Here is a 70029-nt window from a genome sequence, read left to right as displayed (position 1 = left end):
AAGTCCTTAACCTTCAACAACTGCAAAGGGTTAAAAAAAATAGGAAGAGGGGGAAAACAAAAAGGAAAGGAGAAAAAGGGGAGGGGGGAAGGAAAAAAGGGAAAACATATAATAATTAAAACCCAATTGAAACCCATCAGGCAAAAAAGAGAGCTTGGTGTTTGGTGGTGGGTGGCAAATGGGTGGCTGTAAGGGAAGGACATGTCTCAAAGCTGTGATTTGGAATTGCCAAGCCAGAAAGGCTTGCTGCAAAGGCAAAACACAGCTGAAGCAGGAGGCCAAGCAGCTCCCTCACTGCTGAGCCTCAGTACTTGTCTCCTCTCCCTGGTCAAGTGCCTGTTTTTTCATCACACGATTGACTCCGTGGCTGTTTTGTTCGGGCTGAAAGACAGGAGCGCTTGCTGGAGGAGGCAGTCAATGCAGAGGTCCTGGGGCCTCGAGAAAACAAGGATTAATAAGAGCTTTGCTGCCTTTGAGCTCTGCACCCAAGTCAGCCCTGAATGAAGGCTTTCCTCTAGGATGCAAAGCCAGAGCTGCCCATTTCCTTTGGGGTGCCTGGAAGGGAAAGCGGGGTTGAGATCCCTGAGTTGTGAAGCAGCCAGCAGTGTCTGGCAGCTGAATTAGAGAACTGGCTGCTCAGGGGGGAACCACCCTGGTCCTGAAAGATAAAGGGCTGTGTAACCTGCTCTCCTTGTGCAGAGCATGCTCAAGGGCTCCCCCAGTTCCTGCTTCTGCTGCTGTGTGCCCACCTTGTCCCCAGACTGTTTGATGCCTTCAGCTTTCAAGGCCTCTTCCACTAGTAACAAAGGCCAACACAACCTATGAATGCACAGGAATACATACTGTGAGTTAGTCTAGGAGCTTTGTCAGAAAAGAAAGCAAATCTTCAGGAAAAGAAAGCAAATCTCCTGCATTTCATGTGTTACTGGGGGGGGTTATTGACATGTAAGAGCAGTAATGGTGCACCTAAGCTTGGTACCTGGGAGCAAGAAGCAGGTAATCATTCCAGTACCTGAAGGGACCTTATTGCTTTCTACAACTCCCTGAAGGCAGGTTGTAGCCGGGTGGGGATTGGTCTCTTCTCCAGGCAACCAGCACCAGAACAAGAGGACACAGTCTCAAGCTGTGCCAGGGGAGGTTCAGGCTGGATGTTAGGAAGAAGTTCTTCATAGAAAGAAAGATTGGCCATTGGAATGTGCTGCCCAGGGAGGTGGTGGAGTCACCATCACTGGAGGTGTTTAGGAAGAGCCTGGATGGGGTGCTTGGTGCCAGGGTTTAGTTGAGTAGATGGTGTTGGGTGATAGGTTGGACTCGATGATCTCTGAGGTCTTTTCCAACCTGGTTAATTCTATCCTATCATCATCACCATCTCTAATTCTACAACTGGTGACGACTCCCCACTGGGCAGCACTTTCTGTCTGTCATCAAATCTCTGATGAAATCTTTAGGCATGAAATATTTAGCCCTGCTCCCAGCCCAAGTGCACGTCGTGTTAACGCGTCAGAAGCTGCCTGGAGACAGCATTAGGGTGGTAATTTGAAAGCGAGTGAAGTGATAATGCCATGCACACTGCTTTTGTGAGCCTGCATTAATGCAGCTTTGGCCAGGGCTGGGCCATTGACAGCAAATCGACTCCCACTAAGAGTAGGAGGGAGGGTGGCTAAAACTGGGGCGGGGGGAGGCAGAAAATAAAGCATATTGACCAGGCAACTGCAGCGCCTCAGTAGCCTTTAATCTATTATTGCCCTTGATGGGGATGTTTTAATGCAACTTTACTGTCAATTGCATTTATAGTGGCACACTCCTGCCTGCTGGGGAGCGCTGGGAAAATGGCAGAACTTGGCTCATGCTGTTGCTTAGAGCTCATAGTTATTGATCGTGGCTGGGCTCAGGAGTCTGGGTTATAATTATTTCATTAAACCATTTAATGGTTATCAAATATGAACCCTTCTACTAGTCCATTTAGGAAATGTAGTGAGCTTGAAGTTTTATTGCTAATCCATGTTGATCTTATTTTTCTGAAGCTGTCCAATGCTCCCAAGTGGTCTGCCAAAAGCTCTTGGAGTATCGATCCCAGGAGAGCTGCTCTCCTCAGCCCCGGCCTCTCACGTGGCGCAGGGAGCTGGGGTAGGTTGTGAGTTAGCCTGAGTTAAGAGATCATCTTAATAACTGCACACCTTGGTCACCTCTCTGACTTGTTTTTGTCACAGTGGAGTCACTCCCAGGCTGTCACAGTAGAGAAGACACTCAGGCTCTTCCCTTATGAAAGACATTTCAGATTTAGCCCTATGAGGAGAGGCTGAGGGAGCTGGGGTTGCTTAGCCTGGAGAAGAGGAGGCTCAGGGGAGACCTTCTTGCTGTCTACAACTCCCTGAAGGGAGGTTGTAACCAGGTGGGGGTTGGTCTCTTCTCCCAGGCAAGCAGCACCAGAACAAGAGGACACAGTCTCAAGCTGTGTCAGGGGAGGTTTAGGCTGGATGTTAGGAAGAAATTCTTCCCAGAAAGAGAGATTGGCCATGGGAATGTGCTGCCCAGGGAGGTGGTGGGGTCACTATCATTGGAGGTGTTTAGGAAGAGACTGGTTGAGGCACTTGGTGCCATGGTTTAGTTGCTTAGATGGTGTTGGGTGATAGGTTGGACTCGATGATCTCAAAGGTCTTTTCCAAGCTGGGTAATTCTATTCTATTCTGTTCTCAGATCCAGTGGGGTTGGACTGGATGACCTTTAGAGGTCCTTTCCATCCCAAACCATTGTGTGATTCTATGATTCTAAATCCTCTGAATTCCTGTTATCTTCACTTTTCCTCCTTGTGAGTGGCAGATGAAGTCAGGCTTCAATTCCTGTAACTGAAAAGCCCCATAGGAACCAGAGGGAGTGCAGAAATCCCAGGGACTCTCATCAGCTGCTCCAGAGCACGCTGCTGCCCTCTCTCTCACCCAAGTACCTTTCAAGCCAGGCAGACTTCACGTTTAAGACGTGGGAAAACTGGATGAAGCCAGGTGCAGGGAGCTAGGGAGGCTTTGAGGGAGCACCTTGCTATGCATTTGTATTCCAGATCCATTGAAAGGCTGTGTTTGCTGGCCCCTTTCCATTAAAACTCTGGATGCTCTGGAAAAGCTCTATCTTAATTCGAACAAACTGATTCCTTGGGTTTGGGGTGGGGTTTTTTTTCCCCCTTTCCTGTGGGCAGGCAATAGAGTTTTCTGCAGAGTCCTTTATCAGTATTCTGTGCTGCCTTCTGGCAGCTGCTCATTTCGTGTTGCCTCAACCTGTGCTGACCTCATTTTCTATCACAGAGCAGTGAAGGATTTGGTAAAAATTAGTTATATTAGTGGCTCCCGATCCAGGCAGTTTATTTGTGATATGACAAATATTTCAGCCATTAGGATCTTTCCATCTCTTAGCAGCTTAAATGCACTCACTTATATTCCAAATCACTGCTTAATTTAAAAGCCTATTTGGCTAGATTGTTGCAGGCACGAAAAAAAAACACAGAACACTTACCCTTTCAAATAGGCCCTGTAGCACAACTGGAGTTGTGCCTGTGATTGGATCTCTCCCTCCATAACTTTACACTCAGACTAATCACTCCCAGCACAGCAGAAGCACATCAATTCCACAGAGGAAGGGGCAGACGCCACGCGAAGGATGTGGGGGCCGGATCCCTGCCTCCTCCCCTCCCTGCGTTGAGTCAGTGCTTTGCTTTCCCCCACCTGCCCTGAGCATAGATTCATAGAAAGGTTTGGGTTGGAAGGGACTTGAAGATCATCCAGTTGCAACCCCTCTGCCATGGGCAGGGACACCTCACACTAGTTTAAGTTATGGGCCACTCAGTTTAGGAAAGATGTTGACTTCCTGGAGCATGTCCAGAGAAGGACAACAAAGCTGGGGAGGGGTCTGGAGCGCAGCCCTGTGAGGAGAGGCTGAGGGAGCTGGGGTTGCTTAGCCTGGAGAAGAGGAGGCTCAGGGGAAACCTTCTTGCTCTCTCCAACTCCCTGAAGGGAGGTTGTAGCCAGGTGGGGATTGGTCTCTTCTCCCAGGCAACCAGCACCAGAACAAGAGGATGCAGTCTCAAGCTGCGCCAGGGGAGGTTCAGGCTGGATATTAGGAAGAAGCTCTTCATAAAAAGAGAGATTGGCCACTGGGATGTGCTGCCCAGGGAGGTGGTGGAGTCACCATCATTGGAGGTGTTTAGGAAGAGACTTGATAGGGTGCTTGGTTGCATGGTTTAGTGGATTAGATGGTGTTGGATGATAGGTTGGACTCAATGATCTCAAAAGTCTCTTCCAACCTGGTTTATTCTATTCTATCCTATCACTACCAGCCCTTGTCAGAAAGTCTCTCCCCAGCTTCTCATAGCCCGCTTTAGGCTGCTCTAAGGTCTTCCTGGAGCCTTCTGTTCTTCTTGAACAGCTCCAACTCTCTCAGCCTGTCCTTATAGGGGAGGTGATGGGATGTGAAAGTTGTTTCCTACCTTGCTATGTGTGCAAGGGCATAAAAGCCACTGCAGAGCTGGGAAGGGCAAGAGGGCTAGCAAGCCACTTCTGCCAATCAAGCAGGCAGCAGGTATGTGCTGTTGTGATGCTTGGAGGAGCTTCCATATTTCTTCCTTTCACATTTTCCCACCCATGACTTCTCAGCTCCTCTTTGACATCACTGTTCCACCTAAAACTGGGGAGCAAACCCATCCTTCCTCCTGTCTTCCTGGCCATTGAAAGCCATTACTGGCTGGTGAAAGTTATTACAGCACCAGAGTTTTCTCTTCCTGAGCTCTGAGAGGAGCTTTCTGTCTGTGTACTGCATCAGCTTCCACCACTCCAGCTCTGAAACTGGTTCCTCTGCTGGTCTCTAATGGACAGGTTTAAATTCACAGGCAGCAGCTGTTTAAAGGCAGCAGAAGGGAGCACTGCCAGAGAGTGGTTTTTATCAAAAGGATGAGCTCTTGTTTAATGGGTTGGGAAGAACCCACAGGTAGGTTGTGTGATGTGTTTGCTGCCTTCTCTGCCACCCCTGTTTTACCCTCCTGTAGGTCTGCAAGCCTGCCTGCCCCTGGATCTCAGCTGGGACTAGATGCACTAGTCATTTCCCTCTGAATTTTAGGAGATGAGACTCCAGGGCTGAGGTTTATTTATGAGGAAGAAAGGACCCACAGATTAACTCAGCTAATGTCTCCCTCTGGAACTCTGTAGAGGGAACCAGTTCCATGTCTTAACCCAGGGGCTGGGTGTCATTTTTTGCCCTGGTTTTCCCAGGCTTCCTCCCAGTTAAGTAGCAGCTCATCCAGCCTGCTCTTAAACACCTCCAGGGATGGGGCCTCAACCACCTCCCTGGACAACCCATTCCAGGGCTTCACCACTCTCATGGTGAAGAACTTCCTCCTCACCTCCAGCCTGAATCTCCCCACCTCCAGCTTCATTCCATTAGGTTATGGCAGAGGATTCTGGTAGGTTACAGCAGAGGTTCTGACCAGCCTGATCTAGTGTGAGGTGTCCCTGCCCATGGCAGAGGGGTTGGAACTAGATGATCCTTGTGGTCCCTTCCAACCCTGACTGATACTATGATTCTGACTGCAAAAAAGAGATTATCCTAAGGCAACTCAGCCTTGATAAATTCTCCTCCACCTTTCACCATTGAAGAGTTATGATGGAGACTTATTTAATTGCTCAGGGAAACAACAGCAACAAAAAAAAAAGGCTGAGAGAACCCCAGCAAACTGCAATTCTTGCTTAGTTTCACTATTCAACTTGCAAGACTCTAGGAGTTCAGATGCTGATGGAAGTGTATTGATTTTTTCCTCCCCCCACCCCCACCCCCTTATATTGAAAGCTTCCCAAAAAACCTCCATCTCAACAGAGTGGGGGGAGGCAAGAAAACCCAACCCACCTCCCACGATGCAGGTCCCATGGTTCCAATTAAAATCACCTGTTAACTTTAAAAGGCCTCCCCTGAAAAAGGGGGCTTCAAAGATTTTCATTTAATTGACTCAATGCAAAATGCCCTTTACAATTACCACCACAAACTGCTCGGTTCCCGCTGAGTAAGACCCAATTTGAGATGTTTATCAAGACTTTGCACTCTTTCCCATTCCTCATACTGAGTTCTTGAGTCCCTTATTGACAGCCTGCATCTGTCAGCAGTGGATATTTTTAGTTGGTGGCAAGAAGGCTTTTAAAAAGGTTGTAATGGCTTGGTTCTGGGGGGGGGTGGTGGGGGGTGGTGGTTTGTGTGTGTGTCTCTGTGGTCTGAAGCGCTAAATCAGCTCTGAATCGCCTCGGGAGTGTGGGCAGCGCTGGGTGCCCTTTATTTCAGAGGAGCCAAATGACATGATTTAACAAATTTCTGCTCTTCTGCCTCTGAGTTATTTCCATAAAGGCAGAGCTGTTCAGTGCAAAGCTCCCACCCCTTGTTTTCCTTCGCTTCTTGCGTGCCTTACAATAAACTTCGCCGCCGCGGATAAGCGGCGTGGCACTGGGCTGGTTTCTGCTGCTCTCTCTGGGCTTGATTGTGGGGTTTAGCTAGAAATTTGTCCTCCAAAGACTGCCATCCCTCCCCCCCTCTCCCCCAGTTTGAGTCAAGTGTGCTTTTATTAGAAGACAACGGTTTTATTTGAACACATTTGCTGTCTCAAGCCAATAGAGCACTTCAGTTTTCGAGCTGGGTACGGCGAGATGGGCAGAAGGACATGGGGTTTGCAGTGCACAGGGCACATACCTGGCCCCTCGCTGTGTTTTAGTACCCAATTGTGTTTTAGTACCCTCTGAGGACAGACTGAAAGAGTTGGGGCTGTTCAGTCTGGAGAAGACAAGGCTCCAAGGTGACCTAATTGTGGTCTTCCAGTATCTGAAGGGGGCCTACAAGAAGGCTGGGGAGGGACTTCTTAGGATATCAGGTAGTGATAGGACTAGGAGGAATGGAATGAAGCTGGAGGTGAGGAGGAAGTTTTTCACTGTGAGAGTGGTGAAGCCCTGGAATGGGTTGTCCAGGGAGGTGGTTAGGACCCCATCTCTGGAGGTGTTTAAGCCCAGGCTGGATGAGGCTGTGGCCAGCCTGATCTAGTGTGAGGTGTCCCTGTCCATGGCAGTGAGGGTTGGAACTAGATGATCCTTGTGGTCCCTTCCAACCCTGACTGATTCTATGATTCTAAAATGTAAAAGGGAGGGCTTTCTCCAGCCAGAAAACCATAATGTTTTTGTGCCTGTGAGCTGGATAGTTCCATAGGCTGTCACCCCACCCTGCAGGGACCTAGCCCCGAAAGCACAGCCCTTAAGATGAGGCAGAAAGGCCACAGACAGTCTCTGGCTGCTGGGAGGGAGGTTAATTTTCCCCTTCTGTCAGGACAATTTGGAATTTTTTTCATCCCTAAGGTGACAAGCAGGGTGAGGGAGGTGATTCTTCCCCTTTACTCTGCTCTTGTGGGACCCCCACCTGCAGTGCTGCATCCAGTTCTGGTGCCTCCAGGACAAAAAGGACATGAAACTGTTGGAGTGGGTCCAAAGGAGGTCCAGAAAGTGATCAGAGGGCTGGAGAATCTCTCCTATAGGACTAGGTTGCAAGAGTTGGAGCTGTTCAGCTGGGAGAAGAGAAGGCTCTATGGAGACCTTAGAGTGGGCTTCTGGTACCTGAAGGGGGCTGCAAGAAAACTGGAGAGGAACTTTATACAAGGACTGGAATTGACAGAATGAGAGGGAACAGATTGAAACTTGAGGAGGGGAGATGGAGACTGGAGATTAGGAAGAAATTCTTTTCAGTGAGGGTGGTGAGACACTGGAACAGGTTGCCCAGGGAGGCTGTGGATGCTCCCTCCCTGGAGGAGTTCAAGTCCATGCTGGATGAGGCACTGAGCAACCTGGGCTGGTGGGAGGCGTCCCTGCCCATAGCAGGGGGATTTGAAGTAGATGATCTTTAAGGTCCCTTCCAACCCCAACTATTCTATGAAATGCAAGCAGTGAATTGCTGAGGCTCTGAGAGGAGGTCATCCAGAAGCCAAGATATTGTCTGAGGGCAGACTCTGCCTCCCCTCTCTCCTGCACAAAGGCCATGCTCGTGCTGCCCAGCAGGAACGCTGCCCTTTCTCTTTACTGAACGCCACCTAGCCTGCTAAACCCCAGCCCAGCTCTCTGAGCTTGCTAACAAGGGAGGCTCATAAATTACCCCAATTAGAGTTCCACAAACAGTGAGTTTGTTTCCACACTTTCCAATCAAAACTCCAGCCGGACTGGAGGGGAGAAGCTGTTAGCTTCCAGCCCCCACTGCAGCCATGCTAATTACAAGCCACAACAGGTTAAAAGTGTCCAGCACAAAGGTGATAAATATGGGTGTAATTAGGGGGTTATTGTAGGGGCTTAATTAGGATAGCTGTAATTAGCCTATTTTCCCTGATCTCCGTTTAGCTGCTGACAAAATCAAATGGAAAATATTTTAATTTAAGAGGGCCTTCTAAGCACAGGGCTGCTAGAAGAGACTTAATTACTCATTGATAGCTGTGAGGTGGAGAAATCACTGCTTTTGTGCCAGTAGTAATAAAAAGCAAGGATGTTAGCCAAAAAAAAAAAGAAGGGGGAAAAAAAAAAAGGAGAGATTGATTTAGGATTCAGTCCAAGTCCTAACCTTCAGCATCATGAAGCTTAACCTGCAAACAGGCATCAAAACCTCCAGGGAAAGGTCTTGTTTCTCCTTGGAGGCTCAGGGGACACCTAATTGCTGTCTACAGCTACCTGAAGGGTGGTTGTAGCCAGCTGGGGGGTGGTCTCTTCTCCCAGGCAAGCAGCACCAGAACAAGAGGACACAGTCTCCAGCTGCACCAGAGGAAGTTTAGCCTCAAGGTGAGGAGAAAGTTCTTCCCAGAAAGAGGAATTGGCCATTGGAATGTGCTGCCAGGGAGGTGGTGGAGTCACCATCCCTGGAGGTGTTCAAGAATGGCTTGGATGTGGCACTTGTAGCCATGGTTTAGTTGTCAGGAGGTGTAGGGTATGAGGTCATAGGTTGGACTTGATGATCTCTGAGGTCTTTTCCAGCCTGGCTGATTCTGTGAACTTGTCCCCATCACCCCTTGTCTTTTCCACAGGACTCCTAGTAAAAAGAGAGACTCCATGCTCCTGGTAGCCACCCTTTATATGCTGGTCCATGGCAATAAGGTCTCCCTTCAGCCCTCTCTTCTCAAGGCTGAACAAATGCAGCTCCCTCAACCTTCTCTCGTACGGCAGGGCTCTGACCTGCTCACTTTCCTTAAGGTTAAACAAAACAACCAACTCCCTGCTGGTGCTGTGGGAGCAAGGTACAACTCATGCACAGCATACCAGGGCGTTGTGGCATTGCTGCTTCTTTTTATCTTTCCCCAAAGAAACTCCTCCTGCTACCATCCCTGTGGATTAGGTTGCTCATTTACTGGGCTTGAAAACATTTTCCTGCTCGCAAGCTAAACAGATGAGACTCCAAGATTCCTCTCTTTCTTGTTCACTTAGGGGTGAAAAATTGCCAGCAAGAATTCAATTAGCATCATATCTGCTTAGCCTGGACTGTGCTGAGGGCCTTCCTATAGCCATACTTTCACTGCATCATCTTCACAATAGCAGCATCTGCTTTATTATGAGTTGCCTAATTGCTTCTGACATGCCCACTTATTATATGTTAACAATGTCCTCCAGGGTGAATAGTTAGAGAAAAAGGGAGGGGTGATCACAAAGATGTTTTTCTTCTGTGTCTTGGACCTCCTTTCAGAGTGAAAAGCTGTGGCTGACCTACTGACAGAAAGGTCCCTAACTTGTAGACCTAACTTCCTTGCTTGCAGAGGCTGGTGGCAAATTGTCCTCTGGGAGTTTGTTGTGGGGGTGGGCTGGTGGGTTTGTTTCCTCCATTGGAAAATACATGTTCAGCCTTGTCAGGGAGGCTTCTGGATTGTGTGGAATGGGCTGATGTGTTACGTGAACATGAAAGAAGGCTCTGGGGAGACCTTAGAGTGGCCTTCCCACTGCTTGAAGTGGGTCTACGAGAAAGCTGGGGAGGGACTTCTTACAAGGGTTGGTTGTCGTAGGTCAAGAGGGGATAGACTGAAGCTTGAGGAGGGCAGATTTAGACTGGAGATTAGGAAGAAATTCTTTGCAGTAGAAGTGGAGAGACACTGGAACAGGTTGCCTGGGGGTTATGAATGTCCCCTCCCTGGAGGTGTTCAAGGCCAAGTTGGATGAAGCCTTGAGCAACCTGGGCTGGTGGGAGGTGTCCCTGCCCATGGCAGGGGGATTGGAACTAGGTGGTTTTGAAGGTCCCTTTCAACCCAAACCATTCTATGAATCTATGAAAGTCTCTGTGACATTCTTTCTGATGGTGCACAAGATAAGCTGGGTCAGGCTGGCATCCTTCACTAGCTCAGCAGAGACAGTTAGACAATCTGGGCACCTTTTGAAGCTCCCAGATGTGTTTTGCAAAGACCTCTATGCAAAATTCAAAGCCATCAGTCCTTCAGCTGGGACCTGAGGTCAGCAGTTATATATTGCTTTTCCATGGGAATTACAAAGTTGTTCTGAGTTTTCCTTCTATGAAACTAGGAGGGTTTTGCTGTGTGCTGAGGAATGAAACCTGATTAGCTTGGAATTGCTGGTATGGAGCACCCAAAGGTCATGGTGGTGACAGGAGCAGGAGCCAAAGGGAAATTCAGCAGCCAGGCTCAGTTCTATTCTGCTCTAGGTATGAAGGGTAGGGCATGTTTGGGGCAGGGAGGTGGACTAGGGCAGTCCTTGAGCTGGCTGCCAGTCCTGTTTCACACATGTTTGCATGGCTGCAACATCACTTGAGCAGTTTTATTAGCTAATCTTTGGCACTTTTATAATCTGGCTTGGTATCAACTGGCACTCTGATTTCTGTCTTCATTTCTGACTGCTGCAGAGACACCCTTGCTCTCTGTGGTGTTTTTGGCTTTGAGAGCTCATGTTGTACGCAGCTGGGCGATGGAGCTCCATCCACACTGCTCATTGCATGGTCTGTATCATTTCACATCAGAGAAAGGCTCACTCTAGAGGCAACAGACATTGCCCTCCTTATTGTGCTGCTGCAGAAGAGGAAGAAATCTTCCTGTACCTTGTGACCCCTCCTGGTAGCTGCTTCTCCTGCAGGATGCTGTAAAGGCATCACCCAGGAAAAAATCAAAGTGTCAGATGACAAAAGAGCTCACAGCAATGCAATGGCAAAATGGTTCTTGCTGGGAAGCATAATGTGTGCTTCTCATGGAAGATGACTGTTCATGGAAGTCCAGATCCTTAGCCATTTATCTCCTATCCCTCCTTGTGGCAATAGCCTGGCTCCTCTCCTGCATCCCTCATGACACTGCAGTGCCTCCTGATCAGGGGAATCTGATGGCTTAGGGATGCAGATTTAAATGGTAGGAGCCAGTGGGGATGTGATGAGCTCTGATGCCTCTGTCTCCTTCCATGGGCCCGTCAAGTGTGGACACACGGAGCTATTATATGAGCCTATGTCATTTAGAAGAGGGAAGTAAGAGGTGCCCCACTGTCTCTCTAAATTCACTTAAATATCTCTTGTAGGATTTTTGCTGTGGTGTTCAGGCAGTGACAAGCACTTTGTGTTAGGTCTCCTGCAGTTTATAGCCACAAAATTGTGCCTGAAGCTGAAAAGTGCAGAGCACCCATGTGAGAGAGGTGCATATGCTGGATACACAGGGAACTGAAGTACAGAGACACCAAGGGGTGCCAGTCTAAATCCTGTTAATCAGAGGTAGACTTCTCCATCCTTCCAATCACCCACACCAAAGTAGCTTGTGCAGGGTCCCTTGCACCAAAGTCTATGCCAGAAGCTACAACGAAGCCCAGGGTTCATGGAACTGCCTTGCCCAAGCACCTCCACCCCCATATCCCCTGGAGATAGAATCATAGAATCAATAAGGTTGGAAAAGACCTCAGAGATCATCAAGTCCAACCTATCACCCAACACCTCATGACTAACTAAACCATGGCTTCAAGTGCCACATCCAATCCCCTCCTGAACACCTCCAGGGATGGTGATTCCACCACGTCCCTGGGCAGCACATTCCCATGGCCAATCCCTCTTTCTGGAAAGAACTTTCTCCTCCCCTCCAGCCTAAAATTCCTCTGGCACAGCTTCAGACTGTGTCCTCCTGTGCTGGTATTGGTTGCCTGGGAAAAGAGATCAACCCCCACCTGGCTACAACCTCCTTTCAGGTAGTTGTAGAGAGCAGTAAGGTCTCCCCTGAGCCTCCTCTTCTCCAGGCTAAACAACCCCAGCTCCCTCAGCCTCTCCTCACAGGGCTTGTGACACTGTCCACCCTCATGGCCCAAGACTAGGTGGGAGAGGCATCAAGCTGCCACCAGCATGCTCACTGGTAGGTACCACCCATTAGAGGCAAGTTCTGAAGGGTGCAGATTAAGGTGAAAAGCAAACAGAAATTGCAGTGGGCTCTGCTCCAGCCTTGAAAGCCCAAGCTGGAAGCTGCTGAGGTAGGTGAGCAGTGCAGGTGTTCCTTCCTTGAGCCACGTTTTGGGCTCATTACAGGCAGTGCCAATTGCTGCTGCACGTCGGCTGGGCTGCGATGGGAAGCGCCTTGGACTTTGTCAGAGGAACTTATTAGGGAGCATTAATAAAACTTGTTACCCTAATTGAAACAAATACTTAGAGAAAAAAACCAAGGCTTCAGACATTAATGGATGGGGGGAGAGAAGGTGAAGGGGGGAGCAGCACACAAGGAGCTAGGCTTCCTGCCCTTTTAGGATTGGATAGCAATAACCTCCCCATGATGACAGCTAAATTAGAGAAGATGGCTTCCCATAATTTCTCCAAACAATCACTTAATGGGAGAGGTATAATTCCATGAAATAGGTGAATGGAGTACTGATCCATTTTATGGAACCATCAATAAACTAAACCTTGCCTGCTTTTAAGATTAAACTGAAGGGAAAAAAAAATAGGGGAGGGGGGGAGGAGGGAAAAAAGAGGGAGGGGGAAAAAAAGAGGGAGGGGAGGTAAAAAAGAGCTTCCAGCCAGGGAAAGGAGAAAGGAAGAGTATTTATCTTTACACATAAAATTTGTGTGCTAGTAAAGTGCAGGCAGTGACAGGAATTTCAATTATTTAATCAAAAAGAAAATGAAAGTGGCTTTAAGTGTTGTGATTTGAGCCAGGGAAATCTAATGTGGGCTCACATTGAATATGAGGGAAATGGGAAGAAAATTAAAGCTGCTCCTACTTAAATCATGTGGTTACAAATGGTAAATTAGTTTCTCGATGTTTTCATTTAAGTGTTTAAGTGGAAGGTTTTATTCTTAATGTAGTGTTGTGACACAGAATAAAAACCTTATCTGTCTCTATAGCTTCCCACCCCCCTTTTTTCCTTCCCCTCTCTGTGCTGCTGCCTTAGAAGGCAAAAGGGGGGGGGAAAAAAGCTGCAGCAATATTGGGCTGCTTTTGTTAAAACTGGGAGGCAATATGCTTTCACCACAAGCTCATTAAGGTAATAGATGAATAATGCCTATTAAAAATGCACTAGGCTAAATGAATTTAATGTGTGTTGGGAGGGGAATTGCATTTGCCAGAGGATACAAACTGGAAAATTTCCCTCTTTTCCCCCCCCCCCCCCTTATTGTACTTATTTTGAGGCTCAAGTACTGACCTCAGTTGGCTAGAAAGGCACAGACAAGCAGGCAGAGAAGCCTGCACACACTCAGCTCTGGTTTGGGACCTTGTTAGAAGGATGGCACAAGCTCAGAATATTCTACAATCCTCTCTTAGCTTGGAGGGAATTTTTGCATGATCTGTTGCTTCCCAGAACTGTGCTGCTGTTTTCCTCTCTTCAAGCTTATGCCTCTTGACCTGCTGGACTACTTCTAGGTTTAATTTTCCATCTGAAATAACAAATGGCACACTGACTTGCAGAGGGGGCTGCAGGCTGTTGAATGCCAAGGCTTGACCCCCTCTGAAGTCAAAAAGAAAGCAAAAACAGCAGAGGTTTTTTGGGGGGCAGAGCACAAACACATCTTTTGTGTTGTGAACCTGGTGAGCATATTGCATTGGTTGTTTCTAACATCAGCTTCGAAGAACAGACAACATTTAAGAACTAGGAGACTGAAGAAACAAGGGACAAACTCCACACCAGTGTAGCTTGAAGGTCTCTTCCAACCTGGTCTATTCTACTCTATATGGAGCTGCCTGGGTTCAGAGATGCATGGTCTGAACTGGTTGGGGTTCCAGGCTGAGTTGGTTGGCAATCCAGTAAGATGTTTGGAGGAGATGTTTCTAACATCAGCTTTGAAGAATAGACAACATTGAAGAACTAAGAGACCCCATAAGTCCTTATTTAATATATTGAGTAGAGATAAAATAACACACACACACACTCAAAAAAAAAGGCCAATATGTGTGTTCCATAGGTAAGAAATCAGGTTTCTGAGGCTGTGCACTTTCCCATCATGCTTCTCCTTGTTCTAAAGCAAAACTGCCCAGCTCTGTGTGCCATGGTTTTTCTTCCAGCTTTGAAAAACCAGGAATACAGAAATCTTTTTGTTGTCCAGAATGTGTTTAGCCCATACTCTTTTTACATGCCTGCAAGATGCAAAACTGATCCCCCTAGTCCAGTTAGATTTGTCAGAAAGTTACTGTTCCCCCTAGAAGCATCTACAGAGTTTAATATCTAATTAAAGATGATCTTATAGCACTGTCCTACTGCCTGAACAGGCTCTGGCCACATATCTTATAGACTTAAAGATGAATTAAAGATTATCATCAAATTGTTAGGGTTGGAAGGGATCTCAAGGAGCATTTAGTTCCAACCCCCATGCCAGGGGCAGGGACACCTCACAGTAGAGCAGGTTGCTCAGAGCCATATACAGTCTGGCCTTCAAAATCTCCAGAGATGAGGCTTCCACCACCTCCCTGGGCAACCTGTGCCAGTCTCTCACCACCCTCATGGGGAAGAACTTCTTCCTGACATCCAATCTGAATCTACCCATTTCTATTTTTTTTTTTCCAGATTGGATCCTGTATCACTCTCCCAATGCCTGCTGCTGGAACTGTTAGAAACCTCACAGCATCCTCCCCTGAGGTGATGCCTGTGCATTTGCTTTTGCTACACCAGACCCAAAAGAGGCAGTTGGGTCAGGGACTGAAAGCCTTTGTGATTCTGCTAGCCTCATAGGTCAGGCTCACACTGTGCTAATGAAGTTACTGCCTTCTAGTCAGCCACTTAAGAAATGCTGTGTCCAGTTCTGGGCCCCTCAGTTTAGGAAAGACGTTGAGTTGCTGGAAGGTGTCCAGAGGAGGGCAACAAACCTGGGGAGGGATCTGGAGCACAGCCCTGTGAGGAGAGGCTGAGGGAGCTGGGGTTGCTCAGCCTGGAGAAGAGGAGGCTCAGGGGAGACCTTCTTGCTCTCTCCAACTACCCGAAGGGAAGTTATAGCCAGATGGGAGTTGATCTCTTCTCCCAAGCAACCAGCACCAGAACAAGAGGACACAGTCTCAAGCTGTGCCAGGGGAGGTTTAGGCTGATGCTAGGAAGAAATTCTTCACAGAAAGAGGAATTGGCCATTGGAATGTGCTGCCCAGGGAGGTGGTGGAGTCACCTTCCCTGGATGTGTTTAGAAGGAGACTGGATGAGGCACTTGATGCCATGGTTTAGTTGATTAGATGGTGTTGGGTGATAGGTTGGACTCGATCTCAAAGGTCTTTTTTTCTCTGCTCTGTATTTTGGGCAAGTCCATTTAATTTGACTGAGATGACTCTGCTAAATCCTTATGATGGTAAGGGGGAAAAAAGAGACTTTGAGGTAGTTGTAAAGGTATCATTTGCTTTAGCAGGAGTTTATATTAAAGTAAAATGTTGGGAAGAGTGAGGAACGGCTGGAATGACTCAAATCTTATAGAATTAAAGAAATTGAGTTGATTCTTTGGAAACATGGCAAAAAAATGATGCCAGCATTATCTTACTAATCTATTAAGAGGCCACCACCTGCATCATTACTGGTCCTAGGTGACCCAGAGCATTGCAGTACTTCCATTAAAAAAACCCACCAGTATTGACAAATGTGAGAAAGTGGTTTTTAACATTAGACAGTATTATCTTGCATCAGGTTGCCATTTGAATACCTCATCCTTGGAAATGTACAAAATGCCATTCCCCAATGTCATTTCCAGCTTTAAAGCATTATTTGGAGCTGCATTTGCTGCCTGGATTCTAGCTTTTTTCTCCCCTTCGACCTGTCATCCACTTCTGAAGTGCTTAAAATAAAGTGCACAGATACAGAGTAAGCTGAAACAGTCAAGAAGCAATATAATACAGAAATGTTTTGAGTAAAGTGTGTTACTCAGATCTTTCTAAAGTACATTTCTCCCTTTATTCTGAAGGCCACAGCGCAGGCAACTCTGCCTAATGCAAGTAATGGAACCAATCTCTCCCTTTGATCATCAAAAAGGTTATCTGTTTTTGTCAACTGGGTCCAACTAGTCGTAGAGCAAGCGTGAAAGGAAAAGGTTTAATTGTCTTTCAATCAGGAATGATTCCTTTTCTTTTAACCAAATGATCAGCCAGGGCAGCATCAGCTTGTGACCAGCGCCGGGCGTGAGAGACATGGAAGAGGTGACAGTGGTGTCACAGCTTCTCTCTCAGCATCAGGTGATGTAACAAGTTGTGTATTTGAAGTAGGAGGGGGGAGGAAATGAAGGCAACACGTTGAGGCTTGTGCCAGGTGATTTATAAAATCCACTCTCTACTAGAGGTTCACCTTTGAACCCAGGGCTGAATCACATTCAGAATCATAGAATCAGTCAGGGTTGGAAGGGACCACAAGGATCAGCTAGTTCCAACCCCCCTGCCATGGGCAGGGACACCCCACACTAGATCAGGCTGGCCAGAGCCTCATCCAGCCTGGGCTTAAACACCTCCAGGGATGGGGCCTCAACCACCTCCCTGGACAACCCATTCCAGGGCTTCACCACTCTCATGGGGAAGAACTTCCTCCTCACCTCCAGCCTGAATCTCCCCACCTCCAGCTTCCTTCCATTCCCCCTAGTCCTATCACTATCTGATATCCTGAGAAGTCCCTCCCCAGCCTTCTTGTAGCCCCCTTCAGATACTGGAAGGCCACAATTAGGTCACCTGGGAGCCTTCTCTTCTCCAGACTGAACAGCCCCAGCTCTTTCAGTCTATCCTCACAGGAGAGGTGCTCCAGCCTTCTGATCATCCTCGTGGCCCTAAAGCTTAGCACGGAGCTTGTAACTGATCACAGCTTTTCAACTGAGCCAGTCGAAATATAAACACAGAAGATTGGAGAGGCTTGCTAGAGCTCTAGAGCTGAGGGAGAGCTGTTCAGAGCACCTTATTTGTAAACACATGTTGCCTAGGTGTACCTTGTGATGTACCACAAAGCATGCAAAGAGCTAGAAAAACAATATTCTTCCCCCACAGCCAACCTCAGCCGGATGGTTTGCCTCGGAGTTTGAGAAAGGAGTTACTAGGTAAAACTCCAGTTCTCGTGATCCAGGAGGTCAGACAAGGTGGGTTATAACAGCTCCTCTGGCCTTGGAGTGCATCATTTGTGTGCTTTTCATTTTTTAAGGCTGCAAAACGAGACACTTTGGGGTCGGGAAGTGGAGAGTGGAACTGAGAAGAATCAAAGTATTTGTGTCATTTAGATCCATAGGGTCTGTTGGGGTTTATGTAAGATACTCCCCACTTAGGCCAGCCTGAGATCAGGCTCAGGGATTCTGTAGTTGAAGCACTTCTCTGAGCAGGAAAAGACATATGAGGTTTTCATGAGGAACCTGGAGCTGCTGGAAAGAGTCTGACAAATAATCAGAGGAAAGGCACAAAGAGCTGTGGGGAAACAATGGGGCTAAACCAAAAGCTTGAATAGCTAAGAAAGGGGGAAGGAGGATTATCATGCCCCAAAACTTAAAAGCAAGGATGTGCAAGGTTCATACATCATGAAATTAGGGGGGAGAGGGAGGTTCTGAGATGTTAGTGTAAAAAAAAAACACAAGTGAATTAAAATGTTGAGTTGTGCAGGTGATTGTTAGGCAGCTGGAATGGAAGAAAACAAATCAGCATTGATGTGCTGAAAGCAACAGCAAAGCAGCTACTACAGGGGTAGGAATGGATTTTTTTTGAGAGCAAAGGATTAGTGAAGATCCCAAAGTACAGATGGTCTTGGGTGAAATAATCACCTTTGCCTCGAGGGAGTAAGCGCTGCCCACGGGTTGGTCACACGATGGGGAAGAATTGATATGTAACCAAATGAAGAGAAGACTAATTGAAAGCAGGTCCCAGGGAAACTTCTAAGCCTCCCTCCCAATTTGTGGCTCATTCAAAACCAAAACAACAACAGCAGAAAAGAAGAAAAAAGGGGAAGGGAAAGGAAAGGCAGGGGAAGGGAAAGGAAAGGAAGGAAAGGGAAAGGAAGTGAAAGGGAATGGAAAGCATTAATCTTGCTGTGTTTTGGAACAGTATAGATAATCCTGCTGGAGCTGAATACAAGTATCAGGTAATTTAAAAGATCCTAGCTCTTAGTATGAGTCATTATTTTAAGGGAAGTTTTTTGGATCAAACCTGTCAATATTTTCTTTGGTTTATGTAAGTAGCCTGCCTTCAGAAACTGCCATGAGCTGGCAGGTTTTGGTGCCCAGTGAGGCAGGCCTTGGAGACCCGCAGAGAAATGGCAAAGGCAGACAGGATGCAGAGAGGGAAAGGGATTGCAGTGAAAGACAGGAGTATTTTTTCCCCTTCTCACCAGGAGCACCCATTGAGCCTCTGGGCAGAGGCACCCTGCTCCTTCAGGGTGGGGAGAGGTTTTGCCTGAAGCATCATGCATGGAACATTCTCCATTAAGCCATGCTTTGTGTTCAAAAGACCTCTTTCTATGTTGCGTCTGTGGCTACTCATACCGAGCTCTTCAGACCTCTTTCCTGCAGCCAGGAGCCCATTTTGATCGTATCAAGGCTGTCTGTTTTTAATTTAACCCTTCCTTTTTGAGTGGATGTGTCTTGAAAGGCATGAAAAGGCTGGGCTTCCAAGCTACCTCACCTCTTCAAGAGCTCTGGGAAGGTAAGTGCACGTATTTTTAAACTGCACCAAATTTATCCCTAATGCAGCACAGAGAAATAAAGCTCCCAACATCAGTGTAGCTGCACTGACCTTTTAAATGACCCCCACCTCCCCCTCCTAGGTTTGAAGTCAGATACATTTCTGTTTTCCTGGAGGAAATTTCCCCATCATATCTTGAAATGATCTTAAGTTGTGCAAGTAATGACAACTGGTGGCTGTGCAGGCAAAGCACATCTGTGTTATTAAATCATGGAAGGAGCTGTGCCTGTACACAGAGCCATAGAATGGCCTGAGCTGGAAGGGATCATATGTGGAGAAGGGGGGAGGGATATGCCTGTTGCTATCAGCAATGTTTCTGAAGCTCTTGGGGACTGTAGATACCATTTTGTTTTCTTTGACTGAAGAAACAAGGGACAAACTCCACACCAGTGTAGCTGCCTGGGTTCAGAGATGCATGGTCTGAACTGGTTGGGGGTCCAGGCTGAGTTGGTTTGCAATCCAGCAAGGTGTTTGGAGAATGCAAGAGCAATCCTAGGTCCTCTTCCTGGAGAAGGAATACACAATGAATAAAACACTCGGCAAGTCAAACCAACCAACCTGCTTGCAATGACTCCAGATTGTCTCATTTCCTCCCTTAGATGTGCCTCTCAGCCCAGCAAGACCTCAGCTTCTGCCCAATTTGGAGACAGTTTCTGCCACCTCTGAGGAAAAGCTGTGGTGCCACCTTGATAGGGGACACCACCTCATTGAGAGAAGAGTCTCTTTGGAGCCCCAACTCACCCATGAATTTGGCAGCAAATGAAGGTGTTTGTGTATGCAAAAATACATAGCAGTATCAGCTTGTGTACATGTCTGGCCAGCCCGGGGGGGTGGGAAAGAGCTAATCTATGATCTGGGGACTAGTCCTCAGGGAAGGCTGAGGGTGCTGGGTTAAGATCCATACTGCTGGGTCCCCATCACCGTGGGAACCTGCAGAAGAGGGCAAAAAAGAGGTAAAATAGGTAAGAGATGTGTAGGGGAAGGTGGTGGGAAGCACCTGCCCCCAATCCTTCTGTGACAAAAAGCCAGAAAATGTTAAACTGAAAAAATCCATGGGTTCTTCAGTGCAGAGGTCTTCCCTTCCTGAGGGTTATCTTCCTTTCAAGGGACTTCTCCACAGACAGGGGACTGTCACCTCTCTTTCTTGCCCTTGATTTAGCTCCAGGGAGATGCTGCTATGCCTGAAGCACCGCTGCCTAGCTTGGAACCAAGTTTTGCTGCTGTTGCTGCAAGGTAAGAGCAAGACAGCAGCCCTGCTGCTCCCTCCCCAGCTCTACCCTGCATAAAAAAGGGACTCAAAAAGCAGCCCCCCTCAGTGTCTATCAGGCAAGCAAGCTCTTGTCTGAGTCCTAAAGCTGTGACCCAATCTGGCTGAAGTAACACAGCTTGAATCTTTCAGATCTCCTTTAAATATATATATATATACACACCCCAGTGATGAGCAAAGTCCTGCCCCCTTCCCCCTCACCCCCCAGTTAAGCAATCTGAGCTGATGAAATGGCCAGTCAAGCTGCTTAGACTCCCTCCATTAACAAGTCAGGCATTAGACTCATTTCATCACTGTTAATTCATTTACTTACTCATTTGCTCCTCAGAGAAAGTGGTTAGCCTGTTGTATTTTTTAAACCCCTGGCCCAAATCCTGGGCTGATGCTGAAATGAGCATTTCAGGAGGGGACAATGCAAGGAACTTCAATATTAATTTTTTTTAGCATCTTTTTTTTTTCCCCTGAAGGAAAAGAAGGAGCTTTGCCAACCTTTCCCCTAGCCCTGCCCCTCCCGAAGCGTTCCTGCCTCTGTGCAATGCCGTGCCCACATCCACCCTGTGTGGGCACAGATGTATAGAAGATAAAGGCACAGAGATGATGCCCACATGTGGGTACCACACATCTAAAATAAAATGTCTATATATCTACAAATATCTATAAAACAGCTAAAACAAAACTTGTGTGTGGCTGCTGTCTCTAGAGAGACACACACTCCCATAGGGGTTTTTTCTCCTGCTGAGACAGGGAGCTCTCCAGTCCCCTCCACGTCTGGCCAAGTAGAACTGATGATGGAGCCTCCACATCTGTATTTCCAAAGCTGCCTCCTGAGATAACCAACTGTCCTGGTGCCACCCACATGTATGGTGCCAGGGAAGAGGAAAACTGCAGGCACTGCGAGTTGCAGGTTCATTAACACCGGACACTTGCAGTTTCTATTCTTTTAAAGGTTGTTGGTTTTCCCCCCCCACCCCCTCCCCTCATCTATTTACCATTTACCAGCTCATCCATATGGAAGACGTGGCTTACACTTCCCTGAGAACTGTACTTTTAGGACTAATTGATTCTGGTAATTAATTTGTTCTACCTGCTGGATCAGATGGAAATGCTGTCCGTGTGCCCAAGGATTAGCACTTGCCTTTCTAACATCTTTCTTAATTATCTAATAGCATGGGTTGTGTGAATTCTGGCTCTATTAGAACACTTTTACTATTAACAGTAGTGATTGGAATTGTGATGACAACTCGATTTCAACAAATTAGAGCTTAAAATCAGGAGATGAAGGAGAAGTGCCTTCTTTTTAATTTCCCTGAGTTTAACATCAATAATTAGAGCAATTTTCTGAGATGTGAACCGAAATTATCTCGGCTCTGATGTGGTGTATCACCCTCATTTGAGCAAATTGACTCCTGGGAAATGAATGTTACAGATTAGGGGTGGGGGAGAAGAGGGGAAAAGAAAAAAAGAAAAAGACAGACAAATAGAGGAAAGACCAAAACCAGGAACAAAACAACAACAACCAAAAAAAAAGCAAACAAACAAACACAACCAAAAGCGGTGCGAGCACAATACTGAGCGAGGACTGGATGGGGACAAAACCCCGGCAGGGTAATAACCTCAGTGGAAAAGGACAAGTAGAGCACGGGGCAGGGCAGGAAAGTGCCACTAATGCCCCCTTCACTTCATCAGCCCCCTCCGTCGCCCCCCTTCCTCCCCCACTCCCCCCCCTAAGTTTTTGCTTTTAAAAGGAAAAGGACCAAACGCCTGTCTTTGGGAAAAGGCCCCGACCCCAGCGCTGGGACCGGGGCTGAGGCTGCTCGGGGGAAGCTGCGCGGTACCAGAGAGGCTCCGCGCCCCCTCCGCGGTTCGGGTGGCTCGTCCCACCCCACCCCGGGCTTTGGCGATTGGTTCTCTGCAGAGCCCCCTGCCCACCGCGCCTCAAAGGTGCGCAGCTCCCCGCGCAGCCCGCGCCCACCCACCTCTCATCCCCCGGCTCTTCCCGTTTATTTCTGGCTGGGGGGGAAATTTTAATCTATATATTTTGTTTTCCTCCCCTCAAATTGTTATTATTTATTTTTGCTCTGATTTTTGTTAATTGTTATTTGTTTATTATCTTTGGTTTTGTTTACTATCTTCGGAGCCGCGAGGTGCAGCCGGCCGCGCTGTTTCCTCCGGCAGCCAGCGCTCAGCCCAGCTCGTTCCCTTCCCTGCTGCCTGAGAGGGGACAACAGTAATGAACCTCAACTTCACCTCGCCCGTGCACCCCGTCTCGGCGCCCAGGCCCACCTCCTTCTTCATCGAGGACATCCTGCTGCACAAGCCCAAGCCCTTGCGGGAGGTGCCTCCTGAGCACTTCCCCGGCTCCTTGGCCTCCCGTGTCCCCCTTTTGGACTATGGGTACCCCCTGATGCCAGCCCCGACCCTCCTGGCGCCTCACCCGCATCCTGCCCTGCATAAGCCGGAGCATCATCACCACCACCCCTATTTTCTCACCACCTCGGGTAAGTGCAGCCCTTCGCAGGAGGAACCTGTGGAGTTTGTGGCCAAGTGGTGTCGAGGTGGGGACTCGGGTGGGAACAGGAGCCCGCAGCCTCAGACGGGACAGGCTCCAGCAGGAAAAGACGAGTTCTTCTGTTGTGGTGGGCACCTGCCCGCATCCATCGCCTGAACCCCAGCTTTGTGCCCCGGGCAGCAGCCGTCAGCTTCCCTCCGCCGCGGGGAAGCACCGGCTGCCCGAACCCCGCCGGCCGCAGCCCCCAGTCCCGGGAGCCCCGGGCAGTGTCAGCTTCGTTATCGGGTAAAGGAGCACCCCGCGCTGCGCTTGTCAGGCACTAGATTGCCCGAGATCTTGAAGGTTTCCCTATCCTTCTTTGTCTTTAACTTTGATTTTTAAAATTACTTTTACTTTGAGACCGCTAGTATCTCTTTTTTCCTTGCGTTGTCCCTCCAGACGGTGACCTGGCTTCGCTTTCCCCGCTCCAGCGGCACTGCTGGGGCTGTGCCTGTTCCTCTCCCAGGGGCTGGGACAGGGTTCCCCCTCCCGGCCGGAGCCTGGGGCTCTGCCAGCGCGGTGATGGGCGCTTAGACCTCCTCGGGCCCGTTCTCTACGCTGCAAGCAAGCCCGCTTTCAAAGTTTCTCACCGGGCACCTCAAATTGCACATCGGTGCGGCTGATGGAGGACCGCTCTTCTCCTCCCAGCCTTATCAAGGGCTGCCCTATATTTTTCCGTCTCCATTTCGTTGTGGTTTAATTGCTGGCAGGTGAAGGTTTTCCTGGCAGGGCTGAGCAAGTAGCAATGGGAAGGTTGCGGGAGATGCCCGGGCTGCTTTTGCCTTGCTGGGCTCAGCAGAGGAGAAGCGCTTTTCAAAGCTCCGTGTTTTCAGAACAAGGGAAAAAACCCAAACCAAACCGATAAAATAACCTCAGAAACGAAATAAACAGGGAGGTGTGGGGGGGAGGATTTAAAAAATAAAAGAAGCAGGTTGAGAGCTCAACCCCGAGCCGCTGCAGCCCAGCTGGGGGTCGCAGAGGGCAGAAGCCCTCGGGTAGCTCCGGGATCGGCTCCTTCCCCGACGGTAGCCCTGGTCTCGGCCGTGTGTCTCCCCAGGAGTGCCGGTGCCAGCCCTGTTCCAGCACCACGCTCACGCCGAGCTTACCGGGAAGCACTGCCGCCGCCGCAAAGCCCGCACCGTCTTCTCGGACTCGCAGCTATCCGGCCTGGAGAAGAGGTTTGAGATCCAGCGCTACCTGTCCACACCCGAGCGGGTGGAACTGGCCACGGCCCTCAGCCTTTCCGAGACGCAGGTACTGTTTAGGGGGTCTGGCATCCGGCCCCATCCCGTATCCCGCGCCGCATCCCCACTTTCGCTTTTTAATTTTCAGCTTTTTTTTTTTTTTAATTTCTACTCTTTTTTTTTTTTTTATCATTACTTTTCCCCTCCCTCCTGCTTCCCCCAGGTGAAAACTTGGTTCCAGAATCGGCGGATGAAGCACAAAAAGCAGCTGCGAAAATCGCAGGACGACCCGAAGCAGCCGGGCGCCGAGGAGAGCCGGGAGCTGAGCTCTCCCGAGCCCGAGCTGCCCGAGGCGGCCGGCGTAGAGCCCCGCAAGGCTCCCTTCCTCCTGCAGGACCCCGAGGACGAGGTGGACATCCTGGAGGAGGGGGACCTCTGCGCCGGCCCCCATCGTCTCTAGCCGGCCCGGACTCACCTGCTTCTCCGGGGCGGCACTGCCCCAGCCCGGGTCCCGCAAGCCGCTCCTTAACCCCCAGCCTCCAGTCTGCCGGAGCCCCGAGGGAAGGGGATCACCTTTTGGAAGGAGGTGCTGACGCAGGGGGAGCCCCCTCCCCGGCGGCCAGGCCCAGGGAGGAGGCAGCGGAGCGGTGTGGGGGCACCGCGGTACCCCCGACATCACTCCCTAGCTTGGCCCGATGTTGGCAGAGCAAAACAAGGCAAGTTTCCTTTCCCTTCCCATCGAAATCTCGGACTTCCCCCCGTTCCCTGAGCTTTCCAATAAAGGTACAAGCGTGGCGGGTTGCTGTGGTCACTGAGCGGCAGTGGGGATCCCTCGCTCTGACCCCGCCAGACCCCGCAGAGCACCCCTGAGCTGGATTGGTGCTTATCGCATCTTCCCCGGGGCGGTAGGTCGGGGTTTCATCCTGGGCAGAGCTTCCAGGGCACCCATATACTAAAAAAAAATAAATCTAAAATAAAAATAAGGACAGAACAAACCCAAAGAATTGTACAAACACACTCGGAAGAAACAGGTGGGACCAAAACAAGCATTTATTGAATTCCGAGAGGGGAAAGGGGGAGCAGCAGGAATCTTTCGATCCTGCCAGGACTACTCGGAGTAAAAGAGATTTTTCTCCAGCTCGGAGAATCACCTGCATGGGCAGCCTGATTCCTTCACGGCTTCCAGTCGTGAATCACCTTCGGGATAATTTTTCTTTTCCTCTCAAAGAGCCGCAGAGCTGGTCCCACCTTTGGCTTCTGTTCCCCCCTCCCCAGTCTGCTTCTACCCCAGCGCCTCTCTGAGCTCCGTACTGCAGTCAGAGCACTCACCCTCCGTGCTCGTTTTGCCTTTTTCTTCCAGAGAGATGGTTTAATTTCCAGGTAAACGATGACATTATTATTTTTTTACATTATTATTATTTCTTTGGGTTTATTATTATTACTGTTTGTTGTTTGCTTCGTTTTGGTTTGTTCTGTGGCGAGCTGCTGGCTGACAAATGCGCTGGGAGCGCAGCGGAGACTCCGCATCTCCAGGGGAAGCTCGGAGCTTCCCTCGGTTAAAAACCCGCAGCTAAGGCAGTGTTTGCTCAGATGCTGGCCGTGCAGCCCCGCTGGCACGTCGGTGCCTCTTTGGGTTATTTATTTCCGCCCCCTTCTCCCCTCTTTTTGGTTTTTGTTTTGTGTCGTTTTTTAACGGGGAGTTAATTAGGTCGTCCGATGTCGTTAAGACTTTCCAGGGCATTTTTGGACTATGGGACACGCAAAAAAAGTGTCCCTGTTTAATCTGTCAAATACGGACGACTGAAACGTGTACGTTTGCTTCGTTTTTGTGGCTTTTCCTTTTGTTTCCTTCGGGTTTTGGTTTATTTTCTTTCCTTTTTTTCGGTGTGTGTTCCTCTGTGTTTTATTTTGTGTGCTTTTACTTTGGGGTTTTTGTTTGTTTGTTTGTGGGCTTTTATTCTTTTCGTTATTATTTTCTTTTAACACTTAAAATAATAAAGATCAGGCATTTGGGAAGGGTACCAAATACCCAACCATCTGTCCAGAAAATGGTTCGTTGCCTTTTACCTGGTGTATGGAAATATTTTCAGGAGAAGTATTTTCATCAAGAAATTTTGCTAAAATGCCACCCACCTCCCTAAAACCAAAATTAATATACATATATATATAATTATTTCAGAAGACAAACCAAACCAATTTCTCCCCAAAGCCTCGGTGTGATTTGAAGATCATTTGGAGAGCCAGGTGCAGGCTCCAGCAGGTCGTTTTCCATTGCCGTGGTGCTGGCTGGAAATGCTTCTTTTCGGCTCCGTGGCTCTTCCCTTCACACCTACCCGGCTGTAGGCAGGGAGGTGATGGAAACCACCTCAATAAGCTCTGGACTCGATGCTTTTGTAGATCCCTGTTCAGTCGCCCACCGAGTATTTTGTTTGTTTTGCTCTGTGCTGATCGTCAGCCTCCCCCTGAGTGCGCATTTCATTAGGAACTATTAAAAGTGATATAAAAGAGAAGCTCTACTGTGATATTTACATGGTAATTTTCACTCTCTCTCCCTCTCTGACTACATCTACTGCTGCTCTTTCCGGGGCTGTGGATGTGCTGTGGATGCCCAGCTCGGATCTGGCCTGGCAAGCCACACTCTGCTTGCAGGGGCTACTGAATTCACACCAGTCACTCACCTTTGGTAATAGGATTGGGCAGCAAAGTAATTAGGGGGAAAACAAAATGAATCCCTCTGGTTTAGTGAGAGAGAATCTTGGGGGCAAGTCTAAAGTCAACCAAAAATAAAGATATATTGCACCTAGGTGAAAAGGGACATTAAAAGTATTGTTTTCTTTACATTTGTGTGTGGTTCCTTCTCCTTGTGTAAATAACTCTTCTAATTATTGAAGAGAAGGGTGTGTGAAAAAAACTTCTGAGGTGGATAGAACAGAAAGGGAAAAGGCAGGAGGAAGTCAAAGTAGAAGATTAAAATGCACATATGACAGGGGTTTGGGCACAGACACACAAAGTCAACTTTTTCCTTCTCTGTGCATTTACACCGCTGTTTTGCAAGGCAGCCAGGGGATGTCATGGAAATGGTAGTGTCAGCGCCGCCAGGCTCTGCCCTCCCGGTGCAGATCGAGTAGTGTGGTCACGTGCGTGTAACCAAGCACCCTCCTGGGCCAAGCACCCCTGAAATTGGTGCTCATTGCAGCTGCAGGGGCAGGGGCATTTGCACACGGGTGGTTCTCAAGGGAGGGAAGGATGTTGGGATTCAGAGGTACATCCAGGAACAGGCTCTGCAGCACAGGACCTTTACTGTGCCACAACCCAGACAGTGCTGCAGAAGATAGCAAGGGAGGTGAGGGCAGATAAAACCCACAGGTGTCCTCATCTCAGACCTCTGGGCAGGGCCACGCTCATGGGATCCCTTTAGCAGCAAGGTGCCACACGTTTTCTGGGGCACAGTGAAAGACATTAAATAAGCCTAGTAGTTGTGTTCCACCTTTACACCTCTAAAGACATGCTGTCAACGATGAGGACTGGAAACCAGATGAGATTCTAACTCCTGCAGTCACTGAATACTTCAAATAGGCATGAACAAGATGTAACATCCAGACAGCCCACAAGCCAGGCATTTGATTATTATCATCTCCTGTTAGGGATTGCTTCTACAGTAAATTGCAATAGCATAAAGAATATGCTTCCTTTTATTTCTTTATTATTTATTTGTTTTGCATGCTGCCCAATCCTAAGTGCTCTCTTGTGTGAGAATAAGGAAGCCTGTGAAGGAAGGACCAGCTCTGGTGACTGTGAGAAAGAGCTCCAGATGCACAAACCCAGTATTAGGTAAAGGCAGCAAATCTCCACTGGTGACAGCTGGCAAGGGTGACTTAAAGCAGCCTGCCTTAGAGAAGAGCCTGCTTTGAACAGAAGTGATGCTGAGCCAAAAACCTGGATAGAGCAGATGCTAAAGAAGCATCCAGCAGATCAGCAAGAGCTTTGCATAATCGTGAGTGCAGAGCAGGCAGCTGCAGGTAATACCACAGGACTACTTTTCTGCATCTCACAGAAGCACTTCAGGGTTTGTTCCAGCAGTCACAGCAAAGCCAAGATGCACAACACCAGAGGACATCGAGTCTTTACTTTAGGAAAGCAAGCTGAGTGGCCTCAGCAGGACCCAAACAAAGTGAGTCAAAAGACTTGGTAAGCTTGCCTTTGCCTCTGACATTTCAGAAACCTGTTACCTCATTATCCTGCCTTCAAACCAAGTTCTTCCTTGAAAGATTATCTGTGCCCTAACAGGTAGAAAAGGCACTGCAGCCCACTCTGGGATCGCATTTTCTTAGGCTACACTTTACCACCTTTACCACCAAGTATTATCTGCCTTTATCACCAAGTATTGCTACTGCTACATGAACTCTATGTCAGTATTGGGAGCCAGTCCAGGGCTCTCCAGAGCTACAAGTGTTTCACCTAAGATTATCATGCTATAGAAACAAGATAAATCCAAGATATAAGACAACTCTTTTTAAGCTAGGACCATTCAGGCAGGAGTTTGTAATTAATTCAAGTGATGATGTTTGGTTTTGTAAGTAGAGGAGAGGAAGAACAAAGCCACAAGTTCAGGTGGCTACAAGACTCAGGAGTGCTGCAGTCAGCATCTTCTCTATGTTCTGTGGCACAGAGGTGAGAAAAAGAGCCCAATTCCTTTCTGCCAGCAGCATTATCACACTTAGGACATGCCAAGTTACTGAGGACCAATCAGAATATGCATCAAATAACACCCAAGCCTCTGCTGACTCTCCTGTGCCACTACAGGAACTTTCCTCCTCACAAAGCATTTATGCTGGTCAATAAAATTAAGTTAAATTCACAATCACCCACATTTCTTCACCTCTCTGTGGTTCTAGGCACCCTGGCTAACATTTAAAACTACCATCACATTTAAAACCAAAGACAACCTTGCTGACAAACACACAGAGAATGTGACCGACCCCCCCCCCACCCCATCCCATTGAGTCCCCATCCCAGCCTGCTCCTGAGCATTGCAGGGAACAGGAGGAGACTTTGGGAACAGGCTGCTGATCCCAGAAAATTTGGTTCAAACAAGGGCAAACCCTCTGAGACTGAGGCAGAAGAAGGAAAGAGTTGCTACTTGAGACATCCTCTCACTCATCAGCCAGCTCCTTGCAGGCTGGGAAGCAACCCCTGCCAGGCTGATGACAGGAAGCTGGCATGGCAGCATCATGGTATTAAGTATCATCATCAGATTCAACTCAATCCATGACACACTGATAAAATAGGATGGCTTTGTCAGTCAGCAGCCTGTGAGCCAGCTCTTGCTACCTTCTGTGAGACAGTGGTGACTTGAAATTTGATGGTGATGCAGCATCATGGGCTGCCCAGGGAGGTGGTGGAGTCACCGTCCCTGGAGGTGTTCAAGAGGGGATTGGATGTGGCACTTGGTGCCATGGTTTAATTAGTCAGGAGGTGTTGGGTGACAGGTTGGACTTGATGATCCTTGAGGTCTCTTCCAACCTTATTGATTCTATGATTCTAATTAGAACTGACCCTGGATATTTGCCCACTGAAGGTGCTCTCAGCTTCTACACCTCCTAAATCTAAAAATATTAAGAAAAGATGGCCCTTAATCTAAAACATTAAGAAATGATGGCACTGGAAAGAGTCCAGCAGGTAACATGTTGAGAAGTGTACACAAATACATTCCTGCCCCTGTTGAAGGCAGCCTGTGCTCAGGATGAGTAACACTGCTGGAGCCATGCAGCTATGCCAGGCAGGTTCTACTGCAGCTCAATCTCTCCCTGAATTCTTAATGCAAAATCCAAGCCCTACTTCCTATTTAAATTCCTTGCCTTCCTAATTTGAAAGACATCAAGTTTTGGCCTTTGCTTTTAAGCAGATGGATGCTCATCATTTACTTGTCTGGTCCCCTTTTGTGCCACCATATCTGTTAGGTGGAGGGGAAAAAATTGCACTGGTATTGAGGTAGATCAAAAGGTTTCCTTCCCACATGTGCTGCAAATAATCAGTATCATAGAATCAGTCAGGGTTGGAAGGGACCACAAGGATCATCCAGTTCCAACCCTGCTGCCATGGGCAGGGACACCTCACACTAGATCAGGCTGGCCAGAGCCTCATCCAGCCTGGGCTTAAACACCTCCAGGGACGGGGCCTCAACCATCTCCCTGGACAACCCATTCCAGAGCTTCACCACTCTCATGGGGAAGAACTTCCTCCTCACGTCCAGCCTGAATCTCCCCACCTCCAGCTTCATTCCATTGCCCCTAGTCCTATCACTACCTGAGAGCCTGAGCAGTCCCTCCCCAGCCTTCTTGTAGCCTCCTTCAGACATTGGAAGGCCACAATGAGGTCACCTCAGAGCTTTCTCTTCTCCAGACTGAACAGCCCCAACTCCTTCAGTCTGTCCTCATAGGAGAGGTGCTCCAGCCCTCTGCATTTTTCTGGGAGAAGAAACTCACTAAATAAAAATAATCCTAACCCAGTCCTCTCCAAATGGTTTGTGAGATGGTCATGATCAGTGCCCTCAAAGCAATTAATCTGTCTCCTCTCCCTGGAGCAGCATAATATGGCTTCTAGTCTAGCACGGGTTTAGTATTTAAAGGGTTCCTAAAAGTTCTTTGCTTTAGTGGGGATAAAAAAAAAAAAAGAAGCCCAAATGAAACACATCACCCACCCAGAAAGATCACCCTCATTTCTGGGAGCTCTAAAAGGGAGTAGGATGCCAGATAGGGGGAAGGTGATCAATTAAGACATTAAGCATTTTGCACCACATGGACGCATCTGCATGGCAGCCAAATAATAAGGCCATCAGCTCATTTTCAGGGGGCTGTTGCCTACTTCAACTCAATCCTCAGATCAAAGAGAAAATGTCTGCTTGCATTTTCTAATCAGAAAAGGGATGCTAATTTAGGTTCCTTAATGTGTGGTGGTAAGAGACTTCTTCAATTAACTGAATTCTATAGCTCAGAAAATAAAAAAGGGGGGATACAAAGGGAGTCAGGCTGGAAAGGCAGAAGTTCTCATTAAATCAAAGGTCCAATATTCATTACCTCCAGCATCTGGGGCTAAACACTAAACATGGAGATCATCAAAGGGGGTTTAATGGGTTAAATTGAGAATATAATCTAATTAAAATATTAGATACGAGTAAATAGCTCTTTGATATTCATCTGAAGGTTTCATTAAAATAGGTACTTGAGGGTTGTATGAAGGGGGGATTATCACTTTTAAGCAGAAACAACAAGTTGAGGTTCCCTAATCAGAAATGCTTCAAAGTGTTACCATTGGGTTTAAAAATGAAAGTAGAAAAAGCAGCAACTGGCAGAGGACAGAAACATTTACCCAGCCTGGCTTGCTGGAGCACACCACAGGCATGTAGAAGGAGAAGGCAAACACACTTCCCAAAGGCAAGAAGGCTGAGGCAGAGAATGGGCCTGGTCCAGAAGGTGCAGAGGACATTTGAGAGATGTCCACCGCTGCACTTTGATATGCAAAGCATTTCCCCTGCAACTTGACCTGCATTCCCCACATTGGAGATCACCTCTTCCACCAAGCTTCCCCCAAAAGGTTATGGAATCATTGAATTGTAGAATGCTACGGGGTGGAAAGGACCTCCAGAGGTCATTGAGTCACACAGAATCACCAAGGTTGGAAGAGAACTCAAAGATTATCAAGTCCAACCTGTCACCCAAGACCTCATGACTAGACCATGGCATCAAGTGCCACATCCAATCCACTCCTGAACACCTCCAGGGATGGGGACTCCACCACCTCCCTGGGCAGCACATTCCAATGGCTAATGACTCTCTCAGTGAAGAACTTTCTCCTCACCTCCAGCCTAAACTTCCCCTGGTGCAACTCCCCTGTAGAATAGGACCACTCAGGATGGGTCACACAGGAACAGGTCCAGGTGGGTTTGGAAGCTCTCTAGAGAAGGAGACTCCACAACCTCTCTGGGCAGCAGTAATGCACCTCACATGCTTCTGCCTGTGAAGGTTAACAGTTTAATTCAGCACATGTGGTGGGAAACAACCAACAGGGTGGAGAGCTTCCCAGCCCTCAGGTAGGTCAGGAGGGCTTTAAAAGCAAGACACAGAGCCCTTTTCCATAATGGAGAGATAAGGTATGGTGATCATTTCTTCTTCATATTGGGGTGGGTGCCTGATTGGGGATCCTGCAGGGTGTATTTCTGCAACTAACTCACTTTGGGGAGGACTGAGGCATCCTGAGGACTGTGGGATAGGGGTTAATGGCCAGGCATTGGAAGAGGTTACCCAGGGAGGTGGTGGAATCACTGTCCCTGGAGGTGTTCAGCAATGTGTGGCCATGACACTTTGGGATGTGGTTCAAAGGCTATGGTGGTGTTAGGTGGATGGTTGGACTTGATGATCTTACAGAGCTCTTCCAATCAAAATTATTCTGTGATTCTATGAAACTCACCCAGGATTCTCTAAAGTGAATGGTATGGAGCTTTACCACCTTGCCTTTCTGTTGTTAGCCTCCTCCAAGGAGACTCGCCCCCTTTTTTGTTCCCCCCCCCCAAAGACTAGTTCTCTCTCTTCCCCTTATACAAAAGGGGACCCAATAAATTGCATAAATCAATTACACATCATCACAAGGTTGTTGCTTCCCCCTCCTTTCAGCTAGCCCATTTTCTAAGAGATTTTTGTGTGCTTTCTTCAAAATTCCCTTCTGTCCCAATCCCATTTCAGCTGTTGCCCTAATTCCTAATTTGCCAAGTTAAAGAAAGGGAACCACTGTCAGAAACCCATCTGTTTGTTGTAATTTTGATAGAATTAATCTGTTAAAAGCTGCTTCCTCTCCAACATGTAGCTCTCAATTATCCTCAGTTAGTCAATACATTTCCCAACTGCTTCTGGCTAACACCAGATTGTCTGCATGACCAGCCAGTACTCGGTTTGCATTTCCTTGCCCCAGATGAAGCTTCAAAAGGTTGGGCTTGATGTGACAACTATTCACTGACAGAATAATTAGCTTTGGGGCACATTTTTTTGGTTGTCTTTCTCATCAGCAGTGGGTTCTTCTTGGCCTTCATTTCTGGATAGTCTGCCAACATCTCCTCAGCACTTCCAAAAGAGAAACACTGCTGATATTAGAATCACCAAATGAAGCTGCTGGTATTAAAATCACCAAATGAAGCCCTTTCTCAGCACTGGTTAGGCCACACCTTGAGTCCTGTGTCCACTTCTGGGCTCCTCAGTTTAGGAAAGATGTTGAGTTGCTGGAAGGTGTCCAGAGAAGGGCAACAAAGCTGGGGAGGGGTCTGGAGCACAGCCCTGTGAGGAGAGGCTGAGGGAGCTGGGGTTGCTTAGCTTGGAGAAGAGGAGGGTCAGGGCAGACCTTCTTGCTCTCTACAACTCCCTGAAGGGAGGTTGTAGCCAGGTGGAGGTTGGTCTCTTCTCCCAGGCAAGCAGCACCAGAACAAGAGGACACAGTCTCAAGCTGTGCCAGGGGAGGTTCAGGCTGAATGTTGGGAAGAAGTTCTTCATAGAAAGAGAGATTGGCCATTGGAATGTGCTGCCCAGGGAGGTGGTGGAGTCACCATCACTGGAGGTGTTTAAGAAGAGCCTGGATGAGGCACTTGGTGCCGTGGTTTAGTTGATTAGATGGTGTTGGATGATAGGCTGGGCTGGATGATCTCAAAGGTCTTTTCCAACCTGGCTCTGCAGATATGCCCATAGGTTGGGCATATCTGGCTAAGAAATGATCCAGCCTGGAAGATGCAACTGCTAGGTCAGTTGATTTGGAAGCAGAAGAGCACCAGAGATTACACATTTAAAATGCCACATAAGCAACTGTTTAGATATAGATATATTTTTTTACATTACCTCTAGTTGAACTGATTCTAAAGTTTAACAATGATTAAACCTTGTCTTTCAATGGAATGGAAAAACACCCTGTGTGAAAGTCACAGTTCATAACCAAACAGTTCAGCCATTTGTGCCTTGAGGATGTCCCTGATAACTTCCAACGGCTTATAAGATGTGAAGGGTTCTGAAAGCAGCTACGATTTGCTTCTCCTTCTCGTGTCGATGCCACAAAGCTTCCAAGGATGCAATTTGAGGTAAGCTGTCTTCATTAAAAGAGAGCAGAGCTCTTTCCTCTCTCACCTCTTCATCTGACTGCCTTGCCATGAAAGTCTTTGGTCTAGGAATCGTCTTGGCATACTCCAGTGCCTGAAACCAGGGAAATTGGGACAGCCGGTTAAGAGAAAACCTGCACAATTATCTCCAAGGCAATGTAGGTGTTCCCATGATGAATGTCCTCAAGAAACCCAAAGCCTTTTGGCCATCCAAACAATGCACTTTCCTCTCTTTGTGGTTTGTGTGAGGTTTAGGAAGAAATGCAAAAGGTGGTGGGTGCCCCCTCCCTGGAGGTGATCAAGGCCAGGCTGGATGAAGCCCTGAGTGAGCTGGGACATATCCTTGCTCATGGCAGGGGTTTGGAAATGGATGACCTTTAAGGTCCCTTCCACCTCAAACAATTCTACAGCTGTATGGATCTGTGGTCTCTTTGCAAAGTGCACTCTGCAGTAGTGTGGCCTCCACTGCTGATGTGAAGCAGAGCAGGTGCTGTGCTGGGTAGCATTCCTAGGGATGTTCTACCCTTTATTTTCCCCCTTTCCCCAGGAAAACTTCACTGGCTGGTTAGGCTCAGTTGAGTGCTGATAGCTTGGAGTACTGCTCTATTTCCACATGGTGGACTCTCCTGAAGAGCCAGGCAGATGCATGAACTAAAGACAGCTGCTGGCACAGAATTCAGCAACTCTTGGCATACATCAACAGCCACAACAGAACAGAAGCACAGGGGAGAGCTTGCCAGGATCCCATGAGAGCAGAAGTCCTGAGAGTTGCTAAAATACAAATGGAGAAACTATTTTAGACTCCTGTGTGTCATATCTGTGCTCTTCCTTTTGTGTGTGTCTGTGTGCAAAGTCCAAAACCTCTCCCTGCATGTGCTTTCAAGGGTCTCTGCTCTTACCTTCTGCCTTGACACTGAAGATACAGCCTGGGGTTTTGCAGGTAACCTCTGAGCCAAAGCAATGCTTTTCATATTGTGTTGCTTAATTTGCTTTGCATATTCCTTTAGTTGCTTTAACTTCTCTTTCTGCCCAAAGGAAAAAAGGTGTCTGGTTAATTCAATGCCTCAGTAGATCCATCAATGAAACACTGTTGGGTTTTTCCCATGGGAGCCTTCCATTTACACCTCTGTGGCTGTTTAACCTGGCTGTGCTATTGATCATCCCTCAGCAGAGCACAACAGGAAATCCTGACAAAAGGCACAGATATTTTTTTTTAGGCACTTTTCATGTTTAAGAGCTTTTCTGGCTGGCATTGAGGGTAGAGCTCAACAGAAATGTGACAGTCTGAATGTTTCAAGGGATCTGTTCAGTTCTGTGCTGGGCTCATTTCTCTCAGCTTTTGCAATGATTTTTGAAACCTCTGTACTTGTTTCAAGGCTCTCAATGACAGGGTGCTTTTACTTAGCTGATATTCTGTGTCTTTATATTTCCAGCAATTTATTACCCTCAGATGCAGCAGGATGCTCTGCCTTGCCCCTGTTGGGAGCCAATGTCCCTTATTTCCTTTCAATGCATTGATACCCCAGTGGCACTCTTTGCAGTGAGAGTGGTGAGACACTGGAACAGGCTGCCCAGGGAGATTGTGGATTCTCCCTCCCTGGAGGTGTTCAAGGCCAGGTTGAGTGGTCTAATGGGAGGTGTTCCTGCCCATGGCTGAGAGGTTGGAATTAGATGATCTTCAAGGTTGCTTCCAACCCAAACCATTCTATGAATCTGTGAGTCTATGGCATAATAATGCAACACAGTCCTGGGAATGTGGAATTTACTGATGTGCTATTATCCTTGTTGGATTCTGTGAACTACTCCCTGGTTCTGGAACTACAACATTAGAGGGTTAGGTTTATCCACAATGCAGTTCTTTCCTTTCATTTGAATCTCTCCTTAGGATCTCAAGCTAGATCTAGAGTCAAAGGCATAAAGCACCATACAAGTTGCTTCTTAGCAGCACTATTTCTTTGTCATTTTCCCCTGCCTAAGCTCACTTTGCACAACTAAAAAGCAAATCACACAACAGGGGCTGCTTACTTTCTCTTTGATTGCTTCATAGTCAGGTCCAAGGCCTCCAAGCTTCACATTCAGATTTATGTAGGCCTTTGAGCTCTGTGGCTGAAAAACAAACAGCAGTGACAGATTTGCCTTTATTTTTCCTTGCTAGGATTTCCTGCAGAGCATAATTGAAACAAGTCTTATAAGGGCAGAATTCAACTCTCAGGCAGGTATGTCTCATTTTAAGGACTGTAAGTGACCAAAAAGGTTGAGTTAATTGTACAAGTCAAATAATTCACTCAAAAATTATCTATTTAAACAGCTTAAAGTGACTATGTGACTGCTGCTGGAATGAAGCTCTGAGGAAATTGTTATGAGAGAAGCAGATAAAAGTACCTGATTTTAGTGGCAAATAAAAGGCAAGCAAATGTTATTAGTGATGGTTACCTTTAAGATCTCAAAACTGAAATGGAAAATTGTTGAGATAGTTGGAAAAAAAAACCAAGCCCTGCCCTGTTGTAATAGTATAGAAGTTTTAATCTACCCTCTTCCCACACCCTGTAGCACAGCAAAAGCTTCACAAGCACACAGGGAAGACAGAAGATGAGTGATACCATTTCAGTCCTTCATGGCATTACTCCAAAGCCCCCAATAATTCCAGAAACTTTTAAATATGGACCTGATGGAGTGAGTCCAGAGGAGGGCCATGAAAATGGTCAGGGGCCTGGAACACCTCTATATAAGGACAGGCTGAGGGAGCTGGGGTTGTTCAGCCTGGAGAGGAGAAGGCTCTGGGGAGACCTAACAGCAGCCTTCCAGAACCTGAAAGGGGCTACAAGAAGGCTGCAGAGGGAGTGTTTGCAAAAGCCTGTGGGGATAGGATGAGGGGCAATGGTTTGAAATGAGAGAAGAGCAAATCTAGATTGGATGTGAGGAACAAGTTCTGCACCATGAAGGTGCAGAAGGTTGCCCAGGGAGGTAGTTGAGGCCCCATCCTTTGAGACATTCAAGGTTAGGCTTGACAAGGTTCTGAGCAACCTGCTCTAGAGGAGGATATCCCTGCTGACTGCTGGGGGATTGGACTAGATGGCCTTTGAAGCTCCCTTCCAACCCAAACCATTCTATGGTTGATTTTTAGAAGTGGCCTATGCATTAAAAACCGATCAGTGGAACCTCATTATGGTCAGCTCTGTGGTCACCTCAAACACAGAGCGGTGCAGAAAGACCAAGAAACTTCTATATGCAAATAAAATGTGTGCTTCTTCAATGGCCATTTTCAAGTTAAACTCAGCTGCAGAGAAACTAAGCCCATGCACTGGATTTTGTGTTTGATACTTCTTTGTGTCAGTGATCCCTGTTCTTTTGTCATATGCTTACACTCAACATTCAGTTTAAGGTACTGTGAGGAGTTAATCATTCAGCTGCCTACAAGAAAATCAGGGTTCCCTCACTTCATGCCATGAGCATGAGTGCATTTGTTTCTCAGGAGAAGCTGGATTTTTCAGGGAGGCACAAATAGTCTCATTCCTGTGCCTCTCCCCACATAGGAAGCGTGAGAAAGCTACTGAAAACACAGGAGAAAAACAATGGCTTGAACTCAGGAGAACAGAAAGGGAAAGAAATCTGCCCCTCAGTTACTATCATAATCCAGCTAATTCTTCTTAGAGGCATTCAAGCAGCAATCCACCAACTGCCTCCTACATGAAACACAGAAGTTATTATTCCAGCTTAGTTTTGTCTGCCCAGAGACATGGAGCTAACCTCTTAAACATTTAATTTGTCATGGACATGGAGCTAACCTCTTAAACATTTAATTTGTCATGGACACACAGGGCTCTCTCTCTGCTGCTCCACTGCATTGGTGTTAAGTGGTTACAACATGAAACTGGGCACACAGAGGAGATAAAAAAGAACCAAGTTTTAATAAGACCCCAAATGGCATCATCAGGAGACTTGCAGTAATGTTTCTGCCGTTAGCTTTACAAATCCTCTAAGTTTGTCGTCGTTCAGTTTGATTCCCTTGGAAACAAGAGATTGGAGTTGGATCACAAATGGGCATGACCAGGATAATGGTTTGCTTAGATCTTGAGGCCTGGCTACCTGCTGCTTTATACAAATAGCTTTATTCTACATCATTTTATCACTGGATAACTTAAAAGACAAACACTGCTCTGTGTGTTCTTAGAGCTAATCAAGTTTGAAAGTGACAAAGGGAGAGGTGGTGGTGAACTGCTTTGCTCTTCAGGCTAAAATGATTGTAGTGTCTGTTTCCACCCTTTGTTCCTTGGGTGCTCTGGGCAAGTCAGTGTGTGTCTGTAACAAGGAAACAACACTCAGTCCCCCATTCCCTGTTTTGGTGTGTGAAGATTTTTTTTGGCTTATTAAGGTAAAAAAGGAAACAGAGGAAGAAATAGAAATGTTAAACCATCCAACCCACATCTGGTTGCTTACCTTCTTGCTGACTTTAGGCTGGTTTTGCTTTTCCATTTGCATGAGATGCCCTTCTGAGTTGCTTCGGCTCATTGGCACTTGGTTTCCTCCCCCACTCTCTGGATCAAGCTCTGAACCATTTTCTGCCTGTGGGACTATGGGTGGAAGGAGGCTGAACATGTGCCTGTCAGCCAGGTGAGCTGCTGCCACATGACTGATCTCCTGGTGATGTTGCTCCCAGGTTTGTGCAAAAAGGGAGGCTGCACAAGGGGCTCTTGGTATGCTGTGTATAGAAGCTTGAGAAAGCCTGAAAAAAAAGAAAGAGGGGGGGAAAATAAGAATCTTTATCTGTCTATAGCAGATAGCTCAGCAAGCAACCTGGGCATGGAATGATCCTTGTTCACAGAATATTCTGGGAACATTTAAAGGGGAGGTTGAGACTGGATGTTAGAAAGAAATTCTTGACAGTGAGGGGGATGAGAAACTGAAACAGGTTGCCCAGAGAGGCTGGGGGTGCCCCCTCCCTGGAGGTGTTGAAAGGCAGGTTGGATGAGGCTCTGATCATCTTTGTGGCCCTCCTTTGGTCCCTGCCTCTCTTGTTTTGGGGACTCCAGAGCTTGACACAGCACTGTAGGTGAGATCCCACCAGAGCAGAGTGGCAGAATCAGCTCTCTCCATATGGTGGCCACATTTCATTTGGTGCAGCCCGGGATGCCGCTGGCCTTCCAGGCTGCAAGTGCACATAGCTGCCTCACGTCCAGCTTCTCATCCACCAGCACCTCCTTGCTCATTTCTAATTATTAAGGGCACCATAGTGTTATGACAATACTGTTTCAATGCTTACATCCTTACCCTAAACCACTTCTAGCATCGTTCTGATACCTTTTATCCACACAGATATGTCTCTTGCAATCCTGAAGTGGTACTTGGTCCATCAGTAATTCTTGGAAGCTTGCATTAAAAGCAGATGGAATATTCCTCTGATTTGGATGTGCTTGGCCATTGTTGCTGTCACCTCTTGCAGAAGGCTGCAGAGTGCCATGGCTGTATGAATGTAGCTGGTCATGTGGAAGTCCATTTGGAGAACCATGACGGTACTTCGTGTTCTCCTCGCTGGTGTATGTTGAAGATACAGCCTCGGCTGGGTTGAATTTCTGTGGTGTTGGCTGAAAAGGATAGGTAGATGTGGTGAAACCCTGATTAACAAAATCTGGGGAAATTATTTAGGCAAGAATCTGAATTTGCTGCTGTATGAGAGTCCAGGCCAACAGAAGGACCTGCTCCCAGCCATTTATGCAGCGTGCTGCTGTTGTCTTGCTCCACTGCCTGCATGGGAGCAGCCTGGAATTCTGATATTTGGTGGTAGCAAGACTTTGGTTTTGCTCATCTTCTTGGTGGTTGTTGCCTATCATTCCTTGGGAAAGCTCTCTCTTGGAGACTCTGGTTGGGCTTGGTTTTATTTCTCTAGGAGGACTTATTTTGGTGATCCTAAAAGAAGTTCCCAAAGGTGAGGTGAATTTCAGTGGTTGCTATTTCACCTGTTCCTTAAGGGCAAGTTTGCCTGTCACAGTGCCTTTCACATCTTCAAGTATCCCTTGAAACCCATTGCAACCTGTGAATGTGTGATGTCTATGATTTAGATGCTTGGACCTCTAAATCCAGTTCTTTTCCCTGCCCTATATCCTGCAAAACATCATCCAAATGATAAGAAACAATTGATGAATTCAAGCACACCAGGACTCCTGCTTTGAGCTAAACTCTCAGTCTGGAGTTTATTCAAGACTTGCCACTTTCAATTACAGCATCAGGTGTGGCCTGCTTTGAGGAAAGACACAGCTTTCTTTCTAGGGACTATATAAATCCATTCTCAGCCCATTTAATCTTTGTCAGCTCTGAAATCCTCCATTTCATCCTTCTGTCCCTCTAGGGTTCTTTTGTTAGCGACACTTGCAGTCACTACATGGCACATGCACTCAGAATAACTGCTTAATGGCAGGTATTAAATCCACATATAGAGCAGAATGTCTTGGCATAAAGCTTTAGCACTGGGGAATCCTGACTCCTGGTGCCAAGATGATGATTTGTTAGCTCGACCTCTGCTGTAACAATTAATGTGCTGGCACAGTGGTGGAAAGTATGAACGGCTGCCAAACTGGGACCAGGCCAATGTTTTCCTCTTTAAATGGATTGGACAGCCCTCTAAAATCCTGCCTTCATTCTGAAATTCCATATATCATAGAATCAGCCAGGTTGGAAAAGATCTCAGAGATCAAGCCCTACGAGGAGAGGCTGAGGGAGCTGGGGGTGTTTAGCCTGGAGAAGAGGAGGCTCAGGGGAGACCTTATGGCTCTCTACAACTACCTGAAGGGAGGTTGTAGCCAGTAGGGGGTTGGTCTCTTCTCCCAGGCACCCAGCACCAGAACAAGAGGACACAGTCTCAAGATGCACCAGGGGAAGTTTAGGCTGGAAGTGAAGAGAAAGTTCTTCCCAGAGAGAGTTGTTGGCCATTGGAATGTGCTGCCTAGGGAGGTGGTGGAGTCACCATCCCTGGAGGTGTTCAAGAGGGGATTGGATGTGGCACTTGGTGCCATGGTTTAGTAGTCATGAGGTGTTGGGTGCCAGGTTGGACTTGATGATCTCTGAGGTCTTTTCCAACCTTATTGATTCTATGACTCTGTGATAACCTGGTGTATTTTATTGTGCCAAAGACTACCCCCCTGAACTGCTTGGAAAGGTTCCGCATAAAACTTCATGTATATATGAGGAGCTCAGTGCAGAGTTTTCTACTTGTAACATTTTTCTGGTTGATGCTCAGGGGGATTTTAGGGGACAGAGTAATGCAAGAGTAGTTGTAGCTCAGAATCCTCATGAAGCATCAAACACGACCATGTACTAGTTTGCCCTTTTCCATTAGCTCACCATTATGGTTGCATTATTTCACCAAAATAGGGACATTTTACGTTATTATCAAGCAGATAATGCCCTAAATTGAGACACTGAGAGTGGCAAACCACTGGGAAAGGCTGCCCAGGAATGTGGTTGAGGTTCCATCCCTGGAGACTTTCAAGATCAGCTTTGATGTGGCCCTGAGCAGCCTGCTCTCGTTGGAGGTGTCCCTGTTGACTGCAGGGGGGTTGGACAAGATGACCTTTGAGGTTCTCTTCCAACTTGATGCAATCTGTGAAGCTGTGTAAATAGATGAGTTGGGCTCAGAATTTCTTGGGATTTGGGCTCTATTTTGATTTTAAATCATTCAGTACATCCAGCAGCACATGCATTAAACTTTGGTGATTATCTACTGATATGTATCCAAGGATTTGTTGCCAGCAATTGTAACTTTAAAAGCAATGAGATTACAGCTTTTAAACATCCAAACTTCAATTCTTTTATATATATGTGTGTGTGTGTATATATATATATATATGTATATTTCAATTATGATGAAAAAGAACCTTGAGCTGCTGTGCTTTCTGGTACCATTTATCTTCAGGCTCCATTTTCACAGTCTGGAATGGTAGGACACTCTGCACTGGTTCCTCATCAAGAGTTTTAGGACCTGTAACCTAAAAATCAGGAATGTTTATGGCTACAGCCCAACCAGATGAAAGCATATAAAAGCCTTTGGGGAAAGGGTGAGAAATAATTTACCTCCTATTAAAATGCTGGAGTTAGGCATTATCTAATAGATAACCTGAAAATGAATGGCTGAAAGAGAAAATGAAAAAGGAAGCAAAACCCCAGTCAGCAGTTGGGGTAGTGCAGGGATTATTCCTTCTACTTTTAAGGAGAAGAGAGGGGAAGAAAATTGCAGGAAGCTTGCAGCACAGAAATCTACTTGTAACTCTCAAATGTCTGGGCTCCTCCATTTATACAAGAGCCAGTGGATGCACCTAATAACAGAAAAGCAACTAGACAATCATCATTGTCCAAGCAATCAGCCAGTGTAGCAAGATTCTGATGGATGACATTCACCACAGCAAGGTCTTGAACAAGAGCTCTGTGTGTGGTGGGGGGGAAAGAGATGGCAAAACATATAATGTTGGAAGGAAAGTACAAGGAGTAGCTTGCAGAAAGAGGCCATCTAATGTACACAGCCTGGCAGCAGCAACAAATAGCTTGTGCAAAACAGCAAGCCCACAAACAGGGAGAACATCTTCATGTAGCCACAGTCATGGCAGCATGGCTGGAAAGCAAATGTGAGCCATGCTTTGCAAGTGGCTGCTGGCACTGCAGATTTCAAAGCCAAGTGATGGCTGTGTAAATTTAGCAACAGAGAGAAGTTTTCTTCAACTCATAGGATCATGAAATTGTTAGGGTTGGAAGGGACCTCAAGGATAGGATAGGATAGGGGAGAATAGGATAGAATAGAATTAACTAGGCTGGAAAAGACCTTTGAGATCCTCGAGTCCAACCTATCATCCATCTAGTTCCAAGCCCCCTGCCATGGGCTCAGCAAACTTTTCTTTTTTACCCTGATCTATGCAACCTCAGGAAAACCAACTTTATTATATTTTATTTATAGATCTATTTAGGTTGGGGATTAGGAAAAAATTCTGTACTGCAAGCATGGTCAGGCGTTTGGGGGTTGGGCTTGCTGATCTCCAGAGGTCCCTTCTGACCCCTAACATCCTGTGATCCTCTGCCTGGAGCAGGCTGCCCAGGGAGGTGGTGGAGTCACCATTCCTGGAGGTGTTCAGGAAATGTGTGGCCATGGTGCTTTGGGATGTGGCTTAATGGCCATGGTGGTGTTAGGTTGATGGTTGGACTCAATGATCACAGAAGCACGAAATGGCTTAGTTTGGAAGGGACCTTAGAGATCATCTACTCCAACTCCACCCTGCCACAGCCAGGGATGTTTCTCAACCAGGTTTGGTGGCTCAAGGCTTCATCCAGCCTGGCCTTGAATACATCCAGGGAGGAGGTATCCACAACCTCTCTGGGCAGCCTATTCCAGAGTCTCACCACCTTTGCACTGGAGAACTTCTTCCTAAGTTCCAGTCTAACCCTGCTCTCCCTCAGCTTCAAACCATTCCCCCTTGTCCTATTGCTAGGCACCCTCATGAGAAGTCTCTTTCCAGCCTCCCAGTAGGTTCCCTTCAGGTATTGCAAGGCAGCTATGAGATCCCCTTGGAGTCTTCTCTTTGCCCATCTCAGATCTCAGAGGTCTTTTCCAACCGAAAAAATTCTCTGATTCATTGCTCCAAATGGTAGTGTTGGTTCTGTTAGTTGGGAGCAGAGAAGTTCACAGATTGTGTCCAGAGAAGGGCAACAAAGCTGGGGAGGGGTTTGGAGCACAGCCCTGTGAGGAGAGGCTGAGGGAGCTGGGGGTGTTTAGCCTGGAGAAGAGGAGGCTCAGAGGAGACCTTCTTGCTCTTTACAACTCCCTGAAGGGAGGTTGTAGCCAGGTGGAGGTTGGTCTCTTCTCCCAGGCAAGCAGCACCAGAACAAGAGGACACAGTCTCAAGCTGTGCCAGGGGAGGTTTAGGCTGGATGTTGGAAAGAAGTTCTTCCCAGAAAGAGAGTATGGCCATTGGAATGTGCTGCCCAGGGAGGTGGTGGAGTCACCATCACTGGAAGTGTTTAGGAGGAGACTGGATGAGGCACTTGGTGCCATGGTTTAGTTGATTAGATGGTGCTGGATGATAGGTTGGACTTGATGATCTTGAAGGTCTTTTCCAACCTGGTCATTCTATTCTATATTCTATTCTATTCTATTCTACCACACAGGTTTCCTGAGCAGTGGATAGCTGCAGCCTGGCCATCAGCAAGATGTTTTTGGTGGAACCAACTGCCTCACTGTATTGCTAGTTTACTGGGCAGGTAAAGCATACTTCTACATTATCTCTTTGAAAGAGGAACAGGACACAACCTCTGGCAGCATTTTTTTTTCCCTCTCTTTTTCTTTCCCCCCTTTTTTTTTTTTCTCCCTTTTGGTGAACTATTCTATTAATACCAATCAAATTGAGAAAATGATCAAATGAAATTGCATTTTGAGAATCATAAGCTGTGTAATGCCTATTCTGTTAAATTGAGGCCCATAATTGCTTCTCTACTGAAAAGATACAACAAAGACAGCAATCATGGCATGTCATTATCCCAGACTAGGAAACCGGCCTTTGCAGTGAGGACTTCAAAGGCTTGTGGTTCTCGAATTGCATTTGGCTGCTATTGTTGAAGCGCAGGCAATCTTGATTAGGTGTTTACACTGAGGTAAGGCTCAGTGCACAGAGAGTCTGAGTGCCTTGGTCTAGAGCCATTAAAAAATTGTACATTATGTTCCTTGCTTTGAAGTAAGGGGCTTGTAGGTAGGAAAGCAACTCATAGTGAGTACAGCTGAGCTAGCTTGGGCCACTGCTTCTCCCTCTCTCCTTCTCTCTCTCTCTCTCTTTTTATTCTTTCTCTCAGAGAGACTCATCATCAGGTTCTTAGAGAATCAGGCAACACTGCAAAGAACTTGATGCTTTATGAAATGCTGTATAAATTAGTAAATACACAGCTCAGCACGGGTTTGTTGTACGTTTGGGCACATGCAGCCTGCTGGCTGCATGCACAGAGGCAACAGCTGTGAATCTTGCAGCAAGGAGGCTGCAAATCTTTTCGCCTAAGGTTATGTCAGATGATTAAAAAAACAACACCATAAAGCTGTCTGCAAAGTGTAAACACCCAGGGAGGTGGTGGAGTCACCCTGATCCAGCCCTCTGATCATCTTTACAGCCCTCCTATGGACCTCCTCCAGCAGGTCTGTCTCTCTCTTGTGTTGTATCAACTTGTTGAGGGCAGAAGCAAACTGTTCTACATCCATGCTGCCTGACTCCTGCTGTGTCACAGCTCTGCTGCCCTCCTAGCTGCTTCAGCGAGGCAATCTTTGAGCACAGCCCTGATTTGAACAGATTTTTTTTGGTGTCTTATTTCTTACCTATCTTTGAACGGTGTCTCCACAACAGAGTCCTGATCTCTGGCTCCACTACTTACATCTGAAACCTTTTCAGAATTCCCCAACCAGTAAACACAATTATATCAACACAGCTTTAATTAGCATCAATCTGCACTCATTATTTTTACCATCAACAAAATTATAACTGGGAAAAAAAAACAAAACACCAAACCACACCAACCAACCACAATCAACAACAAAGTGCTCTTAATAGCTCTGCTAGAAGAAAGCTTGTCCATCCTTACACTCCTTGTCATGCAGATGCCCTCCACCCTTGTGTCAACTGTTCATCAGCCTTGGAAAACGTTTCACTTGGAGCAGAAAGTCTCTGTAGCTTTTGCAAGGGAAGGATTTTCCGTGCTACAGCTGGTGGAGTGATTCACTCACTCCCACCTTCCCATTATGTGTAATAAGTATCAAGTAAAAGCAACAAACTCATCTATAATCGTTCATTAGGAACTGTAATTACATTTCCACTTAATCCTTAATGCAAGTTGCCTGAGGTTTCTCAGTCAGTTGTAAGAAAGCTAAGCCCTTCAAATCCAAGTAGTGTGCATGGCTGCTATCTGCTGACTGTTTTCAAGCACAAATCCAGGCTGGGAGAGGACTGGCTTGAGAGCAGCCTCAAGGAGAAAGCCTTGGAGGTGTCAGGTGAAGAAAAACGCAGCATGAGCCAGAAACCAGCTGTGTCCTGGGCTGCATCAAAAGCAGTGTGACCAGCAGGATGAAAGAGGTGATTGTTCCCCTCTACTCTGCTCTGAGTGAGACCCCCTCTGGAGTACAGCATCTCGTTCTGGTACCTCCAACAAAAGAAGAACATCAAACTGCTGGAGTAGCTCCATGGGAGGCCAAGAAGATGATCAGAGGGCTGGAGAATGTCCCCTTTGAGGACAGGCTGTGAGACTTGGGGCTGTTCAGCCTGGTGAAGAGAAGGCTCTTGGAAGACAGGCTTGTAATAATGTCTTCAGTGGGGTTCTAATTGAAGGCTTTTTAATTATTCCAGAATAGAATAGAATTAACCAGGTTGGAGAAGATCTTTGAGATCCATTCCATTCCATCATCAAGTCCAACCTATCACCCAACACCATCTAATCAACTAAACCATGGCACCAAGTGCCTCATCCAGGCTCTTCCTAAACACCTCCAGGGGTGGTGACTCCACCACCTCCCTGGGCAGCACATTCCAATGGCCAGTCTCTCTTTCTATGAAGAACTTCTTCCTCACATCCAGCCTGAACCTCCCCTGGCACAGCTTGAGACTGTCACATGTGTCCTCTTGTTCTGGTGCCTGGGAGAAGAGACCAATCCCCACCTGGCAACAACAAACCAGGTAGTTGTAGAGAACAATAAGGTCTGTCCTGAGCCTCTTCTTCTCCAGGCTAAGCAATCCCAGCTCCCTCAGCCTCTCCTCACAGGACTGTGCTCCAAACCCCCCCTCCCCAGCTTTGTTTCCCTTCTCTGGACACATTCCTGCAACTCAACATCTTTCCTAAACTGAGGGGCCCAGAACTGGATAAAGGGTGACCAAGCTTTTGCACTGGCAATCAGGAGTTAGCAGTTGCATGCTAGATTGTAAATCTGCTTACCCTCCTCTGCAAACCACCAGGCAGTCCTCAGATTATACCAATTAGAACACATCAAAGAGTTACCTACCTGCTCTTGGAGAACTTGTTGCCTCTTACTGTGCAGCTGAAGATAAGAATTTCTCTTCTCTGAAGAGAATCCCAAGGTCTGTTTGTTTTTTTCCACAAAGTTTTTTTTTGCCTTTTGTGGTCGACCTTCTTGAGCCTGAAGAGCCAAAGCATTTGGGCTGGCTTTGAAGTGACACCCAGCTGCAGATCCCTTCCCTTTGCTATGCAGCTCAAAAGGAGCATCGCTGCCCACAGCATTGGTTTTAGGGAAGCTTGGCAATTTTGTACCAAACTTTGGGAATGTACCTTGTGCCTTTGCCTCCTGTTGATTCTTTCCCTCTGAGCAGTCATTGGCATGGAGGTAAAATGCATCCTGTGCAACGTCCATGCTGCTCCCTCCAGCAACCTGACAGGCTCGTTCTGCCTCAGAAAATTCTGCTACCTCTTTTGTGTTCTTCCAGTTAGGGTTGTATCTTAGGCTGAAATATTTGTCCACAGCCTGATGTTTCCTGTTTAAAAAATAAACAAGAAACACAAAGCTATTCAGGTCCAAGCTGTATGAATTTTCTATCATTTCACTGTGCAATTTGAGCCAAGAAATGTCTTGCAAATATGATCATCAGAGTTACTCCAGTGTGGGCAGTATTGCTATTTGAATCAGGGAAGGGTTCAGTTTGGAACAGTGGGACCTCCCTGCTCCTGCTGGACTTAAAACCTCCAAACATCCAGCCTAAACCTCCCCTGGTGCAGCTTGAGACTGTGTCCTCTTGTGCTGGTGCTGCTTGCCTGGCAGAAGAGACCAACCCCCACCTGGCTACAATCTCCCTTCAGGGAGTTGGAGAGAGCAAGAAGGTCTGCCCTGAGCCTCCTCTTCTCCAGGCTAAGCAACCCCAGCTCCCTCAGCCTCTCCTCACAGGGCTGTGCTCCAAATCCCTCCCCAACTTTGTTGCTCTTCTCTGGACACCTTCCAGCAACTCAACATCTTAAACTGAGGAGCCCACAACTGGACACAGGACTCAAGGTGTGGCCTAACCAGTGCTGAGCACAGGGCAGGATGACCTCCCTGCTCCTGCTAGCTACACTGTTCCTGATAGAGGCCAGGATGCCGTTGGCATAGAATCTATACTAAGTACTATAGTAGAATCAGCTGAAAGAGAGGTGATGTAAAGAGAAATAATGTAAGAGAAACGACAATGGAAGAGAAATAATAAGAGAGAAATGATCTATTGCACTGCTTCTGCTGTTTCCTTTTAAATGTTGGAGCCTACAAAAGCCAGGAAGTGTTGCTCATCCTTCAAAGCCTCTGCAGTCTGAAATAAAAAGTGATACTCCTGGTAAAATCACTCCCTCAAATGTCACTTGGAGACTGTCTAAAGAAGAACAGCCTGCAGCTCTGTTTTTCAATTCTCTTTGCTCCTTCCTGTGAAACATCATGATGTGGATGTTTCAATATCAACAAAAGAAAAGAACCTCTCCAAAAAGACTTAAAACTTCTCAGTGCAAACCAGGCTGTAGCTGACACAAGCACAGAAAAACACAAATCAGGAAGGTTTGTGGAGGTTTTGTGTGCTTAGGTTTTTTTGTATTCTTTTATTTATGCCTGCCTGATCAACTTGATTTCTTTCTATGCCCAGGTGACTGCCTGGTGCCTCCAGGCTGTGGATGGAGTCCATCTGGACTTCAGCAAGGTCTTTGACACCGTCCCACACAGCAAACTCCTGGCCAAGCTGTCACCCCCTGGCTTGAACAGCAGCACTCTGAGCTGGGTTAGGAACTGGCTGGAGAGCTGAGCCCAGAGAGTGGTGGTGAATGGTGCCACATTCAGCTGGCAGCCAGGCACTAGTGGTGTCCCCCACGGATCAGTGCTGGGCCCCACCCTCTTTAATATCTTTACTGATGATCTGGATGAGGACATTGAGTCCATCATCTGTAAATTTGCAGGCAATACGAAGCTGGGGGTAGGAGTTGATCTGTTAGAGGGCTATGCAGAGGGACCTTGCCAGGCTGGACAGATGGGCAGAGTCCAAGGGCATGAGACTGAACACATCTAAGTGCCAGGTTCTACACATTGGCCACAACAACCCCAGGCAGTGCTACAGGCTGGGGTCAGAGTGGCTGGAGAGTGGCCAGGCAGAAAGGGACTTAGGGGTACTGGTTGACAGCAGCTGAATGTGAGCCAGCAGTGTGCCCAGGTGGCCAAGAAGGCCAATGGCATCCTGGCATGCATCAGGAACAGTGTGGTCAGCAGGAGCAGAGAGGTCATTGTGCCCTGTTCTCAGCACCGGTTAGGCCACACCTTGAGTCCTGTGTCCAGTTCTGGGCTCCTCAGTTTAGGAAAGATGTTGAGATGCTGGAATGTGTCCAGAGAAGGGCAACAAAGGTGGGGAATGTTCTGAAGCACAGCCCTATGAGGAGAGGCTGAGGGAGCTGGGGTTGCTTAGCCTGGAGAAGAGGAGACTCAGGGGAGACCTTCTTGCTCTCTCCAACTCCCTGAAGGGAGGTTGTAGCCAGGTGGGGGTTGGTCTCTTCTGCCAGGCAAGCAGCACCAGAACAAGAGGACACAGTCTCAAGCTGTGCCAGGGGAGGTTTAGGCTGGATGTTAGGAAGAAGTTCTTCATAGAAAGAGAGATTGGCCTTTGGAATATGCTGCCCAGGGAGGTGGTGGAGTCACCATCACTGGAGGTGTTTAGGAAGAGACTGGATGGGGTGCTCGGTGCCATGGTTTAGTTGATTAGATGGTGCTGGATCATAGGTTGGACTCCAAGATTTCAAAGGTCTTTTCCAACCTGGTTTATTTCTATTCTATTCTATTTGATTGTGTGTTTGAACAAGTCAGGAAGGTTTGTGGTTGTTTTTTGTTGCTTTTGTTTGTTGGTCTGGGTTTCATCTGTTTGTATTTTCAACAAGTCAGGAAGATTTGTGGTTGGTTTGTTGTTTATCTGGAGTGTATTTGTTTGTGTTTTTAACAAGTCAGGAATCTTTGTGTTTGTTTGGGTTGTATTTGTTTATCTGTTTTCAACAAGTGCCCACACAGTTGCTCTAAGCTACACCTGTCAACTCTCATCAAGCAAACAAAGCCTTCAGAACCCCACAGCTGATTTTATTTATGATCTAACAGGAGGAAAACCAACTGCAGGAGCTAAACACATACAAATTGGCTTCCAGGAAATGGGCAGGCAGTGGCAGGAGTAAGAAGTGTGGGAGGAAAAAAGGCTTTTAACACTGTTTTCCTCTTAACTGGACCTGCAGTGCAGTCCTGGTTTCTTGAGCACTGACAAATGCAGAGAGGGACTGATGTACAGGCACCGAAACCTGGTTGACTCTTCAGCTCCTTACTAACAGAAACATCCTGATCTGCTGGATTCTCCAACCTGGGGCTCAGTTAATTCTAATATCATTTCCATAAATCATTTATTCATCCTTTCTAAATTAGTTCCATGCCTGTGCCTCTCTTTCAAGTGGCTCCTAATAACAAACTAATCTGTCTCTCCAGCCATGCTTTTTCATTTCAGGTAAGCATTGGTGCCGGGGTAGGCTGCGTGGCAGGGATTAGATGATTTATGCTGGTGAAGATGATTATTATTCCCAGTTGCCACACACCCCAGGTACACAGAAAAAGGTGAGCACATTTTGAAATGAGTACAGAAATATGTGGTACAATTGCAAGGATTCAGATAACACAGTATAATGCTAAAGAGTTCTATTGTGCTGAAATGTGTGCACAGCAGCTCAATTGTGTTCTGCAGGCCAGGTCACCGCACGGGGAGCGAAATGAGTGTGAAGAGCTCCTTCATCTCTAATCATCTGCAGACAAAAAGTGCACCTTTTATTCCTCCCTCCAACTTGATAGAAAGGTTAGATGGACTCTGTGCCCGTCAACAAAAGTGTTGCATGCAGACAACAGATGCAGTGTCTCCTCTTCAAATTCCCAGGTTAGTAATGGATGTAGAGAGGGGGTTTCAGATGTAGATGCTGTGATATTTGCTCCAGTTAATGGACTGGATTGGAGTACTTACTAGGCTAAGTTCAAACAAAATAAAAATTAAATCTCCATTTAATGAAGAGCCTCACATTCAGTCCAAAAAGGAAAAAAAAAAAACCACCACCAAACCACTAAAAATTAGAGCATGTTTCCAGTACAATTAACATCATTTGCACTCACAATCAAATATTCAGTAACTGGCCGTTTTGCCTGGTGAGGAGGTGAATGCAAGGATGCTATTAATCATTTAGCCTTCATTTGTTTGCCATTTCCTCTTAAGTAGACAATTAAACTGAAACTGCACATTATGATTGCTTCAGGTTTAATTTAATCCCTTTAAACTTGTGAGTTATTCCCAATTTGTACAGCGTTAAGCCCTTTTATGTCTATGACAGCAAATTACATTTTGTTTTATGTGCTGAGTTAATGCTTTCTAAAGGATAATAATGTGGGCCTGGAAATGTGGATTTTGGACTTGCACAGCTTTCAGGACAAAACTTAAGCACTTTGGCAACGTAAATTGGTCTTGAAGATGTGGACATGGCACTGCAGGCCATGGTTTAAAGGCTGTGATGGTGGTGAGAGTCGGTCTAGATGATCCTTGAGGTCTTTTCATAGAATCAGTGAGGTTGGAGAAGACCTCAGAGATCATCAAGTTCAACGTAGCACCCAACACCTCATGACTAACTAAACCATGACTTCAAGTGCCAAGTCCAATCCTTTTTTGAACACCTCCAGGGATGGCGACTCCACCACCTCCCTGGGCAGCACATTCCAATGGCCAATTCCTCTTTCTGGGAAGAACTTTCTCCTCACCTCCAGCCTACTTGTTTTCAACTGAAACAATTCTATGATTCTATGTCATGTAAATTCTGAGGAGTGGAAGCTTTTGAAGTGTTAGAACTATTTAACTGGTTTACTAAAGTCCAGACTCCAGAGGAGGGCCTCAAACATCATGAAAGGTCTGGAGCACCTCTCCTGTGAAGACAGGCTGGGAGACTTGGGGCTGTCAGTCTGGAGAAGAGAAGGCTCCAGGGAGACCTTTAGAGCTGTATTTCAGTATCTGAAGGGGACCTACAGGAAGACTGGGGAGGGACTGTTTGGAAAGGTCTGTAGTGATAGGACAAGAGGCAACAGTTTGAAACTGGAGCAGGGGAGATTCAGGTTGGACATCAGGAGGAAGTTCTTTGCAATCAGAGTGGTGACATACTGAAACAGGTTGACCAGGGATGTGGTTGAGACCCCACCCCTGGAGACATTAAAAATCAGACTTGATGTGGCCCTGGGCAGCCTGATCTAATTAGAGGTGTCCCTGCTGACTGCAGGGGGGGCAAACAAGATGACCTTGAGGGTCCCTTGCAGCCTGATGCAATCTGTGAAGCTGTAAAATCCCATGCCTTACCTTCCATCACCATTATTCTTTTGTATTCCAGTGGTACATCGACCTGTGTCATCCCCAAGTCCTTCTTTTAGAATCATCTCCTCCAAGCTATCTCCTTCTAAGCTGTCATTCTCCAACTCATCTGAACACAGTTCTACCAGCTCTTCATTTTCATCAATCCACCTCTGGAGCTCCAACTGGTACTGTGTCTCTCGAACAAGGCTTTCAGAGTCAGACTCTTGGGAGTCATTCAGACTTGAGGTAAAGCTCTCTTCACTTATAGATGGCCTTTGCCAGTTGACAGTGTGGACATCTGCTTGCATGAGGTTTGGAGGAGAATAGTTTTCACTGATGTTGCAAGTAAGTGGAGAAGAAACTGAGATCTGTTTCATCTCTGAAGAATTCATTCTGTGCTTTGCACCAATGGGATACACCAGCCCTGTGTTTTGAAAGCATGACAGCAAACATAAAAAGGCTGCTCACTCTATAATAATAATGGTATTTGTTAAAAGCAGGTACTACTGTTGGCTTAGGCTCAGGATTGGACCTTCCACAGTTAAAAAAGGCTCAGGATTGGACCTTCCACAGTTAAAACAATTCTTTGCTTCCATCTGTTACACTGATTTTTCCTTTAAGCAGTTAATATCAAGGTCCTTATATCCCAAATGCACGACTTACTGCTACGAAATCTGCCTCAGACTATTAATGGTAACAAAGCTGTGTACAAACAGCTTATGAAAAAGAAAATGAAGCTAAGACAAAGCAATAACTTTTTATCTGTTAACTTCTGGAGAGGTAAAAGACATTTTCTATATTCCCTTTATACAACTTTATGCCATTTTGGCCTGGAAGCGATTAGCAAGAAAGTGTGTGTGCCAGAAAAGAGCACAGTGAAAAGAACTGGAAATCTTCTTCAGTTAGGAAAAGTTTCTTTTGATTGCATTTTAATGTTCCTAAATCATTTGTACCACCAGAGTGTTGCAGCATAAACCGTCCGGGGGGAGCAGGAAAAAACAGTGTTTTGTGACAAAGGTACTTGGGACAGTGTGACCCATCCCCTTTAAAGGCATACAGTGAACTCCACTTTCGTAGGAGAGTTAGTTTAATAGGAGAGTCCACGTATGCGGCTGCTAAGAGATGGAAATGCCGACTATAACTTTTGCAGGGTTAGCGCTGGTAGTCACACAGCAGTTTACCCTTCGGAACTCCTTTTGCAACCGAGAGGATACCTCTGGCCGCTGCTGCCGCGGCCGGTCCAGAGGAACGCCTGGCATCGGCATGAAGCTTTCGCTGGAAACTGCCTGTGGTCAGCAGCGCCCGCAGCCAGCCGGCAGCGCCCGCGGCCAGCCGGCAGCGCCCGCAGCCAGCCAGCAGACCCCGCAGCCAGCCGGCAGCGCCCGGCCAGCCGGCAGCGCCCCGGCCAGCCCCCGCTGCCTCCAAGCAGGGAGGGGAGTCCCCGCTGCAAGCCCTGTCCCGAAGCCTCTCTCCAGCCCGGACACAACTCGGCAGCTCCCCGAGCCGAGCCAGATCTGCAGCCCCGCCAAAGGCCTCGCCGCGCCCCCGGCTGCCCTCACCCCAGCGCTCTCACCCTCGGCGATCCCGGCTCGGCCCCGTGCCCAGCCCCGGCTGGTCGCCATGGCAGCAGCGGAGGACGCCGCTGTACCAAGAGCCGCGGCGGCGCGGGGGAAGCCGCCGCCGCCGCCCCTGGCGGGGAGAGTGGTACCGGCTGTGCCGGGCTGCGGCGAACTCTTCCCGCTTGGAAAAGGTCGTGATTCCCAGCGGGACTTTGTTAATTCGTTAGTACAAAAGTAGCTTTCAGCAGTTTTCTTGCTTCTAGTGAGAAGGAATAATCTCTGTTTCTTGCTGCTGCAACAATAACACGGATTCAGGAAGGGCAAATCCTACCTCTCCAAGCTGATCTCCTTCTATGCCCAGGTGACTGCCTGGTGGATATGGGGCAGGCTGTGGATGGAGTCCATCTGGACTTCAGCAAGGCCTTTGGGAAGCTGCACAACCATAGCACCCAAAGGTTTTGGGTTCAGAGCCCCTTGCAGACTGGTGCAGTCTTGCACAGCACAGTGTGATGTTGTCATTGCACAGGTGAGCAGCTGAGGCAGAAGTCTTAGCAAAGAGGGAACAAGTCTTAGGGGTTTTAATGACAGTTTGGATGTCAGGATGCTTGGATGTCCAGGTTTTGATTCAGAGAGAGATAATACAAGTCCCAGATGGTTTGGACCTCCTGGGTTTTCCTGCTCAGTCCCATGCTTGCAGAGGAGTTAGCTGAAGCATTGCATGATATCTTCCTAGCCTGTGGTCCTTGGAGCTAATTGTGTGTTCCCTTGGCAGGACCTTAATTGCTGATAGGACCTGAGATGGGATTTGATGAGCTCTATTTCTGGCAGTGCTTAATGAAGTCCTTTGAGGATTGCAAGTAAGTCACTGTGTTCATTACTAATAGTTACAGGTAAATCAATGTGCTCATTACTAATAGTTTTCTAGGAGCACCAGGCCCATCTGCCTGTCCCACCATTTAAAGAGAAGCTTTGAGGGTAGCTGTTTGTACTTCTGCCCCTTGAAACCACATTAAGATCAGAGCACTGTAATGTGACTATCAGGACCCAGTGGTGTTTCTGCAGGTTGCACAGGTTTGCCATTGCTATACATCTGTTTCCTTTCCACACCCAAACAGTTTCTCTCTTGTTGCAATGTTTTTGTCTCTTGGAGGCTTCTGGGTAGTTTCCATGCAGCCTTCTGTCACGTACTGCATGCTGGGTTTCTGACTGACAGCTGAAAGATGAACACATGTTGGTTGGTGGATTTGGAAAAGAGGAGGGGGTACCTGCATGCTTGAAATATTTTGTAGCTAAAAACACTTGAAAAGGAAGAAAAGGTTTGAAAAACATTCTAGGACTAATTATGAGCCACTTTCCCTTTTAAAGCAGTTCAGGTGCTGCAAGAAACTCATGTGGAAAGACGCTGGCAAAGTTCCCTCGTGTTTTGCCACACAGGCTTATCCACCTGCCAAAAGACGCCTTGGTGCAAGTGTGGAGCAGAAACATCCCAGCTGAGGAGCCAGTCACTGGCTGGGGACAGGGCTGACGAAGCTTGGGTGTTTTGGTGGTGGTGAAATCAGCTAAGAGCCATTCAGGATGGTAGTATTCCCACTACAGGTCATGCATAGTGTTTCAGTACATTAGATTTGGAAGCTATATATAAACCCATTGTGATAACCCAGTCTAACCTATCAGTCTATCTATTATCCAGTTCAACTAACCTATCCTAGCTAACCTAATTGAAGCTAAGGCTTTAATTTTGTAGTTTCACATCACTCCTGCTGAAGCTATAATGTCTCTGGTGGCCCTCCATGTATGAAGGGCTGGCTTTAGAATATTCACAGTTTAAACCATGCAATTTGCAAAGCAGGCTTGACTGCAATCTTCTGCTGTGGGCAGCAGCAATGCTTTACCAGGAATTGGTTTCTGTTGGTTAAAGCTTTTTACCATGTCCGTTCTTCTCATGGCCTGGGCAGTCTTCATTAGATCTGGATTTGTAACTCTCCAGTGTCTGCTCTGAGACATCATTTTCTGTGCAGAAAACAAAGGCAATTAAAATGATGAGCATTTTTCCATGGCCATTCCTCACTCTCTGCCTTCAGCATAAAAATGCTGAGAGAAGAGTTATAAAGTGAGGGCTCAACCATCGTGACCATCTAAGAGATGTGCTTAAAGTGATCATTTCATGGCTTTTGTGGCATCTCAGTTACAAGGACTCTTAAACAGTTTGCCACAAGTCAAAGTCACTGTTTATAGGAGAAGGACATTTAACCAGAGGCTGCAGGAGCTGTGTCTTGTCTCTGTTTAACAGGCTCCTCAGCTCTCCCTCTGAACACAGCCCAACCCAGCAACTGCTGCTGCTGCTATCACTCACCTCTCTTCCACACTCCATGAGCTTTTTTCAGCTTCCTCATAAAAAGCAGGACAATGATAAGCAGTGCAAAAATCAGAGCAGCCACCAAGATGGGCAGCAAGAGATTCTTCTCCTTCTTTTTGATGCCTTCAGATTTCGGATCTTCCTCTGTAAAAGAGGCAGATGTACATTTGTGCTGTTAAATAGGTTCCCAAGAGTCTTTGGTAGAAGGACATATCCTGGACCAGGGAAGATGAAGATGGTGAGAGAGCAGAAGTCACCTATTTGACTTAATCACAGACTAAATAATCATGCAACATAAACCACAGCATTTCTTGCTTGTGCAGAAATCAGTGCTTGGGCCTCACAAACAGTAGCATTTAGCTTTCTTCTAGGTGATGAAAATGGTTGTGTTTCTGTGGTCTTTCTCCAAGCCGGCAAGCCAGCATTACCCTGACAAATGGTTTGGAGGTGGACATGTGGCCAGGGAGGACCAGCTTAGTGTAAGAAATGTTTAGAAGCTGTCATACCAAAGGTGATGGAAATCACAGTCACATTTTCACTTGGGAGTGGGGCTTCTGTCTTGGAAAGTTCCTCTTCTGTGACGTTGCCATTGAATGCTGCTTCAGTCCCTGGAAGAATGGAAAGGAGAATAGCATTTGTCTGAAGGGAAAAGTGGTCCTTAAGAAATGCAGAGGGTTTTTCTGTACTCTTTTACTGTCTTCATAGCTCAGAGTGGTGTGGTCACCCAGTTGCCATCCCTGCCTCTGCCACCCTTGTCTGATGATGTGAGGTCATACCGTTTGGGACATGATAAGTTGATGAACCAGCCAGTCCTTCCTTTCCTGCTGCAGGTGGTGTTACTTCAGGCCCTGTGCAAACAGACAGAGGTGAGCTCTGAGTTTCTTATGCACACAGACAACATATCCTTGTAGAGTTGACACTGATTCATAACACTAAAATGATAATGTCCACTGTGCCTACCAAAACTTGACAGTCAGAAGAGATTTTCTTCCTTATCCAAGCACACCTAGTGAAAGTCCTGCTTAAGATTCAGGCTCCCTTTCCTTATATGTTCATCACTGTAGGTGTGAATTCTTTATTGGGTTGTAGCCATCCTGTGGCATTTGTAATCACTGATGCAGCATGATGATCCTAATGGTTTTTTCCAACCTAAATAATTCAAGGATTCCAGGGCAACACAGCTGGTGAAGTGTCTAGGAAAGAAGTCTTATGAGGAGCAGCTGAGGGACCTGGGAGTGTTTAGTCTGGAGAAGAGGAGGCTCAGAGGAGACCTCATTTGTCTCCACTCCAAGGAGGCTGCACTGAGGTGGGGGTTGGTCTTTTCTCCCTAATATCAGATGATAGAGCAAGAGGAAATAGCTTGAAGTTGGACCAGGAAAGGGTTAGGAAAAAATTTCTTTGCTATAAGATTGGTCAGGGGTGGGAACAGGCTGCCCAGGGAGGTGGTGGATTCTCTGTCCCTGGAAGTGTTCAAGAAATGAGTGGACATGGCAGTCTGGGACATGGTTTCATGCTCATGGTGGTGTTAAGTTGGTGGTTGGTCTTGGAGGGTTTTTCCAATCCAAACAATTCTATGCTTCTGATTTTGTGTTTCTATGTATTTCTAAGACAGCCAATTGATTTTTCTCATTGCAGGGCCTGTCACGTTCAGCAGGTGCATGTGACCAACTTGGTGGGGTTTGGTCCAACCGATTTGGATAGTGGAACTCTGAATTCTCCTGCTGGAAATAACTCCTCCGTTGAAGAACTGCAAGCTGCAGGCTGCTGCGTGCACAGATTAACTGTTGTTGTGCAGTGCCACCTAGTGCAACCATCCAGAGAAATCCCAGCCTGGCCTCCTGCCATGCTGCTACTGCTGATGTCGTTCTGCATCTAAAAAGAGATCTTGTCTGCTTTCCCAGCTGTAAAACCGAGGGTTCTCCACACAAGCTAGAAATGCTGTGCTTTATGTTATGTGTGTGGGCTTGTAATGCTGTTCTCAGTGGCATTTCTGTCCTGGCTTGGTCAATTCCTGTAACTAAGACCAAACTTACAAGCAGATGTGAAATCTGGTTGGAGGTTTTGCTGGGTGGGTGTCAGTGCTGAGCTAGCAACTACTGGATCTTCTGGTGCTGCAGAAGAGATGGTTGGTTGGTCAGATCCTAAAGGAACAACCTCACCCCCCCCCCCAAACATAGGACAAAAATCAGCAGAGACACTTTGCTATTGAACTGATCCTTGAAACTTGCTCCTTTTTGGCTGCTCTGATCAGTGGTTAGACCTACAGTCCTATCCCCCCACCTTCAGTTTCCCTGCCCTCCAAATATATTTAATGCTATGAAATGATGGGGGGTGGAGGGGGTGGAAATGAAGTGAAACCTTACCAGTAGCCTGTGGGTAGCTTGGAGTGGAGGTTGTGTTGCTCTTGAGATCTGGCACTGGTGTGGTCACTGGGGAAACAAAATAGGCTGTGCAAAATGTCCCTCAGTGCTGATGGCAACTGGTTGAAACACTGCTCTGCTTGTCTGTGCATCAATTAAAAAGAGACCAAGCAATGAATGCCTACCTGTAGGCTGCTCAGTCTCAGGGACATGTGTGTCCACCTCTGGTGCAGCTGATGCAGGATTTGGTTTTGTCACTGAAAAAAACCCACAACCCAACAGCAATGCATCTTTCAGAGCACTTTAGGAGCATTTCTTGAATCTAGCAATCTAAGGCAGAATCAAATCTGAATGGTTAGATCCATTCTAAAGATGAGGTGGGAGGCAGAGTTTACCCTGAGAATTATTAGACAGGCAGCTTCAGTGTTAATTGACAATCTTTACACCCTGCTGGCTCTTCCAAGTGGATGTGTCTAGTGCACAGAAGGCACAGGAAGCACACAGCTTCTGACAACAGAAACTTGGAGTTATCTTTAAAGCTTTAGGACAAACATCACCTGAATTCTAGCAGTAGCAGTGGGGAGCTAACCTCCCTGGGCTGCTGTGGTTTCATGTTTAACAGATTTTAAGGTAGTTAGGAAGCAGGAGAAAGCCTCCAAATCTTAAGTTGGAGTTGTTCTTTTGCCCTCGATAGCCCTTTCATTTAAAATAGATTCTACATGTAAGGCAGTATCACAGGATCACAGAATCAACCAGGTTGGAAGAGACCTCCAAGGTCATCAAGTCCAACTGATCACCCAACCCTAACTAATCAACCAGACCATGGCACTAAGTGCCTCATCCAAACACCTCCAGGAACATTGATCCCACCACCTCCCCGGGCAGCCCATTCCAATGGGCAGAAACAGAAGAATTCAAAAAGGAGACTGTGGGCTTCAGCTCTGCCTACATATCTGCATAAATTTCACCACTTCAAAATGGTAAAATGGGGTAGCCTTTGGTGGAGGAGCCTGCAGTACCTGTCCTAGGGAGGTTCTCAAACAGGAAAGATGACATCAGCTTCTCTTCTCTCAGTGCTGGGTGGCGAACGGCGCAGCTGGCTGTGGAATTGGGCCCATAAGCCAGGACTGTCAGGGTGCTGGTTGTGGTCCATTTCTTCCCATCAGCTTCTAACTTGTGCTTAGTGTCACCTATACACCCGTTGGAAGAAAACATTTAAGTGCTTTCTGGTCAAGAGCAATTCAATGAAAAGCCTTCCAGGCGCCATCTGCATCGCTTTGGTGTGCTAGAGCAGCACCTGATTGCTGTGCAGAGTGCTTCATTGTGTAAATGGGAGCCCAAAGGCAGCAAGGTCAGGCTTGCTTCCTCAGCAGCTAAGTGCAGACCTTGCTGTGCCTCCTGCGCTCAGCCCAAAGCCTCTGCTTGGTTTTATGACTGGTGTGGGGAAATTCCACTGCAGCACCATGCAAAAGGTCTCCACTTTTGGTCCTTGCCAAAGGGGATAAATTCCTCTGCTGTGTGCTACGGCCATGCATGGCCTGCAGTGGGGGAGCCTCAGGGCTTGGCACCTGCTGTTTTGCAGCACGACTGAGAGCTAGAAAAGTTCTGCTTCGTAGATGCCTAGAATGGTTTGGGTTGGAAGGACCCTTAAAGATTATTTAGTTTCAACTCTGGTGCCATGGGCAGGGACACTTCCCACTAGACCACCTTGCTCAAGGCCTCATGCAACCTGGCTTTCAACACCTCCAGGGAGGGGGCATCCAGGCTCTCCCTGGGCAACCTGTTCCAGTGTCTCACCACCCTCACTGACAAGAATTTCTTTCTAATATCCAGTCTAAATCTACCCTCCTTGAGCTTCAATCCATTCCCTCTCATGCAATTGCTGCAAGCCCTGTAGTGGTTGTGTCCAATTATGCTGTGTGATACACAAGGGCATGGAATTTGTGTCCTAACAGCTGTGGATTTGTTACCCCAAACACAAAAAGAAGTTGTGCCATATGTGTGGATACTGACAAACATGCACAAATAAATATTGATGTGCAATACTTGAATCTGGAATAAATAGACCTTTATATAACCCTATGGTACCCTGCACAAGTCCTCCATCATCCCTTTTCCCCTTTGGCAGCTGGAGAAGTTAACCATAAAGATTAATTGCTTTGCCACAGTGAATCAGAGAGCAGAATGTAACTTGTCTGGTGTGGTCTCTGCTCCTCTAGGTAATGCTGACTTCTACTCACTTATATGATAGGGAAAAATAAAAGGTGTGTTTCATGTGGCACAAAGAGAGGTGTTTGAAGCACTCTGCTAGAGAGAGAGAGGTTTGGGTTGGGTTTTTTCCCCCCCAGATATTTACCCCTGGTGGCAGACTGGAAGTGTTTAAAGAGACTGAATGGGGTGTTTAGTGCCATGGTTTTGTTGATTAGATGGTGTTGAGTGATAGGTTGGACTTGATGATCTCAAAGGTCTTTTCCGAGCTGGTTTATTCCATTCCATTCCATTCCATTCCATTCCATTCCATTCCATTCCATTCCATTCCCATTGTCTGTTTGTAGTGTAGAGCTGCTTTGGAAACAGCCTGGTGCTTTCCCTCCATCTGTCACCCTTGGTAACACTCATTTCTTAAACGAGAGGAATTCCTCATTTCCAAATTAGCCTTTACAGATAACTTGCTGTGTTACACAGATCAGTATTTCTCAACCCTCTTTTCATCTCCAGCAGGGTCACATAAGAGCTCAAAAGGATTTCAAAGTGGGTTTGGTTTTGGTTTTTTTTTTTGGAGTTTTGGTTTTTTTTTGCTAGGAAGGAAATAATCTTTGCCAGCAACAGTTCAGTAATTACAGCTGGTTTGCCCCTGCTGAGCCCTGGTGGAACCGAGGTGCTGCCAGTAATTAAGATGTATTAGCTAGTTTCTGATTAGTATAAATATTTGCAGTAAGTGATTAGAGCTGAGAATGGGGGGGGGAGGGAGGGGAGAAGGCAGTGTTACTCAGAGACAGTCACCTTCCAAAGGGGAAAGGCACTTGCAGAAAGTCTGAGAAGCAGTGCACCAAGGCAGTTTTTCTCCCCCTTTCAAGCCCCCATGCAAGGTGTGCCTGGGTGAGGTGAAAGCAGCAGCTCACGTGATGCCCAGCCACACCTGAGCCTCATCCCAGGTAATTGCAGCACAGGTCTTAATTGATTTCTAGGTGGCCTGGTGCTGGGCTGGAAGCTCTGCTGGGACCTCCTCTCATGGCTGGCTGGGACAGTGCAGCAAGGACAAGGAGAAAAGGTAGGAAAGTGGATTTTTCTGATGTTAAAGTAGGTGGAGAGGTGTTTAGTGTCTGTGTTGTTACAGAAATGGGGCTTTATCAGGCCAGAAGTGAGGCTCTTTCACGTTTAAAGAGCTCCTGTTTCTAGAAGACCATAGGGAGCAGTGTATGTAAATGCTTGGCCACGTTGCTCCCCTGAGCTCTTCGCAGCAGGGACTCCCCCCAAGCCCTTACAGCCATACACAGCCCTGCTCTTCCCCCACACCCCGTGGTTCAGAACCTCCTTTTCCAAGACCTGTCTACTTCTCCAGAGCAATCACAGGCAGCTCTCTACCCTGGCTTTCATGTGGCCTCTTACCAGCTATACTGCTTTCCTGGAGTGCAGCTCCCTTAAAGCTCAGGGCTTTCTACAGTTGCATTAATGTCTGGCGATCTGGCAGACAGGAGGGTTTTTTTCTTCTAGCCTTGATTTCTAGCTATGTTCTGCCCAGCACACCTCTCTGCTCTTTTCCAGAGCTCTGAGTTTAAAAAAGAAAAGAAAGCCACCTTGTTGGGGTAGGAAGATTACAGCCTAAGCCTCGAGTATGTTGCTTGATGATGCAAAATACAAATAAGAGCTTGTTAGTGCATCGAAGGAAAAGATATTTGTATCTCTGGGTATTTTCCTCACACTTTGGTAGAGATTTCCTCTCCACTGTGCTACAGTTACAGCTGCTAAGGTGGTGGTTATTATTAGAACCTGGTGTTCAGGGCAGCTATTTATGTAGTGCACAAGTGAAACTGAGCTATGTGGCGGCTCTGTTCCTCCTCCTGCTTGTCCACCTAGATGCCTGCAGGCTAAGGAGAGCCTCAGAGGGCAGAGTGAGTTGTGTTTCATGAGCTCTCCTTTTCCTTCTGCTGGTGAGCTGCCTGGCTCTGACAGATTCATGAGAGAGGAAAGCTGCTGGGGTGTGTGTGTGTGTGAGCTGAGGGAAATCTGCCTACCAGTTACAATGTAGAAATAGTTGTAATGGATTTATTAGCTGAGTTCATGCTGGGGTTTTGAGAACTCTGCCCCCACAGTTTTGGTTTCATTTTATTTCAGTGGAATTTCACTCTGGACTCTTAAGGGATTTTTGGTGCCAAGTGGTGGTGTTCTGGATATGGGCAAAACAGATGAGCTCTCTCCCTTGCACAAACACTAGAATACAATGCTGACTATTCTCCAAACCTGCACCAGGGAGCCAAGTTGTACTGAATGAGTGGGGGATGAATGGTGGTCCCAGCTGATGTACTGCAGAAGGTGTTTCAGCCTCCAGTATTTTTAAACACAGAATGGTTTGGGTTGGAAGGGACCTAAAAGATCATCCAACTCCAATCCCCCTGCCATGGACAGGGACACTTTCCACCAGCCCAGGTTGCTCAAGGCCTCATCCAACCTGGCCTTGAACACCTCCAGGGAGGGGGCATCCACACCCTCCCTGGGCAACCTGTTCCAGTGTCTCTCCACACTCACTGAAAAGAATTTCTTTCTAATCTCCAGTCTAAATCTCCCCTCCTCAAGCTTCAATCCATTCACAGAATCACCAAGGTTGGAAGAGACCTCAAAGATCATCAAGTCCAACCTGTCACCACAGACCTCATGACTAGACCATGGCACCAAGTGCCATGTCCAATCCCCTCTTGAACACCTCAAGGGATGGTGACTCCCCTCTTGTCCTCTCACAACAAGTCCCTGCAAAAAGCCCTGGGCTAGTAAGAAGAAATTGTTAGTAATCAATCCTTGGTCCTTTAACACTTACCTGGGAGCTCTATCCCATTGTCCAACAGCCAGGTAATCTGGGGCTGTGGTTTACATCCTTGGGTATAGCAAGAGAGTGTAATGCTTCTTTCTGTGTCTTGGGATACTTCCAGTACAGGATGAGAAGGAGCAGCTGCAGCAGTAAGATTTAGCATCAGTTACAGCTATTTGGCTTTATGGATGGCTGCATACATAGCATTACTTAGAGAGGCTGAGCTAAGACAGGATTATGTTGTGCTAGAAATGCAGCTGTGGAGTTGAGGAGCTGGCTCTGTTCTGCTCCTCTGGAACAAAGCAGATGGAGAAACTTACCTAATACCTCCACAGTCTTGTTCTTGCTTTTAAATGGGGTGCCATAGCAGAAGCATTTGTATACCCCTTCATCCTGCACCGTGATATTGGACAGCTGGATGGATAATTCATCTGTTGAATGATGGAGGAGTTTGTATCTCTGGTCTCTTAGAGCTGTAAAGAAAATAAAGCCCAGCATGCTAAACATGTTGGTTCACAAGAGCAAGACAGATAATCAAAGCAGTAATGGATGAGGGTAGTTTTCTTTATTGCATCTGCTTAATTCATCAACACTTGAGGTAAGGGAGCAGCTCTAGCACAAAGCTCTCCTAGCTGGTGCTGAGCTAGTGCAGAGGCAGCAGTGGACTGAAGAAGGAAGTGTGTGTCGAATACCATGGGTTTATTTTCTTGCTTTCACTTTCAAGGGGGTTTTATTCCTATGTTCCCAGGTATTAGAGCAATTTGGGTTCTTTAAGTGGCTAGATGGATCAATATGAACAAACATTGGGGTGTGAGGCTACAATATGTGGTCAGAAAAGCAATAAGAGTTTTGAATAATAGGGAACAAATGTGTGAACTGAGGACCTGTCCCTTCCCCATTCCCCAAGCCTTTATTTGGCCTTGAAAGAAATCACTTCCCCTCTTGGGGTGTATTTTGTGATAAATAAATGAACACTATGGTCAAGATGCACCTCTTCATTAACTGCTTATCTATTGCTTGGTTTGCTTCTCCTCTCCTTGTCTAATTACTATGATTTTAAAGAGAGCATCTCCTAGGCTGTTTGTGCTCTGCTGTCCTGACATTCTGGTTTTTGCTTCACTCCTCCTTGACCTGGTTTCAGCTGTCTGGGCTTAAACCATGACACTCCTGCTGACTACCACATGGGAGTCCTCGGGGTCAGGAGGCCAGCAAGTCACATGAACTATTCCCACAATCACAGCACAGAAAGTGTAACCTCCTGCCCCTAAACTGAACTGAAACTGGGGATATGTACCAGACATCAAGGGGTGGGGGGGGAAAGATTCCAACAGGTAGCTTTTTATTTTTAATTATTTTTTTTTAAGCTGAGGTCTTGTCAAAATATGGAGAAAATGATAACAGTGTTTTAATTTATGGGAGTGATTAAATATTAAAGGATTTTTGCAAGCAGCATCATGTAAGGCTCGTAGCTAAGCTGTCATCTTTTTAGCTACAGTGAGGCTGGAGGGAACTGATTCACGAAGTGGTTTGCTGGAGAAGCAGCGTGACAGAGATTCACAGTGGGGATTGAGAGTCAAAAACCAATGGCCCTGTGCAGTCTTCATCTTGCAGAGCTGTTGAATCATAGAATCAATAAGGTTGGAAAAGACCTCAAAGATCATCAAGTCCAACCTGTCACCCAACACCTCATGACTACTAAACCATGGCACCAAGTGCCATGTCCAATCCCCTCCTGGACACCTTCAGGGATGGGGACTCCACCACCTCCCTGGGCAGCACATTCCAATGGCTAATCTCTCTTTCTGGGAAGAACTTTCTTCTCCCCTTGAGCCTAAACCTCCCCTGGCACAGCTTGAGACTGTGTCCTCTTGTTCTGGTGCTGGTTGCCTGGGAGATGAGACCAACCCCCACCTGGCTACAGCCTCCCTTCAGGGAGTTGGAGAGAGCAAGAAGGTCTCCCCTGAGCCTCCTCTTCTCCAGGTTAAGCAACCCCAGCTCCCTCAGCCTCTCCTCACAGGGCTGTGCTCCAGACCCCTCCCCAGCTTTGTTGCCCTTCTCTGGACACCTTCAAGAGTCTCAAAGTCCTTCTTAAATTGAGGGGCCCAAAACTGGACACAGGACTCAAGGTGTGTCCTAACCAGTGCCGAGTATAGGGCTGAATGACTTCCCTGTTTCTGCTGGCCACACTATTTCTGATGCAGGCCAGGATGCCATTGGCCTTCTTGGCCACCTGGGCACATTGCTGGCTCGTGTTCAGCCAGCTGTCAACCAGCACCCCCAGGTCCCTTTCTGTTTGGCTGCTCTCCAGCCACTCTGACCCCAGCCTGTAGCACTGCATGGGGTTGTTGTGGCCAAAGTGCAGCACCCAGCACTTGGACTTGCTGAATGCCATCCTGTTGGACTCTGCCCATTTGGATCAACAGGAGGAGAGAGATCAGGACCGGGGGACATGAGGTGCAGAGAGCTGTGGTAGTTTTAGGCTATGCCTTTAAAATTTTGTTGCAGATTTTGAGCAGAAAAGTAGACAAATGTAAACAAATCCCTATTGGGTGTAAAAAGGAAAACTAAAGATAATTCTGAACAACTTGCTAATTGCAAACCCTGTGTATTTTGTTCATATCCATTGCACTCCATTGTAGATTGTAGTTTTGCTTGTAAATACAGCTTCCATTTGCTTCCAACTGGGTTGGTCTGGCAAAGTTAATGCTGGGGGGCAAATTTCAACCCACCACAGAGTGAAAGGCAACCCAACTGTAATGTTGCCTTTCCAGCACATATTAGGAGTCACTGCTTGTTTTCTACACATTCCTTCTTGATGCACTACATCAAATACCCTGAGGAGCCAGAGCAGTACCCAGGGCTTTTTAGGCATGTCCTCTTCTGTGTCTCTTGTAAGGCAAGAGTGAGTTTTTTTGTGCTAATCTCTTGGTGCTGGTGGTAACTACAGCTAAAAGCTCTAGTGCCAGACCACTCTTGTGGGGGTTTCCATTTCAGCAGCTTACTGCCGGAAAGGAGCTGAACGTCAAACCACCTCGAGCGGTTGAGTCAGACTGGCCATGGGTGGGAGCAAGGGAAATCCACTTCTGGGTGACCCTCCAGCTCCATGTGGAAAGTATTGTGCTCAGTTTTCACACTTACCCCTCTGGTTGTTGAGAAAAATGGCAAACCCATGAGGGTTTAACCACTGCAGGGCAGAACTGTTGTCGGTGCTGAGGGTGCAGTTCAGGTTTAGGTCCTCTCCTTCCTTTAGAGTTACAACTTCACTGCCAGCTCCTGGAAAATCCCCTGACAGAGAAGGGGGGTGGAAATTAAGGAAACCCAGGTATTAGAAATCTGACATGAATTGGCTGTGTGCTGCAGCAGTGGCTGGCTGCATGCTGGACAGGTTGGACTTGATGATCCTTGGGGTCTCTTCCAACCTTAGTTACTGTGATACTGTGATACTGGAGCTGATTTGCAAGTGGTGCAAATCACAGCTCTGAAAAATGAGATTATTTTAGTCACAGAATGCCAGGTTGGAAGGGACCCCAAAGATCATCAGGCCCAACTTTTTAGGCAATGGTGGAGTTGAAATGAGCTGGCCCAGCGTCCTGTCAAGCTGAGTCTTCAAACTGTCCAGTGTAAGGGAATCCACTGCTTCCCTTGTGAGGTGATTCCAATGTTCTGACTGTTCCCATGGAGAAAAAATGTCTTCTGGAGTCCCTTCCAGCCCAGTCTGTGAACTTAGAGCTGCTGTGGCTGATTTACTGTCAGATATGGCACATCAGTGCCTTTAGCTTATGTTTCCTTCTGATTCCACTTTCATCTCCTAGGGTTTCAGATGGCTTCTCAGGGCTCGTGCTTTGTGGGGGTCATTTACAGAGGGTTGTTAGAAAAGCAAAACCTCCTTGCATGGCTTCCACTTGTGAAGACCTGTGTCAGGAGATGCAGAGAGGGCCTTGACTGTGGTTTTCCATGGGGCTCTTCTGCACTTTTTTCATTGTGACTGTTTCCTGTTGCTAACAGCAGTGTGGGGTCTTCAAAGTCACACCTTTTGAGGTGGGAGCAACAAGAGAAGCTGGGGGTGTTGCTTGCTTTTCTAAAACAGGAAAACCCAACCCTCGGAACAGAGCCTAAAGGTAATTTCCATGAGAGACCATGGCTTCATTCAGACCATGATTCATGGGTCAAATTTCTTTCCTTGTGTAGGGGACAGCTTGATGTGGCTGTGGTCTTCAAGCCACTGTGGCACACACCACAGTATGGTCACTGGGGCATGGGAGAGATGCTCCTGTGCGTTGTATCTTGCAGATCTCAGGTGCACAGCTACCTGGAAAAATATCTGGCATGAAGTACAGGGATACATCCACCTTCTTGGCAAGGAAAGGCAACAATTGCTTTCCAGAAATTGCAGGATGCAGTGGAGAGGAATGGTTTGTGCCTCTGGCTGCACATCAGAAGGTGCACAGAGAACTCGTGGCAGTGATATGCACTCAGTGCATCATTTCAGAGCTATCTTTAAACCTGCAGCCTGTAGAGACATCCTGGTTAATGATTTTCTTTTTTGGCTTCTGGTGGCAGACCTGTGAGTGGAAGTCTGAATTCATTCTGAGGGCCAAGAGCAGCTAGCAGTTGTCAGCAGGTACAAATTCATCCTGCAGAAGGCTATGTTGGTGCTGGGGGCTGAGGGGTTGTAGACTGCAGAGTGAAAGCTGCTGATTGGGAGCAAGTCTGAAGGGCACTGCAAGTGTTAGCTCAGCTAGAATACAGCTGACAGCCCCTTAGGACCTGGCTTCTGCCAGGCACAATCAATGGCAATAAGAGATCCTAAGCACATAGTTGTGCTGCTCGGACACTGAGATTTGAAGTGGCCTCTGTGTGAGTGCATTAGCCAAGTGTCAGCAGTGGCACTGCCCTGCTTTCTGCTCCAGCATTCCTCAAGAAGGGAGAGAGAGACTATTGCATTGTCCAACACCAGGCAGGTGTGTGCATTCCATCCTCAAAGGCTGGGAGGGAAGCCTGCCAGACTCCTGAGCTGTAGACAGCTGCATTGCTGCTTTCCTTACTTAAACCTACCTCTATTTGCCATGCTCCAGCATGAATCTCTCTCACACTCCTGTGTATCAAAGACAGCCTAGCAAAGTAGGTATAAGTTGTATCCTCTAGTAGGAGTAAGGAGATTAAGCCTTTAAAGTGCTTTTCATTTTCAAAGTACTTTACAAGGGCTTTCTAAATTATTCTGACTTCTCCTGTTAGCTTCTTCTGACACAACACATGAACCAAGGTGCACACAGATATCCAAGCCATGGAATGCAAGCAGTGATCTGCCCAGATTTTAGGGACAACCTTTTGTCATCTCAGGCATGCCGCCAGCTGCTAGGAGGTGAACAGCTCTCATGGCTCCTGCATTTACAGGAGAAACTGGAGTTGAGCACCAGTGTGCTTTGGAAATGGGGTGAAAGTATGAAAATAACACCAGCAAAGCTGGCTTGCACTTGGGCTGCTGAAACGCTGGGAATCAAGCTCTCCAAGCTGGGCTGCTTGTAAAGGGGAGATCATAGAGATATTTTGGCCTTCCAGGATCTGAAGGGGGCTACAAGAAAGCTGGGGAGGGATGTTTTAGGGTGTCAGGGAGTGACAGGACTAGAGGGAATGGCACAAAAATAGAAATGGGTAGACTCAGGTTGGATATTAGGAAGCTCTTCCCCATGAGGGTGGAGAGACACTGGAAAAGGTTGCCCAGGGAGATGGTAGAAGCCTCATCCCTGGAGGTTTTTGCAGGCAGGCTGGAGGTGGCTGTGAGCAACCTGCTCTAGTGTGAGGTGTCCCTGCCCATGGCAGGGGGTTTGGAGCTAGATGATCCTTGGGGTCCCTTCCAAACCTGACAATTCTATGATTCTAGGTAGGACAGCATGCATGGCTTACCTTGCATCAGGAACAGAGCTGCGACGTGTAGCACCCTGGTGAAAGTCATGCTGTGGTTTGGGTGCAGGCAGGCAGCGCTGGCTTCCTCTCTGCTGGGTCTGCCGTGCAGCAGGTCCCTTTTCAGCACGGGGGGAGCAGGTTTACCATGACTTCATCACTGATGGGGTCTTTGCCTCCTTTCCTCCTTTCTGCTGTCCCACTCACTCCTCCCACTGTCTCACATTTCCTATGTGCTGGTGACTGCTGAGAA

General features: G+C 47.2%; 3 protein-coding genes across 3 annotated transcripts; 1 reads left to right on the top strand and 2 right to left on the bottom strand.

Annotated features, from left to right (window-relative positions):
• The first annotated feature begins 22587 nt into the window (after window positions 1–22587).
• BSX (brain specific homeobox) lies at window positions 22588–24549 on the top strand. The gene is made up of 3 exons (XM_054176215.1): window positions 22588–22855; window positions 23963–24159; window positions 24313–24549. Exons 1-3 carry the CDS (start codon window positions 22588–22590, stop codon window positions 24547–24549), a joined length of 702 nt encoding a protein of 233 aa, XP_054032190.1.
• Window positions 24550–34111: 9562 nt separating this feature from the next.
• Window positions 34112–52996, bottom strand: JHY (junctional cadherin complex regulator). The gene is given in 8 exon segments (XM_054176186.1): window positions 34112–34312; window positions 35118–35243; window positions 36244–36324; window positions 38656–38917; window positions 39487–39843; window positions 39845–40122; window positions 47222–47708; window positions 52584–52996. Coding segments are annotated over 8 exon segments (2178 nt in total). The 5' UTR covers window positions 52970–52996.
• A 2222-nt stretch (window positions 52997–55218) lies between these two features.
• On the bottom strand, window positions 55219–69828 carry CRTAM (cytotoxic and regulatory T cell molecule). The gene is made up of 11 exons (XM_054176005.1): window positions 69780–69828; window positions 67014–67160; window positions 64196–64348; window positions 63885–64016; window positions 59872–60042; window positions 59038–59109; window positions 57269–57340; window positions 56999–57100; window positions 56490–56636; window positions 56063–56146; window positions 55219–55349 (listed from the first exon to the last, which is right to left on the bottom strand). The coding sequence occupies exons 1-11, from the start codon at window positions 69826–69828 to the stop codon at window positions 55219–55221; spliced, it is 1260 nt and encodes a 419-aa protein (XP_054031980.1).
• Window positions 69829–70029: the final 201 nt, after the last annotated feature.

This window comes from Dryobates pubescens, chromosome 34 (assembly GCF_014839835.1).
Source record: "Dryobates pubescens isolate bDryPub1 chromosome 34, bDryPub1.pri, whole genome shotgun sequence".
Classification (NCBI taxonomy): Eukaryota; Metazoa; Chordata; class Aves; order Piciformes; family Picidae; genus Dryobates; species Dryobates pubescens.
This window is presented reverse-complemented; position numbering and strand designations above follow the sequence as displayed.

Bases quoted from the DNA above. Each gene is read 5' to 3' on its own strand.
- BSX (XM_054176215.1), top strand. From the start codon at position 22,588: ATGAACCTCAACTTCACCTCGCCCGTGCACCCCGTCTCGGCGCCCAGG. The intron at 22,856-23,962 runs GTAAGTGCAGCC...GTGTCTCCCCAG, and splicing joins CTATTTTCTCACCACCTCGG to GAGTGCCGGTGCCAGCCCTG. The intron at 24,160-24,312 runs GTACTGTTTAGG...TGCTTCCCCCAG, and splicing joins TCAGCCTTTCCGAGACGCAG to GTGAAAACTTGGTTCCAGAA.
- CRTAM (XM_054176005.1), bottom strand. From the start codon at position 69,828: ATGACTTTCACCAGGGTGCTACACGTCGCAGCTCTGTTCCTGATGCAA. The intron at 60,043-63,884 runs GTAAGTGTTAAA...ACGGGTGTATAG, and splicing joins CAATGGGATAGAGCTCCCAG to GTGACACTAAGCACAAGTTA. The intron at 56,637-56,998 runs GTATGACAGCTT...CCTCTTTTACAG, and splicing joins TGTGATTTCCATCACCTTTG to AGGAAGATCCGAAATCTGAA.